Consider the following 72089-nt stretch of genomic DNA (forward strand, 5'->3'; position numbering starts at 1 on the left):
GGAGTATAAAGAGGACCTGTCAATGCATTATACGTGTATATAGAAGTATAATGAGGCCCTGTCATGGCTCTATACATGTATGTAGGAGTATAAAGAGGACCTGTCATGGCTCTATCCTCCTCCAGTCAGTCCCACCCCCCCAGTTAGAAACACCTCCCAGGGAACACATGTAACCCCTTCCCTGACAGTGACATTTACACATTAATCAGTGCATTTTAATAGCACAGATCACTGTATAAATGTGAATGGTCCCAAAAATGTGTCAAAAGTTTCTGACCTGTCCACCGCAATGTCGCAGTCTCACAAAAAACAAAACAAAAAAAACAGATCACTGCCATTACTAGTAAAAAAATAATAATAATAATAAAAATGCTTGAAGTGCATAATTTCTATTATTACATTGTTATATAAAATAGTTCAACTCACCATATTGCAGAATCAGTAGGAGCCCCGAGCGTGTCACTTGCCAACGTCACCTGCCTTCAGATGCGGATTGTCACTTGCCGCGTCACCAGATGCGGGTTGTCACCTGCCCCACATTGCAGATTGTTACTTGCCACGATGTCACACATTGAGGATTGTCACTTGCCACACAATGCAGATTGTCACTTGCCACAACGCCACCTGTCACACATTGTCACTTGCCACGTCACCTGCCACACGTAGCAGATTGTCACTTGCCACAACGCCACCTGTCACACATTGCGGATTGCCACTTGCTGTGTCCCAGAGTAAAGGCAGGCAGCAGAGAGATAATGTAATCTCTCTGCTGCCCGCACAGTGGGGACGGAACTGCAATGATGCAGATGATGTCATCTCTCTGCTCCCCCGCCTGCTGATTGGCAAGCAAGCCCGCTCACCTGCTGACTGTCCCGCCCGCTGACTGTTCCCCTGTTCTGCCCGCAACGCCCAGGTGAATGGAGCGTGCTGGCAGAACAGGTGGAGCGGGCTGGCTGGCGTCAATTTGCCTCACAGTGCAGCGCGGAGCGGGCAGAACGGGTTGGCAACAATTTGTCTCACAGTGCAGCGGGGAGTGGAGCGGGCTGGCGGAAATTTGCCCCTCAGTGCAGGCAGGGCCGGTGCTAGGCAATTTGGTGCCCTAGGCAAGACCAGCTACATGCCCCCCCCAAAGAAAATGTCCCTGCGTCCATCATATGTAATGTGCACCAGTAAATTTAAGGGGGTGGGGTGGTATGAAGATTACAGGGGATGGTAGGAAGCTGACAAAGGTGGGTGGCAGGAAGAAGACAGGGAGGATGGAGATGACAGGGGTGGGTGGTAGGAAGCTGACAGGGAGGATGGAGATGACAGGGGTGGGTGGTAGGAAGAAGACATGGAGGATGGAGATGACAGGGGTGGGTGGTAGGAAGCTGACAGGGAGGATGGAGATGACAGGGGTGGGTGCAGGAAGCTGACAGGGAGGATGGAGATGACAGGGGTGGGTGGTAGGAAGCTGACAGGGAGGATGGAGATGACAGGGGTGGGTGGTAGGAAGAAGACATGGAGGATGGAGATGACAGGGGTGGGTGGTAGGAAGCTGACAGGGAGGATGGAGATGACAGGGGTGGGTGCAGGAAGCTAACAGGGAGGATGGAGATGACAGGGGTGGGTGGTAGGAAACTGACAGGGAGGGTGGAGATGACAGGGGTGGGTGCAGGAAGCTGACAGGGAGGATGGAGATGACAGGGGTGGGTGGCAGGAAGCTGACAGGGAGGATGGAGATGACAGGGGTGGGTGGTAGGAAGCTGACAGGGAGGATGGAAATGACAGGGGTGGGTGGTAGGAAGCTGACAGGGAGGATAAAAATGACAGGGGTGGGTGCAGGAAGCTGACAGGGAGGATGGAGATGACAGGGGTGGGTGCAGGAAGATGACAGGGAGGATGGAGATGACAGGGGTGGGTGCAGGAAGATGACAGGGAGGATGGAGATGACAGGGGTGGGTGCAGGAAGCTGACAGGGAGGATGGAGATGACAGGGGTGGGTGGTAGGATGCTGACAGGGAGGATGGAGATGACAGGGGTGGGTGCAGGAAGATGACAGGGAGGATGGAGATGACAGGGGTGGGTGGTAGGGAGGTGACAGGGAGGATGGAGATGACAGGGGTGGGTGGCAGGAAGCTGACAGGGAGGATGGAGATGACAGGGGTGGGTGCAGGAAGCTGACAGGGAGGATGGAGATGACAGGGGTGGGTGGTAGGGAGGTGACAGGGAGGATGGAGATGACAGGGGTGGGTGGCAGGAAGCTGACAGGGAGGATGGAGATGACAGGGGTGGGTGCAGGAAGCTGACAGGGAGGATGGAGATGACAGGGGTGGGTGGTAGGAAGCTGACAGGGAGGATGGAGATGACAGGGGTGGGTGCAGGAAGCTGACAGGGAGGATGGAGATGACAGGGGTGGGTGGCAGGAAGCTGACAGGGAGGATGGAGATGACAGGGGTGGGTGGTAGGAAGATGACAGGGGTGGGTGCAGGAAGCTGACAGGAAGGCTGGAGATGACAGGGGTGGGTGGTAGGGAGGTGACAGGGAGGATGGAGATGACAGGGGTGGGTGCAGGAAGCTGACAGGGAGGATGGAGATGACAGGGGTGGGTGGTAGGGAGGTGACAGGGAGGATGGAGATGACATGGGTGGGTGCAGGAAGCTGACAGGGAGGATGGAGATGACAGGGGTGGGTGGTAGGGAGGTGACAGGGAGGATGGAGATGACAGGGGTGGGTGCAGGAAGCTGACAGGAAGGATGGAGATGACAGGGGTGGGTGGTAGGGAGGTGACAGGGAGGATGGAGATGACAGGGGTGGGTGCAGGAAGCTGACAGGGAGGATGGAGATGACAGGGGTGGGTAGTAGGGAGGTGACAGGGAGGATGGAGATGACAGGGGTGGGTGCAGGAAGCTGACAGGGAGGATGGAAATGACAGGGGTGGGTGGTAGGGAGGTGACAGGGAGGATGGAGATGACAGGGGTGGGTGCAGGAAGATGACAGGGAGGATGGAGATGACAGGGGTGGGTGGTAGGAAGATGACGGGGAGGATGGAGATGACAGGGGTGGGTGCAGGAAGCTGACGGGGAGGATGGAGATGACAGGGGTGGGTGCAGGAAGCTGACGGGGAGGATGGAGATGACAGGGGTGGGTGCAGGAAGCTGACGGGGAGGATGGAGATGACAGGGGTGGTAGGGAGGTGATGGGGAGGATGGAGATGACAGGGGTGGGTGGTAGGGAGGTGACGGGGAGGATGGAGATGACAGGGGTGGGTGGTAGGGAGGTGACGGGGAGGATGGAGATGACAGGGGGTGATAAAATGTATGACAGGCCTCAGAAGTAGGGTGGTGGGATAATCGTGCTCCTCGTCATCCCCCTGTTCCTGGCATCCCACTGAGATGCCAGGAACAGGAGGATGACGAGAAGCATGATGATGACAGGAGACAGTAGGTGGCATCACAGCATTAGGGCTGTGTGTGAGGTCATCACAGGCAGCTGGTAGCAGGGATGTTCGGGCGCCCTTGTTCAGGGAGTGACGTCACGGGAATCAGATGCTGTCAGTGTCGGGCAGCGGACCGATGATGCACACTGGTACTTGGTAGGAGATTCGCAGAGCGTGGGGGAAGGGGAGGAGCCAGGGGAGGGGGAGCTCACCAACTACTGACCAAACAATTGGATGATCGAGGTTGTGACAACCTCCCAGTGCCGCCTCCTCTTCCTCCACAGGACTGCGCGGCGGCAAGGCTTACGATTATTCATGTCACTCACACATTAAATGCAGGGGGAGTGGAGCGGGCAGAACGGCATGGCGGGGCTCTTCATCCTCACCGGGCCCCACTCGGCTGCGGGCCCCATAGCGCCCGCGTGGGTCGCTATGGCGGTAGTTCCGCCACTGCCTACCTGCATATTTGTCCCTTACCCAATATTAACCTGTCCAGCATGCTATCCTAGGGACAGACCCACCTTGCCAATTTCTAAAACAGGACTCTTTGGTTTTTCTGTTCCAACCCCCCCCCCCCTTAAAACTTTTTTAGTCCCCATCAGAGGGCTGTGGAGTCTCTTAATTAAGTGTCCCTATATATTTCATTTCCCATATTCTCCCTGCACATTTTTGAAATGCAATTTTAAGACTGTGAAGTAGCACAAGGATGCTTGTAGGATTATGTTTTCAATGTTTATTTGCCAAAGTACTAAATCTCTTTATTTGTTTGTCCCCACAGCTACCCTCCACACCACAGGAATGGCAGTCTGTGGCTTCCCAATTTGCCCAGAGGTGGGATTTCCCGAACTGCGGTGGAGCAATAGATGGGAAACACGTCCGCATTGTGCCCCCACCCCGCTCGGGGTCCTACTATTATAATTACAAGGGTTATCATAGTATTGTGTTGATGGCGGTGGTGTCGGCACAGTATGAGTTTCTATATGTGGACGTGGGGAAGAACGGCCGGCTGTCTGATGGGGGAGTGTTCGCACGGACTGATTTCTATGATCTTCTCCAAGCTGGTGGTCTGGCACTGCCACCAGATGAAGATAATGTGGAAGGACTTCCGTTTGTGTTCCTAGCGGACGAGGCTTTCGGGCTTGGTCCTCACCTCATGCGGCCTTTTCCCCAGAGGACCCTCACCTCAGAGAGGAGGGTGTTTAATTATCGGTTGGCCAGGGCTCGGAGGGTAGTCGAGAATGCCTTTGGGATCCTCTCCAACCGGTTCCGCCTGTTCAGGACAGCGATACACTTGGTGGAATATAAATTGAACACCGTTGTATTTGCCTGCTGCATTTTGCACAACTTTTTACGCAGGCACTCCCAGACGTACCTACCCGACATCGGTTCTGAGGCAAGACTACCCTCAGATCCCCTTCCCGGCCTGGACACTGGTCGCGCTGGCTTGGCCACCCAATCAGCTCGTGAGGTACGCGACAAATATGTTGAGTACTTCATGGGTCGGGGGGCCATTGCTATGCCAGATCATATTTCTTTCTAATTCGGCCCCCAAAAGAAAGAAATATTCACAGAACTAATAAATAATTAGACCATTGGACTTTATACAGTTGTTTGTCATTAATGCTTTTTCTCTTTTTATCTGTCTTCTTGGGTCTCAAACTAACTACTGCACTTATAGTGCGAAATTTAGTTCTCCACTTTTAGTAAATAACCACATTTGCACATTATTCACTCATCTACAAACAGGGTATTGAGTCTAGAAATAAGAAGCCACTCATAATTTCAATTTTTAGGTCAAGCTTTTTATTTTCAGCTTGTTCATGACCACACCAAAAAGTAGTCTTTTTTTTCGCCAAACATGTGTTTAAATTTTTCAGTCATATTTTTTTCTTTATTTTATTTTTATTTTTTGTGACCATTTTATTTTTGACCAAAATTTTTGTTACAATATACATTTGGAAAAATGTCATTTTTTTTACGGATTTTTATATATATATATATATATATATATATATATATATATATATATATATATATATATATATATATATATATATATATATATATATATATATATACACACACACACACACACACACAATATAATTGTTTCCCACACAAAAATCAGAAAAAAAAGATCTAGGTCATCAAATATTGATTTGGCTGCTTTTTCGCAAAATATAAAAATATTTTTTTAATTTTTTTGGTTTTCAAAAACATTTTCATATTTTCAATTTTTTTGACGTAAAAAATATAATATTTAAACATTTCTAATATTTGTCATTATTTCCTTCAAAGTGATTTTTTTTTCTTTTCTTTTTTTTGGAAAAATAAAGCTTTCTTTTTCCTTTTTTTTCATCTAAATATAGACTTCATAATTTTTAGTCTTATTTTTTGAAGATATATAATTAGAAATATCTATATATATCCCAAATTTTTCTTTTTTGTTTTGTTTTGTTTTGGGTTGTTGCTTTTCTCACATTTTTCTTAGGTCAAAATGGCAAACCAATAGAACTTAACCACTTAACCACCAGCCGCCGTCATATAACGGCGGCAAGGTGGTTGCTTAACTGGGGGTTGCCGTTAATTAACGGCGCCCCGCAGAAGCAGCAATGTGCGCCGCCTCGGGCGCGCACACAGAAGATTCTGTGCGCGCCGGGTCTATGAGACCCGGCGCTACACAGATCAGGGAAATTGACCAGTAACAGTGGTCTTTTTCCATGTGATCGCGCCATCCAATGACGGCGCGATCACAATGTAAACACAGCAAGGTCAGGGAAAGTTTATCTCCTCTCCTCTCCTCACACAGTATCAGCGAGAGAGAAGAGGAGATAAACTGTGAGTTTTGCCATCCATACCAGTGCCCCATAGTGCCCATCTGTGCCCATATTGCCCCATAGTGCCAAATCTGTGCCCATATTGCCACATCAGTGCCAAATCTGTGCCCATAGTGCCACATCAGTGCCACATCTGTGCCTAAAGTGCCACATCAGTGCCACATCTGTGTCCATAGTGCCACATCTGTGCCCAGTAGTGCCACATCTGTGCCACCTGTGCCACACCAGAGCCGCACCAGTGTCACCGGAGCCGCACCAGTGTCACCAGAGCCGCACCAGTGCCACCAGAGCCACAACAGTCCTATACCAGTGCCAAAACAGTGCCGTACCAGTGCCGCCTGTGCCCACCAGTGCCGTCTGCGCCCACCAGTGCCGCCTGCGGCCACCAGTGCCGCCTGCGGCCCACCAGTGCCGCCTGTGCCCACCAGTGCTGCCTGTGCCCACCAGTGCTGCCTGTGCCCACCAGAGCCACCTGTGCCCACCAGAGCCACACCCGTGCCACTACAGTGCACATAAGTGCCGCCTTCTTCTAATCAGTGCACACCAGAGCCACCAGAGCCACCTGTGCCCACCAGAGCCACCTGTGCCCACCAGAGCCACCTGTGCCCACCAGAGCCACCTGTGCCCACCAGAGCCACCCGTGCCACTAAAGTGCACATAAGTGCCGCCTTCTGCTAATCAGTGCACACCAGAGCCACCTGTGCCCACCAGAGCCACCTGTGCCCACCAGAGCCACCTGTGCCCACCAGAGCCACCTGTGCCCACCAGAGCCATACCCGTGCCACTACAGTGCACATAAGTGCCGCCTTCTGCTAATCAGTGCACACCAGAGCCCCACCAGAGCCACCAGAGCCACCTGTGCCCACCAGAGCCACCAGAGCCACCTGTGCCCACCAGAGCCACCTGTGCCCACCAGAGCCACACCCGTGCCACTACAGTGCACATAAGTGCCCACCTGTGTCCATCAGTGCCACCACAGTGCTGTGCAGTACAGCCTCACCAGCCACCAGTATGGCAAAAAAATTCTTTACCGGTGAGCAGGCCGTACATCTTCTACTTGCCATGAGCGATGAGAGCAGCGAGGAGTCTCTGTCCGATTCGGATTCGGCCTATGAACCAGTTATAGACAGTGGGTCGGATTCAGAATCTGAAGAGGAACGTGGGCCCAGGAAAAGAAGGGGTGCTGGCGTGGAGAAGCGGCCTACTCCCAGACGCGCAGGGCCGTCCACCTCAAGCGATGTGCCGTCCGCCTCAAGCGATGTGCCGTCCGCCTCAAGCGCTGTGCCGTCCGCCTCAAGCGCTGTGCCGTCCGCCTCAAGCGCTGTGCCGTCCGCCTCAAGCGCTGTGCCGTCCGCCTCAAGCGCTGTGCCACTGCAACAAAGGGGCCATGCCAGCCTTCCCTATGGCCTTCAAAACCCCCTGTGGCTTCCCCCTAATTCCGGAGCAGCAAATATCCCCCCTTTCACTGCCCAGCCAGGTGTCCAGGTGAACACCGAAAACTTTTCAATGCTTAATTTTTTTAATTTACTTTTCACCGAAGATTTGCTATCCTTCATTGTGGCCCAGTGCAATCTCTACGCACAACAGTACATAAGAAGTAACCCTGGTTCCAGATATGCCCGCCCCTTTGAGTGGAGAGAACTAACCGTGGACGAATTTAAAATGTTCTTAGGCCTAACCTTTACTATGGCACTTTCAAAAAAAAAACAATTGTACTCCTACTGGTCCACCAAACCCATTCACCACATGCCACTCTTCTCCTCCCTTATGCCAAGATCCCGATATTTAATAATTATGCGGTTCCTCCACTTTAACGATAACGCCCAGTGCCCTCCCCGAAATGACCCTGCTTTTGACAAGCTATATAAAATTAGGCCACTTCTAAATTTTTTCGCTCAACGATTTCCCCAATTATATACCCCTGAACAGAACATATCTGTGGACGAGTCCCTTGTCAAATTCTCAGGCAGGCTGGGCATCAAGCAGTTCATCCCCAGCAAAAGGGCCCGATATGGGGTCAAAATGTACAAGCTTTGCGACAGAGCCACAGGGTACCTCTACTCATTCATGGTGTATGAAGGGAAGGACTCCCAACTGCATCCCCCTGAATGTCCAGAGTATATGGGAGTCAGCGGAAAAGTGGTCTGGAATCTGATGTATCCACTCTTTGGAAAGGGATACCACCTTTATGTGGATAATTTCTACACCAGCTTGCCCCTGTTTCGCTGTCTTTACCTCCGGAATACCCCAGCATGTGGCACAATAAGACCCAACAGGAAAGGCTTCCCGCAAAAACTGGTGGATCAAAAGCTCAGACGAGGGGAGTCTGCAGCATTGAGGAACCAGGAGATATTGGCTGTCAGGTGGAGGGACAAACAGAACGTCCACATGCTTACATCAATCCACGACGACACCTGCGTGGAAGTCCCCCAAAGAACCGGCCCAATCCAAAAACCAAAGTGCATCTATGACTATAATTTGTTCATGGGGGGAGTGGACTTCAATGACCAGATGATAGAACCCTACCTGCCCACAAGAAAATCCCGCCACTGGTACAAGAAAGTGTCCATTTATTTTTTTAGTTTGGCCTTTTATAACTCCTATGTAATCTACAAAAAGTCATCAGAGAACCCCGTATCATATCTGGACTATCAAGAAGAAGTCATCACCGCCCTTTTGTACCCCGAAAACCCACCGGAAAATATTCGCTCTGATTCTGTGAGCAGACTCCACGAGCGTCACTTTCCTGAGAAAACCCCCTCCCCTGAAACAGGCCACAGAAATCAGAAGAGGTGCTCCAGAAGAGGAATTCGAAAAAACACTGTGTATTACTGTCCCGATTGTCCTTCCCAACCAGGCCTCTGTATTGGAACATGTTTCCGCCGTTACCATACGTTTCTTCATTATTAGGGACGTATGGTAAACGCAATTCTAATTTCCTGTAATTTCCCCCCACACCCCTTATGCCACTGCACTCATACCTCTGCCTTCTCCGGAATCGACCATGGCCTGTTATACGACCACTCTTTTGCCTAACCCTAAACATACCTCTGCCTTCTCTGGAACTGACCCTGGCTTGTTATACGACCACTCTTTTGCCTAACCCTAAACTGTACCTACATCTGCCTGCTCTGGAACTGACCCTGGACTGTTTGACCACGTTTTTTGCCTGCCCCTTGGATTGATCTTTTACCCTGCTATACTAGTGGGAACACAGGGGTCTCACATATGTGAGGGGCTCCAGAATTGTTTTTCTGGATGAAAAAACTAATTTTTTAGTTTTCTCATTCCCGGATTAGGGTCTGGTTGCCCGGAGGCTTCAAAGAGATTTGGGTGGGAGAAGCCTCTACCCCTGTCCCCATTCCCCTACCCATGGCCCGCTACTTGGACCATGTTCCTACCAGGACGAATATTTTGCCTGACTATGGACAATATTCCTGCCTGCTGCCTGCTGCCTGGACAATTCCATTCACTGTCGCTGACCAGTGACCACGTCCCTGCCTGCTGCCTGGATCGGGGCTCTCCTTCTGTGGACAATTGCACTACTAAAACCACAGGTAATCTTCTTTTTTTTTTACCCATTACTCAGCAGAATGTATTTTAGGGTGTAATTCTTGGTATGTACATGCTGTGTTAGAAATATGAAGGCCCTTCAAAAATGTGATAGATTGTAAGGAAATTGGATGTGTAATTTATGTCCCTAGAACACCTGATGGTGCTTCTTGGATGTTGGGCCTCTGTATGTGGCCACACTGTGTAAAAGTCTCACACATGTGGTATCGCCATACTCAGGAGGAGCAGCAGAATATATTTTGGGGTGTAATTTTTTCTATGTACATGCTATGTGTTGGAAATATCCTATAAATGGACAACTTTCTGTAAAAAAAATGCGTTTTTATTTTTTTCCACATTTTCCAAGAACATCTGGAAAAAAATGAACTGTTCAAAAGACTCATTATGCCTCATAGATTATACGTTGGGGTGTTAGCTTTCCAAAATGGGGTCACTTTGTGGGCGTTTCTATTGTCCTGGTGCTCCAGGGCCTTCAAAAGTGTAATAGGTGGTTGAGAGATTAGATGTGTAATTTATGCTCCTAGAATGCTTGAAGTTGCTACTTCGGTGTTGGGCCTCTGTATGTGGCCACGCTGTGTAAAAGTCTCACACATGTGGTATCGCCATACTCAGGAGGAGCAGCAGAATATATTTTGGGGTGTAATTTTTTCTATGTACATGCTATGTGTTGGAAATATCCTATAAATGGACAACTTTCTGTAAAAAAAAATGCGTTTTTATTTTTTTCCACATTTTCCAAGAACATCTGGAAAAAAATGAACTGTTCAAAAGACTCATTATGCCTCATAGATTATACGTTGGGGTGTTAGCTTTCCAAAATGGGGTCACTTTGTGGGCGTTTCTATTGTCCTGGTGCTCCAGGGCCTTCAAAAGTGTAATAGGTGGTTGAGAGATTAGATGTGTAATTTATGCTCCTAGAATGCTTGAAGTTGCTACTTCGGTGTTGGGCCTCTGTATGTGGCCACGCTGTGTAAAAGTCTCACACATGTGGTATCGCCATACTCAGGAGGAGCAGCAGAATATATTTTGGGGTGTAATTTTTTCTATGTACATGCTATGTGTTGGAAATATCCTATAAATGGACAACTTTCTGTAAAAAAAAATGCGTTTTTATTTTTTTCCACATTTTCCAAGAACATCTGGAAAAAAATGAACTGTTCAAAAGACTCATTATGCCTCATAGATTATACGTTGGGGTGTTAGCTTTCCAAAATGGGGTCACTTTGTGGGCGTTTCTATTGTCCTGGTGCTCCAGGGCCTTCAAAAGTGTAATAGGTGGTTGAGAGATTAGATGTGTAATTTATGCTCCTAGAATGCTTGAAGTTGCTACTTCGGTGTTGGGCCTCTGTATGTGGCCACGCTGTGTAAAAGTCTCACACATGTGGTATCGCCATACTCAGGAGGAGCAGCAGAATATATTTTGGGGTGTCATTTGTGGAATATACATGCCATGTGAGAGAAATAACCTGTTATAATGACAATATTGGTATGAAAAAAAAAAAAAAAAATCTTAATTTTGCAAAGAATTGTGGGAACAAATGACAACTTCAAAAAACTAACTATGACTCTTACTAACTACCTTGGAATGTCTACTTTCCAAAAAGGGGTCATTTGGGGGGTATTTGTACTTTATTGGCTTGTTAGGGTCTCAAGAAATGAGAGAAGCTGTCAGTACTTCAGGTGTGATCAAATTGTTCAATTTTCAGAAATTGGTACCATAGCTTGTAGACCCTATAACTTTCACCCAGACTAAATAATATCCAATTTTTTTTTTTTTTTACCAAAAATATGTAGCAGTATGCATTTTAGGCCAAATGTATGAGGAAAAATTACTTTTTTACAAAATGATATGATAGAAATGAAGAAAAATTCATTTTTTTACAAAATTTTCGTTCTTTTTTCATTAATAGCGAAAAAAAAAAAAACGCAGAGGTGATCAAATACCACCAAAAGAAAGCTCTATTTGTGGGAAAAAAAGGACAAAAATTTCATTTGGTTACAATGTTGTATGACTGAGTTATTGTCATTCAAAACGTGAGAGCACCAAAAGCTGAAAATTGGTCTGGTTATTAAGGGTGTTTAAGTGCCCAGTTGTCAAGTGGTTAAACATTCAAAAATGTAAACAATTCACAACAGCAGTCAGTCATGGTGTGCTTTCACACTGGAACACGCCAAAATTTAAAGATGCACACATTCAGTGTGAATTCGCCAAATGTCATTGGTTAAACAGACAAATGGCCACATGTGCTATCTGACATCATGGGTGATCAATGTCTGTGTTTTGGGGGAGCAAACCCTTCCTCTCAATTACTTGAGGAGCGAGGAGGGGGTTGTACCCACAAAGCACAGACAATCGATATCCTGTGATGGCAGATAGCACATGTTGGCACACTGTGTGTGCATCTTCAAATTTTGGCGTATTCATTATTCAAAACTTAAAAATGGTTGTGGGGGCGGGGGATGGGCGGGGGGTGTTTCAGTCTTTGACACGGCCCATCATGTCAATAATATTTTTAAAATTTGCTTCGATGACCATCATTCTTTGCCGCATATTGTCCATTTCCGTGCTGCACTCCAAAAGGACATTTGTTACATTCTGTTCCATGACAACCATCCTTTCACGCATAGTGTGCATTTCAGTGCTGCACTCCATTACCTGCTGAATAATTATAGCAGCACTTGCACGCGAAAAATTTGCAACACCATCTTCATCCCCTAAAAAATAATTAAAATGGGCAATCAAAACAAAAATATTTGATGAGGCCTATCTACATATGTTTTGCCAAATCAAGCTGGGGTGACACTGACCTGATGGTCTGCTCCTTTCCACCTCCACAACTTCGCCATCTTCGATCACTCCTCCTTCTTCCACCACTTCCCCATCATCTTCCACGACTCCTTCATCCATCAATCCACCTTCTTTCAATTCGCCTAATTCTTCTTCCGCAACTTGCCCTTCATCTGCTATAAATTCTAAATCCAAAATTACTTCTTCCTCCTCTCTTCCTTCCTCCTTTCTTCCTTCCTCCTCTCCTTCCACATCCTCTTCTCCTTCCACATCCTCTTCTCCTTCCACATCCTCTTCTCCTTCCACATCCTCTTCTCCTTCCACATGGCGAGATGGAAGATTTTGGCCTTGTCTGGCCCTCTCTGCCTCCTCCAAATGCTGGCGTCTTCTTTCCCCTAAATAACACAAAACAAAAAGGTGTACTCATCAGCACACAGATATTGGAGAGCAGAAATCGCATACATTGCTTAGAAGAGGCTTTCATTTATTTAGTTTTTTCTTTCACCAAACCTACATTTTTGACAGACTTCTATGCCAAGCTCTGATCCTGCCCCTTTTTAGCAAAGTGACACACATGGATGTCCCCCGTAAACTTTATTTCTGGGAGACCCTACCAAAAACTTGACATTTTTTTGGGAGACACAGGTGCTCTGCATTGCAGATGGGAAAACATCTGCTTTATTATAATTGTTTTTAGAATGAATCCTGTTTGCCTTTCACATTCTCTTTGATTTTTCTAAACTAGCTTTTACACAATGTTTGCAAACCCAGTTTTTGGCCAGTGAGCCATGTCCAGGTGTGTTGTTCCTGGAATAACCTTGCATTTCTGCTAAACGATGTGATGTTACGCGGTTTACTAAGAACACTATTTTTAAATAGGTAGGTATTTACGTAAAAAACAAAAACTTTCAACATGTCTTCAAAAGTACAAGCAGGCCAAGGAGGCAGATGTCGAAATATACATGTCAACACATTCTTGCAGACAATCCCACCCCCCCCAACCCCAAAAAAATTGACTTACTTTTACGCAGAATTTTAAGGATCTTCTTCATCTGATGTGGCTCACTCAATTTTAAGTCGGACCAGCGTTTCCTCAGCTGTTCTTTGGACCTGGTGATCCCAAACATCCTCTGCATTCTCCTCGCCACCTTGTCCATAATGTGTGCCTTTCGGCGGTTAGGGGTCTTGTATGGCCCTAATTCACCATCATAGTCCTTCCTCCGCATGATGGAAACTAACTCCACCATTTCCTCGAACCGCATATTAGTGGCTTTGTATCTTCTTTGCCTGGATCGGGACGTCCCTGCCTCTGTCCCTTCACTTGCGGCCTAAGAGCATCGTGCCCGCTCGTGTGACATCGCCATCTTTCCTTTCCCACAGAGATTATGGGCGGGGAAAAGAGGAAATGTTCCGCCATGGGCAGAGACGAGGGTGGTGTTTCATACATACGCGGAGTGTAGAGAATGCAAACAACGTGTTTACGTAGGTTACGCGGAGACTATTCAAGCGAATCCAGAACATACACAGTTAACACCATATTTCCGAAACATATTGATTAGGGGCATGGCAAAGCTGACGAGGAGTGTATAAAAGGCGCACGCCGTGATTACGCAGGTTACGTGGTAATTAGGCGAGCGTGAGAAACGAGGAGCGAGAGACAGGAAGGTAAGGAAATTCAAGATGGGATCAGCAGAGGCCTAGAAAATGGAGAGCCATGGGATGGGGGTTTGGTCTGTTGGTTGCACCCTTTTTAAGCTATTCTGTCTCTTGAGTACCACAATGTTATTTTGGTATCCAAATGCTTTTGGACACCGCACAAAATAGAGATGTGAACAATGCTGTACCTCATTTAAATCTTTTTGAATAGTGTATTCAGATCAGGCAAAGTATTGTTCAGTGTTGGTTGTACAGAGGTCATTAGGAAGTGTATTTTATGTCATCCATGCTCAAGGGCAGGAGATCTACACATGAACGAGTGCCTAGATGAATGCTCTCATTTGTAAGCATTGTTTATGTTTCTATATTAAAATTAGTTACTGCAATGTTACCAAAGGGTCTGCATGTAACAAATCAATGTTTGGTACAACCAATGCGGCCGAGCTGGCCATCATTTTTACAACAAGAGAGACTGTGTTTCTAATTATATATAGGTCATAAATTTTGAGACAATTATATTAAGGTCAACGCTGATCCTTTTTAATATCTAGTTTTATTTGGTTTATGTTTTGCTAATCTAGACTCCAAAATCACATAAGAAAATAAGGCCGGGAAATGGACCTCCTCCAAACTAAGGAAGCAATAGAGGCCTTACTGGAAAAATTTGAGGACACGCCCATCCTGTGGGATTCAAAAAACACATACTATTGCAATAAAGATTTACGAGCGGCAGCACTAGAGGAGCTAGCAAACTATATGCAAACATGGGTGCCAGGATGCACTGCCAACATGGTGAAGGATAAACTTGCCAACCTGAGAAGCACATATAGAAGAGCATACAAAGCTAATAAATCTGGAGCAGCAGCAACACAAGCAAAGGAACCCAAACTGTGGTATTACAAACAGATGTCTTTTTTTGCGTAAGGAAATGGAGGGCAGGAAATCGATGTCTAGTCTTGCTTCCAACCTTCCCTCCACGCTACATTCCAGCGGACCTTCCCCAGATTACCACAGCCCTGCAGAGTCGGAAGAAGAGGGCCTGGCTGACAGAGATGCAGATCTGCCACCCTTCGATGAGGAGGTATAGTAGTTTCCTCTATATTTCTGGCGTAAATAATTATTGGTGGATTAATGAGTTGATATTGTAAAAGAAAAGCCAAGCTGGGAAAACCAAAAAAAAAGGTCGCCAGACAAATAGGTGTCAGGGATGACAACTGCAGAGGTCAGAAGGAGAGTCTATTCAAGTTATAATGAACCAAAAATAATAAAAGAAAAACATGAAAATGTGTGTGTTTTGATTTGGCAAAATAGTAAAACATGTCCCTTTTTTTGACACAGGAAGAAGAGATCAGCCAGGAGGTGGCAGATCCTCACGTCTCTGTCAGCCAGGAGGAGGCCGGGGTGAGTGGCAGCCAGGAGGAGGCCGGGCCCAGTGGCCTGCAGCAGGTCCCCCCGCCCAGGACAACCACCACCAGCCAGTCTTCTCCCCCCCAGGTGAGGCCATCAGGCCGAAGGAGGCAGTTGAGGCCTGTGGAGGAGGCAAGCCTCTGCATGATCCAGGAGGCAAGCGCCATCATGAGGGCCCCCCTCAACCCCACATAGGCCTTCAGTGCCTCCTTGGCACACGATTTAAATGAAGGGGAGGAGGAGCAGAGAAGACTGGCAAAGGCCCTGATGAACCAGGTCCTTTGGTGGATGCAGAAGGGCCTGCTGACCCCAGACACTGGGCTATGTGACCCGGCCCGGCTTGCTGAACACCATCCTCCTGCTGCCACATCGACCCCACCTGCAAGAGCCCGTGTAAGATCCGCTGGAAGGCAGCCTGGAGGGAAGGCTGGAAAGAGGAGGAAACGGTGATTCCCTGCCTTCCATTTCCTTCCACACAAAGAACTTATTGTTTGGACTACCACAGTTTGGGTTCCTTTAGTTCTGTGCTGCTGCTTCAGATTTTTTTGTTTGCCTCCTGAGGTTTGGTAGTTTATCCTTCACCATGTTGGAAATGCGAGTTTGCATATAGTTTGCTATCTGCTCTAGTGCTGCCGTTCTGTTTATTTTTTGTGATGACATTTGCCAAAATAAATGGCTTTTTTCTTTCATTTGAAAACCCGTCTATTGTTTGTTATACTGTGGGGATTATTAGGCAGCAAACATTCCAAAAAAATACAATGGGTCATTTACAAAGGACACAAACTCCTTGGGGGGGACGGGGACATTTGGTGTGCCAACATGGTTAAATATTCAAAAATAAAAAAAAATAAAAATAAAAAAAAATGCCCTAAAAAATAAAGATAACATGTAATAACAAAATGAACAAAATGGTGACATAACTAGAAACACATCCAAAAAAATAAGAAGATGAACATTCCTTTACAAAATTAAAATTTAAAAATATGGAGGACCACCAACAAAAACACACGTCTGGCCTAGAAAACATTTTTAAATGATTACATCACAAGCAAGAAATGTCACATTTCAGTATGGGACAACTCAGTTGAAATTGCATCAGCAAGAGAACGGGGTTATTCTAGCAAGAGAACAATGAATAAAACGAGGCAATAAACTGTTGTTTAGTGCGTCGTTTTAAGACATTGTTCTCTTGCTAGAATAAAAGCTTTCAAATGACGAATGTGCCATATCCCAAACAAACACAAGTTTTACATGAATGAGCGCTCCCGTCTCCTCATTTTGACTGAGCATGCGCGGGATTTTTGTACGCTGCTTTTGTGTACAGACGACCGAACATGTCCGAGCGGACACGATTCCAGCGGACTGTTTTAAAGCAAGACCAGGAAACAGTTGTTCGTTTGGAAACGGTCTGTCAGACAAATGTTTGCTGGAATCCTGTCCGTTACTGCCTACACACGATCGAACATGTCCGCTGAAACTGGTCCGTGGACCAGTTTCAGCAGACATGTTTGGTCGTGAGTACGGGGCCTAAGTGTAGCAATATGGTTACATTTAATGAAGGTACAACATTTAGCAACTTATTGCTACACTTAGAGGTGCCTCTTCTCTTTTATACCCTTTAAAAAAAATGCTTTGGATTGCAAGCATGTTTCTGGAACGACTTATGCTCGCAATCCAAGGTTTTGCTGTAGTCACAATCACTGATTCAGCATAAAATACATTGTCTGCTGATCCTCCTGTTAGAAAGCAGTTTCAGTTTGTTGCCTGTCCATGTGGACTGAGTGGGTGATCTGTTGTGACTTTGTTGACTGTCCCCTGCATGCTCCTGCTCAAGCAACTGCTGGGCTGCAGGTGGTGAAAAAGGATGTGGTCAGGAATGGCATCTTCATGAGTTCAGGTTACAGCATTATCTTAACCTGAAAATCCACCTTGAATATGCTTGGGATTGGAATTCCCTTATATGGATGAGGAGCTGTTTGATTACTTCAGATATGAGAGACAGGCTCTATATGAGAGAACTATATAGAAATAGCTTTTGTTTCCCTTGTTGTTTCATTTTAGGTTGAGGTTCTTTTTCCTGGTTTGGGGAAGAGGAGGCTGAGTGGGTGGCATATCGATATTTAAAGAATATGCATAGAACAGGGGAAAATAAAGGTGGGACTTTGTATGAGGCAATGAGGGGTAGATTCATGTGCCTCCATCCATCCCTAGTATATTTGGACAAGGGGGAGATTGGTGGGACTTTAAATGAAGCACACTGCTAAAATTAAAAATGCACATATGTTTATTGATTCCTGATACATAGTTGTATAATAGTAATAACTATAATAATAATAATAGCGTTGGGTAACAATTTAATAGTTCATATGTTTTTAATCTTTAAGGTTCTATAGTACTCATTTGTTGCTTGTTTCTCTTTGCTGGGCTTTCTTTGGCACTGTTTACATCACTATTCCTGGTGAGATTTAGGTTCCTTCCTACACAGTGGTGTCACTCTGTTACAGGCTCTCACACTCTTCTATGCTCTTATGCGATCATTTTTCGGCATGAAAAAAAAACCAACGTCATTTAAAATGATCGTGTGTAGGCTTCACATCGTTTTTCGGCTTCTGAAAATGTCGTTTTCCGTGTTGTTAAAAATGATCGTGTGTGGGCAAAAATGAAGTTTTAAACCCGCGCATGCCCAGAAGCAAGTTATGAGATGGGAGCGCTCGTTCAGGTAAAACTACTATTCATAATGGAGTAAGCACATACATCACGCTGTAACAGACATAAAAGTGCGAATCGCCTCTTACTAACAAGGAATCAGCTAAAAGCAGCCCAAAGGCGAATAGAACTTCTCTGTAACAGTCACCAGCGTTTACGATTTCCATGCCATCAACCACGACAGCTTATCTGACACTCCACAATCCAGCAGACAGGACCCATTACTGGTTTCAAAATCAATGAATACTTTTAATGGTAAACTCAGCTTGTTATATACAGTTTTAGAAACCAAGTGAACAATGAATCAACTCCACCCACAAGGCACTTCAATACACTTAGACAATGACATTCAGTTGAGTTAATTATTAATCATTCCCAGACGTCCTGACTCCGCAATAATCTATTCACTGCTACATAATGCACATTCCTTTGTAGACGTAATTGACATGCTAATCCCTTACACCTGAAAAGAGACATCTGACCTTTACAGACTTAATCAGTACAATAGACACAAAACAGTATTAGCATCACACAATGGACAACGGAATATCTTAGGAGTCTATTGACCTGTTCCTAAGGAACAACTTGTAATATTCTAAGATATCCTGCAAAACATGAATTATCATTTCTCAGCCATCCTATGCCCAAAAGGGGCATAGGATGACCCTAGACCCAAGAGTCATTAGTGACGCTGGCACAGGAGTACCCCACATCCTTCAAAGGTCTCTGGGTGTCACGGGCCATTCCGTTACATTCCCCTTTAGAGTGCCGTCGTACGTGGTGAACGTCACAGCGCCTTTTCAAAAACGATGGTGTGTGGGCAACATCGTTTTTAATGATGAAGTTGGGGATAAGGAGGGCATAAACCCAGCCTGCCATTACTGGAGGATATAGGCAGGGCTGGACTATGTAAATATGAGATGTGATGAGGAATGATTTGTATATATGTGTATAAGTAATGGAAAATGTTGCAATGAATTACCTGTACACCCCCTTTGTTTTTTCTCTGAAAATATAAATAAAGAATATATTTAATAAAAATATATATCTTGAGGCTTACTAAATTACACCCGTTCCTATTTGCTTAGGGGGGTGTATGATCAATTTTTTTACTGGGCCCCATCAGGTCAACAGGAGGTGAGAGTATTCCAGAGACTTTTTTTTTTCATTTTCGGGTTATGTACCTGCAGTGCGCCACATGCTTAACAGTTCCGGCCGGTTGCTATCTTCCTTCCCTGGCGCCGTGATCTGTAATGTACTGCACCTGCTCCACTCTCTACATTATACTTTTATGGGGAAGGTCGTACCACTTGTTAGAATAGTGAAGATATTACAGTGCAAGTTCTAGTTTAACAACACCTGTCAAGCAACAGATTACCTTCTACATTTTAGTTTGTATAATGCTATTATATGTACTGTATGTAACTTGTTTGAAGCGTACCACTTGTATGCCTTTTTTCTATATCTGTTTGGCTCACAACTGAACTGACAAGAAGGCCCAATTATGTAGCACTTTAGGCCAAATCATTTGAAGAGCTAAGATTAGCTATTACTGCACTGTGTAAACCAGGGCAATTATAGGCAATTTCTGCACAAGTAACAAAAGAAAAGGCTGAGAATACAGACAGCAATAGCAAGAGAAACATGATAATACATAGCAAACAAAATTGATTTTTTTCCCCTTCTCCAAGTAAACAACTATTTCAATGTAATGTGTTGGATGTTATAACTCAATGTCAGTGCAGTTCAACACATACTCAATTTTGTTGTTCCTAGGTCTACAATATTTGTCAAATGTCTAATGTTCTTTTAACACTTTAAATTGATTTTCGAAATCATTTTTATTTTCAAGATTGAAAAAAAAATCTATATTCTAATAGGATTTAATTGCAGGAATCAAAAATGGAAGGTGGTATTAAATGTAAAGCAAAACAGAAGATAATTGTTCTATTATATTCACTTTTTGCATCCAGGTGTTGCCACTGTTCCAGATATTTGTTTTTTTTTTCCATCTCAAAATGTATAAACTAGGGCTTCAAATGCTAGAAGTGTGATAATGCAAACAGTACTCAGAAAGGGTTAGGTTCATTCAGAGCCCCATAGAATGTGCCATAGTCTCCAGTGCCGAGACAAGGTCATTCAGTGTCCAGGACAAAGATGCCAAACTGCTGCCCCATGTGCAAGCCTACGCCCAGCAGTCACTCCCTTGTCAAAATCATTGACACTGTCACTACTTCTGTCAGCCTTATATCAAAAGGAATGCGCCTCCATCCACACAGTAAACCATTGTGCCCAGGGTAGCTTCCCCTCCCACCCACCCCACGTCTCGGCCTTGCCCCTCTCACCCACCCTGCATCTCGGCCCTGCCCCTCCGACCCACCCTGCATCTTGTCCCTGCCCCTCTCACCCACCCCGCGTCTCAGCCCTGCCCCTCTCACCCACCCTGCATCTCGGCCCTGCCCCTCCCACCCGCCCTGCGTTTCGACCCTGTTCCTACCCTTAGGAAAAACAAGTATTCATCTGAAGATCCAATCACCAATATTCAGGAATACAATTCCTCTTTTATTTTAGCTCTCTAAAACAAGACATCCCTCATATCATAAAATTACACATATAGAGTATCTCACAAAAGTGAAAACACCCCTTACATTTTTGTAAATATTTTATTATATCTTTTCATGTGGCATCACTGAAGAAAGGACACTTTGCTACAATGTAAGGTAGTGAGTGTACAGCTTGTATAACAGTGTAAATTTGCTGTCCCCTCAAAATAACTCAACACACAGCCATTAATGTCTAAACTGCTGGCAACAAAAGTCAGTACACCCCTAAGTGAAAATGTCCAGATTGGGCCCAATTAGTAATCCCTCCATGTCATGTGACTCGTTAGTGTTACAGCTTAGATGTGAATGGGGAGCAGGTGTGTTAAATGTGGTGTTATCGCTCTCACTCTCTCATACTCTTTACTGGAAGCCCAACATGGCACCTCATGGCAAAGAACTCTCTGAGGATCTGAAAAAAAGAATTGTTGCTCTAAATAAAGATGGCCTAGGCTATAAGAAGATTGCCAAGACCCTGAAACTGAGCTGCAGCACGGTGGCCAAGACCATATAAAGAACCACTCAGACCAGGCCTCGCCATGGTCGACCGAAGAAATTGAGTGCATGTGCTTAGCGTCATATTCAGAGGTTGTCTTGGATAAATATACGTATGAGTGCTGCCAGCATTGTTGCAGAGGTTGAAGGGGTGGTGGGTCAGCCTGTCAGTGCTCAAACCATACTCTGCACTCTGCACTCTGCACACTGCACCAAATTGGCCTGCATGGCTGTCATCCCAGAAGGAAGCCTCTTCTAGAGATGATGCACAAGAAAGCTTGCAAAGTTTGCTGAAGACAAGCAGACTAAGGACATGGATTACTGGAATCTGTGGTCTGATGAGACAAATATAAACTTATTTGGTGTCAAGTGTGTGTGGTGGCAACCAGGTGAGGAGTACAAAGACAAGTGTGTCTTGCCTACAGTCAAGTAGGTTAATGGGAGTGTCATGGTCTGGGGCTGCATGAGTGCTGCCAGCACTGGGGAGCTACAGTTCATTGAGGGAACCGTGAATGTGTAAGGGCTTACCTTGAGTGGAGTCCATTTTGCAGGTTTGTATGCTCACCCTTACAAATACACACAGCCCACAGTAATAAGGTAAGACACTACCTGGGCTGTGAGTCTGTGCACGGGGGCTTGATAGGGATTTGCCAAGGTTAGCCGAAGTATAGCCGTGGTCCAGGATTCCAGAGAGAGTCAGGTAACTACTGACGGAAAGTTCAGGGTTGCAGACAGGAACCAAAGACAAGTCTGGGGCACAAGCCGTGGGTCAAGGGCTGGAGAAGGCAGGGAAAATCCAAAAGTACAGGCCGGGGTCAAAGAGCAGGAGACAGCAGCATTCCAGGGTACATAAGCCAAAAGGGTCAGAAGCCGGGGTCAGTCTTGTAGGCTGAAGACAACTACAGGATCACAGGAACCGTTGGCACAGACAGGACTATCAGAGAACAATGAACTGACACCTGCCTCATAGTGAGGCAGGGCTTTATACCCTGGTTGATAAGTAAACCTGCCTCAGCTGGACCAGGATAAACAGGTGCAGATTGCAGGGAGATTCAAAGACAGGCAATCAGCACATAGTTCAAAACCAGGCTTTGATGGACAGCAAGCAGAATATGAACTTGAGAAGTGGCTCAGAGGCAAAGACCTGGAGCAGCAATGGAGAAGTCATGGGTTCAATCCCACCCAGAGCCACTTGGGCCGTGACCACGCCTCGCTGTCTGTTTGGCACGGTAGCGATCGTGACAGAATGCCAACATGTACTGTGACATACTGAAGCAGAGCATGATCCCCTCCCCTTGGAGACTGGGCCACAGGGCAGTATTCCAACATCATAACGACCCCAAACACACTTCCAAGATGACCACTGCCTTGCTAAGGAAGCGGAGTGTAAAGGTAATGGACTGGCCAAGCATGTCTCCAGACTTAAACCCTACTGAGCATCTGTGGGGCATCCTCAAAAGGAAGGTGGAGGAGCACAAGCAGCCAGATTCAGAAAGACTTACGCTGGCGTATCTACAAAAGGCAGATCGTCGCCATTACCAGTAAAACAATAAAAAAAATAACTGGTTGCATGACTGAGTAATTCTCATTCAAAATGTGAGAGCACTGAAAGCTGAAAATTGGTCTGGTTGGGAAGGGGGTTTAAGTGCCCAGTGAGCAAGTGGGTATGTTTTTTTTTAATGATAGCAGCAATATGTCTCAAAAAAGTTCGGACATGTTTTACCACGGTGTAGCATCCCCTCGTCTTTTAACAACACTCTGTAAACATTCATTTTTTTTTTTAGATTTTACACAGCGTCCCAGCTTTTTTTGAATTGGGCTTGTACTACCATGGCTTGCAGCAATCTTTTTTTTTATTATTAAAATCTCTGTTATAGTTATGTCTAAAAATACATACAATTTACATTAAAAAAAAAACATTATTTTATCGTAACATTTTTTTAAATACAGCAAGTAAAATTCTGTTTACTGTCAAGTTTGTTCCTACATTTAGCATACCATATGCATGCATGTGAATATTGCATTTTCTGTGCACGTCAGCAAATTTGCTGGCAATGTGTCTGACATGGTGATCTGATGTGTTTAACATGACAATGTATCAAACACAGTCTTAGAATGTTATTCCAAATTCATAATTCTGCACTTATAGGTGTTATATTATATTCATGGCAAGCTTGCAAAACATATTTGGTTTTATGATTAGTCCTAATAAATATAGTATGTAGGGTTGTCCCGATACCACTTTTTTGAGACTGAGTACAAGTACCGATACTTTTTTTTAGCATAAGCTCTAGCTCTCAGCATAAACAAAATCAAAACATAAAATAAACTCTGGCCACCGTGGGCGTCTACCTTCCACACAGGAACCTATCTAAGGAGTCTGGCTCAGCCTAGTGCCAGCCAGACAGTGCTGGACATATAGCAGAAAACAGTAGTCTTTTGATTTTGTTCACACAGAAAAATCCTCCTTCTCCTCACCTCCTCCTAAGACTTTTAATGCTGCTCTACTTACTCACAAAGCCTCAGGAATGATCCAGCAACAAAGTGGTAATCCTCTGGGCTACTTATAGAGGCCTTAATTGCCTCATTCTGAACAGCTGAAGTTTTTCAACGGCCTTTAGCCTTTCTCTGGCTACGTTTGTAGCCGACGCCCGATAACCATCTGTGTATCGTCTAAACAAGGCAGAAATGTATGTCCCATCAGTGACAACACCCACAGATTTACCTGACTTCCTGTCACGATATATATATATATATATATATATATATATATATATATATATATATATATATATATATATATATATATTATCTCACTGGGGGATAATAGCTGTATATTGTCTGTGTTAAACAGTATTATGCAATATATAACGTGTGTAGTCGCACTGTGCTATATGCGCTTTGTAATCCTGCATCTCTTGAAATGCTTTGTATTAGGAACTTTGTTTAAAAGACAGGTTCCTATAGCCAACAATAATTTATTATGTAATTTTACTTCCTGTAATAATGCCATGTTTATTGCTAGAACATGGTGTGCAACAAACTAGCCACATGCATTGCTAATTATTACAATGTTATTCAAATCAGTGTTTATTTAGAAAAAGGCTATGTATAAGTACAAATACAAGTTATGTCACAGTAGGAAAAGAGTAGGACAAATGAACAGTGAAAATTGACACAACCATACAATTGCTATAAGGAAATTGTATTTTGTCAACATAATGGAAACAGAACATTTATCATTGACCACTTCAATACCAGGCACGTACACCCCCTTCCTGCCCAAGCCAATTTTCAGCTTTCAGCACTGTAACTTTTTAAATGACAATTGCGTGGTCATACTACACTGTACCCAAACTACATTTTTTTAATTTTGTTCCCACAAATAGAGGATTCTTTTGCTAAAAAAAGACTGAAAATTTAGAAAAAAATAAAGTTTTTTTCTGTAAAATGTTGTAAATCAAGACGGCACTGCTGGGCACTGATAGCTTGCACTGACAGACTGCACTGATAGACATCATTTGGCAGCTGCCTGGGCACTGATTGGCAGCTATACAATAGGAGAGGTAACTGTCAGCGCAGATACAAAGTACATATATGGGTAGGAGTATGGTGATTAGTCCATTGGAAATAGTAGTAACAGGCAGTTCAATGGTTAAAAATGCAGGTGATGTGGCTGTTCAATGGCGGCTGCTGTCCTCAGAGAGCTGACTCTGTGGTAAACAAAAAAGGGGTAGAGAAAGGAAGCGCCACCTAAGTGCAGTATTAAAGAGGTTCTTTTAATGACACATTGTAAAAAACACACTTACAAGAAGGTAAGGAAAGAAGGCTCATCTGTAACATCCTGTAGTCCTCGTCCCGGATCCATGGGCTGCTTTAGAAGTGAAGAAAGCAGATTGTGTGGAGTCTTCAGGCCTGTCCTGTGGCCTTCAGGATGTAGTCTGTTTCAGCCTCACAGGTCACGTGACAGGTCACGTGATTACTTCCCAGGAACACTTCCGGGAGGAGGGTCAAACAGGGAGAACAAAGGCTGATTGGGCTACGCGCTCGGAGCCACTGCTCCTTCAATCAGGCCAATAGAAGGAGCAGTGGCTCCGAGCGCGTAGCCCAATCAGCCTTTGTTCTCCCTGTTTGACCCTCCTCCCGGAAGTGTTCCTGGGAAGTAATCACGTGACCTGTCACGTGACCTGTGAGGCTGAAACAGACTACATCCTGAAGGCCACAGGACAGGCCTGAAGACTCCACACAATCTGCTTTCTTCACTTCTAAAGCAGCCCATGGATCCGGGACGAGGACTACAGGATGTTACAGATGAGCCTTCTTTCCTTACCTTCTTGTAAGTGTGTTTTTTACAATGTGTCATTAAAAGAACCTCTTTAGATTTTCCGCTTCCGGTTACAGAGTGTCCTTGTCCTTTAGCAGCGGCTAGTGAGAAGAGAGGATGGGTAGCATGTTCCGCAATGTCCTGGCCCTCCGTCACATCTCCCAGAGATCCCTAACTACTTCTACTCGGAAGTCAGTGCAAAACCGGGTTGCAGAAAAGCAGAAGCTCTTTCAGGAAGATAATGGTGTTCCGGTCCATCTAAAAGCAGGCCTTAGTGATGCGTTATTGTACAGATTGACCATGCTGCTCACGATTGTTGGAGCTGGTTATAGTATATATGAAATCGGCAAAGCTTCACTCCCCCGGAAGAAATGATTCCATGTTAAATTTGAATTCCGTTGGCTTCAATGTGATGCATCAGGGATTGTTCTTTCCTTGTCCTAAAAGATTTGTCAAAACTGTGGGAACAATATTTATTAAAATGTACTGTATAAACTGCTAGACATAAAGCAGTTTTGCATTAAAAAAAAAAAAAAAGAACCTCTTTAATACTGCACTTAGGTGGCGCTTCCTTTCTCTACCCCTTTACTGATTGGCAGCTGCCCGGGCACAGATTGGCATTTTTATGGTGGTCTAGGGTGGCATATATGGTGGTCCAGTGTGGCATCCTGGTGGTCCTGGGTGGGCATCGCTGATAAACAATCAGCGCAGACCCCCCCTGTCAGGAGAGCAGCCGATCGGCGCTCCTCTAATCGCGTCTGTCATACGCGAGTGAGGAAAAAGCTGATCAACAGCTCTTCCTGTTTACATTGTGATCAGCCATGATTAGACATGGCTGATCACGTGGTAAAGGGCCTCTATAAGAGGCTCTTTACCGAGATCGGTTTAGCGGTGTGTCAGACTAACACCGCATCAAGGGCGCGCATCGGCTGTTATCCTGCTAAACATCATATGACGCCCAGTCAGGATAAATGAACCACCGCCGTCTGTCGTTCTGCTAAAGCCCGGCGGGAAGTGGTTAAAAGCAGATATAAGAAAAAATAAAAGGGAAGAAGGGGAAATAAGAAGAAGAATGGAAGGTCCCAGAGGTCCCATTGTTTCAATTTTGGTGTGTCTATCCACCTTGCCAGCCACATATTTTGAAATTGCTCAGATTTATTATGATCTTTTGAAAGTGTGTGTTCTATTCATATACTGTAAGTCCTCTCTACCAAGGTAGGAGTAACTTGAGACTCCCAATGCTGAGGGATGATTTGTCTGGCAGCTATCAGAAAAAAGTTCAAAACAGATATGTAGCGCCCCCTTGAATCTTCTAGGGACAGGGTGCAACCTCCAGAGGCAGGGAGTGAGCTAGCATTTACCCCAGGGCTAAGTCCATGGCAATAATGGGGAGTTTTGAACAAAAATTGGGCGCCAGTCACTTTTGATCTTTTCAAAGCTTTAATGTGGAACTTGAGAGAAGGTAGTGGAAGAGAGGGTTAGGGGTCTCAGATACCAGCAGCAGATCACTTACAGACTCCTTGGATCCAAAAAAAGTACAGCTTCACAGTAAAAGGGACTTTGAAGCCAATCTGGCAATACTGCAAACACATTTTCAGATGTAGAACAAGATCCAGCTTCACAGGATATATGCCTTCATGGCTATGATAATACCAGCAAAATGGAGCTTTTACTATGTCAAGAGGGAGCACAACGAGTCAGCTGAAATAAATGTTACATTGTTAATGTAGCAAACCCCCGAGGGTTCAGTCCGTTACTCTGCCTTTCAACCCCAATGAACTGTCTTAGCCCCTCTGGCACACCTAGCAATGTGATGTAATGGAATAACTCAGCAGGAATACACAACACAGTTCTTCTTGTAGTTTTCTTGGAGAAAAGTAAAATTCAGGTTAACATTAGTCAGCCAGGACCTGTGTAAGTACCCAGGACTTGGTTGAAACAGGTTAACCACTCAACTACCGACCGCCGTCAATATATATATTATTATTATTAAAGGGCCCAGAGGTCCCCAAGGCCCCGAATGGCAACCCCCCTTTTTTTTATAATTTTTTTTTTTATATAATTTTTATATATATATATATATATATATATATATATATATATATATATATATATATATATATATTTATTAAAGGGCCCAGAGGTTCCTTTTTTTTTTTTATTAAAGGGCCCAGAGGTCCCAGATGGCAAACCCCCTTTTTTGTAATTTATTTTTATAAAAAAAAATAATACATTTATTAAAGGGCCCAGAGGTCCCCAAGGCCCCGGATGGCTACCCCCGTTTTTTTATATATATTTTTCTTTATTTCTTCTTTTTTTTAAAGGGCCCCCCGCTTTTCTCAATTCGTGGCAGCCCCCTCCGCTTCTCAATTTCAGGTGGCAGCAACCCCCCCCCCCCCCGGTTCTCTGCTCCAGGGCGCCCATGCCTGAAGCTGTGTAAGGGGCCCCATAATTCCTGATGGCGGCCCTGCCTGCGATTGCCCAGTAACAGAGTAGGACCGTGGATCTCACAGAGATCCACGTCCTGTCAGGGGGAGGAGACTGATTCTGTGTCCCTTGTACATAGGGACACAGATCGGTCACCTCCCCAGTCAGTCCCCTCCCCCTACAGTTAGAATCACTCACTAGGCAACACATTTAACCCCTTCCTCGCCCCCTAGTGTTAACCCCTTCCCTGCCAGTCACATTTATACAGTAATCAGTGCATTTTTATAGCACTGTTCACTGTATAAATGTGAATGGTCCCAAAAATGTGTCAAAAGTGTCCGATGTGTCCGCTATAATGTCGCAGTCCCAATAAAAATCACATATCGCCGCCATTCCTAGTAAAAAAATAAAATGTAAATCATAATTATGTCCCCTATTTTGTAGACGCTATAACTTTTGCGCAAATCAGTCACTATACGCTTATTGCGATTTTTTTTTATATTTTTTTTACCAAAAATATGTTGAAAAATACGTATCGGCTTAAACTGAGATTTTTTTTTTTTTTAAATGGGATATTTATTATAGCAAAAAGTAAAAAATATTGTGTTTTTTTCAAAATTGATGCTCTTTTTTTGTTTATATCACAAAAAATAAAAACTGCACAGGCGATCAAATACCACCAAAAGAAAGCTCTATTTGTGGGAAAAAAAGGACGTAAATTTTGTTTAGGAGCAACGTCACGCAATTGTCAGTTAAATCGACGCAGTGCCGGAAGCTGAAATTTCGCCTGGGCAGGAAGGGGGTATATGTACACAGTAAGCAAGTGGTTAAAGAAGACAGTGAGGAACACTATGCAAACAACAAAATCAATAGGTAACACTATGTACAGATTAAATAGACTCCCCAATAACTTTTGATGTGTGTGGGATGCTGTGGCTAAAGGGGAACCCCAGGCTAGCCTACGATACCTCTAGTACACACCCAGTGAAATTATAACAAAACCTGTGGAATGCCATTTTTAAGAGAAACGCGGTAATGTCCTGGAGGCAAAGCTTTGTGTTTTATTATCTTCACAGGCAATGTAGGAGCTTTGTGGACAATATTTTGATGTGGTATTCTATGAAAAGCATTAAAGGTTCTTGGGCAAAGCCCCCTCACCAAATCCCGTACACTGTCAGCGGTCCTCCCCTGAGCGATTGGTTGATCTTAGATGCAGGTGTGTTGCAGTAGCATTCAGTCCTTGAGCTTTTTCAGGGTGTCCTTCTTTAGCATGGACAGTCTGTTCCTCTGGGCTGGAGCTGCATGAACAATCTGTTTCTCTGGGCTGGAGTTGCAGGCTGTGTGCCCCTTGGTAGGCCGCGATTCTACACACACATAGGGCTAGATTCATAAAGTCTTACGACGGGCGTATCAGTAGATACGCCGTCATAAGTCCAAATCTGCACTGTCGCAACTCTAAGCGTATGCTCAAACTGAGATACGCTTAAAAGTTGCTAAGATACGACCGGCGTAAGTCTCCTACGCCGTCGTATCTTAACTGCATATTTACGCTGGCCGCTAGGGGCGTGTACGCTGATTTACACCTAGAATATGTAAATCAGCTAGATACGCCTATTCACTAACGTACGCCCGGCCGTCACAGTAAAGATACGCCGTTTACGTAAGGGATTTTCAGGCGTAAAGATAAACCACCAAAAAGATGGCGCAGCCAATGTTAAGTATGGATGTCGGAACCGCGTTGAATTTTTAAAATTTTACATCATTTGAGTAACTCGTTTGTGAATGGGGCTGGCCGTAATTTACGCTCACGTGGAAAGCATTGACGATTTGCCGACGTCGTTAGAAACGTCAAATACGTGGGGTCACTAGTATTTTGCATAGAACACGCCCCCAACCAGCCGATTTTGAATTAGGCGGGCTTACGCCGGCCCAGTTACACTGCGCCGCCGTAAGTTACAGCGCAACTACTTTGTGAATACAGGACCTGCTGCTCTAACTTACGGCGGCGTAGTGTATCTGAGATACGCTACGCCCGATGAAATCTACCTGAATCTAGCCCATAAAGTGCAGGAGATGCTCTCCTGATGCAGGCAAAAAAGAGGCTCTGGCCTAGTTCCTCTGGCTTTTTTATCTCCTCCCCCACAGTCCTTTGCTTCTGCCTGGTGATTGGCTCAGCCTATTTCAATAGGGAGTTTACAGACAACTTCCAATAGGGAGTTTACAAACAAGCAGTTCTGGGTGTCTGTGTGAAGTGAGAAGGGGAGGGGGGTGAAAAAGCCCACACTGCTGCAACAGACAGCTCTGCCATCATAGATTAGATCAGTCTGGAGAAGTACCTGCTACATTAACATTAAAATTCAGCCCTGCCACATCAATATAGATACACAAATGTTGATTTACTAAAGGCAAATAGACTTTACACTTTTCAAGGGAAGTTGCACTGTGCAAGGGAATTTACCTGAGAGCTTAATGTATGTGGTGAAGTTTCAGTTTGCAAAGAATACCCAATCAAAATCATCAAGGAGAATTAAAAAAAAAAAACATTTTTTGCTTGCACCTGATCATGGAAGTCAGTAGAGCTTTGTCTCATTTACTAAGCTCTGTGGAAGTTCTCTTGCAAAGTGCAATTTTCCTTTATTTGCCTTTAGTAAATACTCTCCATACATTTTGCTGCAATGCACTTTGCGCACTGCCAAACTTTTACTCTAGCACTTGTTTTTATTTATTTTTTATTAGATTGATTTTAATACAAATGTACAGCACGTTAATGACTTTAATAAAATTGTTAACTGATTAACTAAGGAACTACAGGCTCCAGGGCACTTGTCAGTGGGCATAAAGCTGCTACAAGTGTAAAAACAAGAACAGTATTACCGTTTATTTATATCCATGCACTGTACATCAGTTGACTAAATACCCTTCTATTCCCATGACATGCATTTCAGGTAATACAGTTGGCATTTATTAATGTTTGCAGGCCAAACGCTCATGAAAAGGCAATCTTTTTTCTGCTTGTGAAGGTTGTCTAATATCACACACTTCATTCATGTATTTCATTTTGTTTAAAATAGCTTTCATCATGTAGCATATTTAATAAAAAAGGAATTATCAGGCTGCTTGCCCTAAATGCTTAGCAAGAGGTCAGTTTTTTCAGTAAAATATAAAGTAGCAGTAAAGGTCATGTAATACAAACAGAACACTTTATAGATAAAATGGGTGTTTTTACCTAAGCCTCACTCACTGTCAAAATATATGAATAAAGAAATTGATTTTATATATATATATACATATATATATATATATATATATATATATATATATATATATATATATATATATATATATATATATATATATATATACAGTAGTCAAAGGGAGTAGCTCTGTGACATGAAGGCACTGTACAATAAAATTGCTTATGGTCCCACATTTATTTTCACGTTCTGAGTCAACAGAAAACAGCTTCACTTCAGCAAATAAACAAAATCCTGCCTGCTCGCACACATATAGCAGAGTCCACATAGTAAGCTTTTACCCAGCCTATATAACTCAGTCTGACAGGTGAGTTTTCCCAATGCTCTTACACAGTAAACAATATGGCCCAGATTCACAAAGCACTTACGCCGACGTATAACAAGTTACGCCGACGTAAGTGCAAATGTGCGCCGTTGTATCTGTGCACAAGACCCATGAACAGATATGCGCCTAAAAGCAGGCTACACCCCACCGACGTAACTTGCTTACGCCGGTGTAGGGTGGGCGCACATTTAGGCTGGGTGCATAGTGCCGCTCCTATTGATTAGCCATTCAAACATGCAAATGAGGGAAATACGGCGATTCGCGAACCTGTGTGCGCCCGACGCAGGCTACGAGAGGTGCGCGTAAGTTGTACGTCCAGCGTAAAGTTATGCCCCATAAAGGAGGTGCAACCCAGCAGCAGACATGCAAAGGTCTGCACCAGGGAACACAAGCCGGCGTATTTTACGTTGGACGTGTGTCTGGCTGGGCGTAGGTTACGTTCACGCCGTACACAGTGATCCGGCGTAGTTTAGGCAGTTGTTCCGACGTGGTTGTGCGCAGGCGCAGGGGGATGCGTCCACGTCGCGGCGCATGCGCAGTTCGTGATACGTATTTGTCTGGCGATCGGCCCATCATTTACATGAGATCACGCCTCATTTGCATGGGTCACGCCCACTTCCACCTACGCCAGCATACGCCTTCGAATCCCACGCCACTCTGGCGCAGGGTTGGGAGCACTGGCTTGCTGAATTCAATGCTTGTCTCTCTGCGCTACGCCGGTGTGGCGTACGACGTTTGCGCTACGGCGGCGTAATGTGCGCCCACACTCTGTGAATCTGGGCCTATGTCTGTTCACTCTCAACAGCACAGCCTAAGCACGGCCCCTATATCAACCCTGGTATATATATATACACACACACATACATATATATATATCACGCAAAGGTTTTTTAGAAGATACCTCTATCTATTACCAGGAAGGACCCCAGCAGTTGTGAACTTTGTTAGCTTGTACAAGTCTACACTTTCCTTTTTACATTTAAAAAGGTACCAAGAATAGAAAGAATTCTTTGAAAAATAATGCATAATATCCAGTAGAAGTTAAAGGGGTACGACACACAGGCTGTGAGTTCCAGATGCAAAGCCTTTCAGAGCTCCCAGCAGGCTTGAGCCAGAAACTCGCTGCGATGAGCTGAGCTGATACAGATGACAGCTGGATATAAACGTGAACCAGATGTGAGAGCAGAGCCGGGAACAGCAGCATGGTCACAGGCATAGTAGAGGTCAGCAGCAGGCGGGCAGCGAGATACCGAGACTCAAGACAGAGACTTGGTCAAGTTCGAAGCCGGGGTCAGGAACTGGTGACAGAGCAGAAGCAGGATTCAAGTTCAGGTCAGAGGCAAGCCAAGTCAGCAACAAGGCAACAAGCAGAGCAATAGCAGGAGAAGAGTAGCAGCTGAAAGACCAGTCAGCACGGGAGCATGGGCAGGAGCCCCTTTAAATAGTCCCTCTGGCACCAACATGCATTGAGTGCGTGCCCCCACAAAAGGGGGGCAGAGGGATAGGTGGGGGGCAGAAGGACAGAAGGGGGCAGCGAGACAGGAGGGGGCAGTGTGAAAAGAGGGTCACAGTGTCACAGGAGGGGGACAGTTAGACAGGAGGGGGCAGTGAGAAAGGAGAGGGGCAGTATCACAGGATGTGGGCAGTGTCACAGGAGGGGGCAGCGGGACAGGTGGGGTGCAGTGGGACAGGTGGAGGCAGTGAAAGAGGGGGGAAGTGGGACAGGAGGGGGCAGCGGGAAAGAGGGACAGTGTCACTCTAATCACACACACCTTGAGAGGTAACAATCCTCCCAGCTCTCACCTGTCCTGCAGTGGCTCCTCCAGATGATGTCAGTGGAGAGGATCTGGTAACAGGAGTGGTAGCTGAGCCTGCGTCCTGTCTCCATCAGTTTCTCCAGGTCCACCCTGACCTTCTCCTTATTTTCTTTCTCCTCCCCGGGGGCCCTTTGTCAGGGCACCCCCTTCCCTGGCCTGACCCACCCCAAACAGCCAGGCATACACCGCTGTTCCTGACCAGAGCCTGCCCGACAGGCCCCAACACACCTGGAATCTGCCCACCACTCAGATCCCTGCTTTACCTCCTGGCAGGTCCACTCTGACAGCAGCTTCCCCTGTGTTAATGATGGCCCTGGTTGGGGTTGGGCCCCTCGGGATGCCTGGGTCCCATTACACATGTATGGGCTGTCCCCCCTGATGGCAGCCCTGGATATTAGTGCTGGAAGAAAGCATGAGGAATTGTGAATTTTATTGCTTTTATGTTTGTTTTGAATTAATGAACGGTGTTACACTATAAAAGTTCTATTGGATTTTATCCATATGCTGGCATCCATGTGAGAATAAAAGTGTAGCACCTGGTTACTTCTAAGAACCGGTGCTAATTCAAATTTAGAGGGGGTCAGAGAGTTAGTTAGCTCTGACTAGGCTGATTTGTTTGAATTTGGGTCTCTGTCTCAGCTTGGCTGTGCTGTGGGCTCATTCTGTCGCTTCTGGGGTGCTGACGCCACCCCAGGATGACAGGTGGCAGCAGTGGAGTCGAGGTTTGGGTGCTTTTCCCCAGTAGCCTATCAGAAGGGGTTTTCCTTGCTGTGCATGCTGGGGGAGGGTATTTATGGGACAGACGCCATTGGTCTTCTTCCAGTGTGGCACCCATCTTTATTGTGACCACATCATGGCGCTCCGGCAAAATGGCCTACCAGGCCGGGGTGCCCGTGCCACGCGGTGTTCCTGGTTCTGGGACCATGTTGGTCCTGAACATTTGAGCTGTGGCTGGGACCCAGTAATCAACTGGGTCCCCAATCCTGAGAAGATCCCAAGCGTTGTTCCCTTGAGAGGAAGCTGTTCGGTGGCGAGTCCACCTGAGGAGAGCCAAGAGAGGCTGGCGATCCAATAGGGTCTCGGAAATCCACCGGGGGTCAAGGTAAGCGGACACTGAGAGACTGGACGTTGGTCACCTATCAGTCGGTAACCTAACTGCAAACTACCTGAAGGAGATCCAGGCACAAAGTCTATCAAAGAAGATTATCTCCGCTATCTCAATTCCAAGGAGGGTCTGTGGCAGAGACTTTTCCCTTAAAGTTCCGAGTGATACTCTGGCTGCCAGGTCAGTGAGAGAGGCCTGTCCAGGTACACTACACCCACTCTGGCTGGAGTGGCGAAGAAAACACAGTGTTGTTGGAAGCAGGACTTTTTCCTATTTGTTACGCCTGAGTCTGCCGTTTCTTCTCCTACTACGTCTTTACACTTCACCACAAGTTTTATTGTTTTTACCCGGCTGGGTAATAAAGAGCACAGAAAAAGACACCTGTTGTGGACATTCCATTACTGCTGCTTTCACCATACATCCTTAGACGGCAGAGGAGCCATGAGGTAACATGCCACCCAAAACAAACCAGCAGCTCCTTCGGGGGTAGTGCTACAAAAGAAGGGAAGTTATGGTGATTGGCGGACTTTAGGAGAGATAAGCGGTGCATACCCTGGAGAAAAGGACTGTAAACAGCAGTGGGTCTATATATCGGGTAAGTGCTTTGTGAAGGCTTAGGTTGCAAATGATGAATGAAGGCTTAAAACAGTGGTTGTAAAGCACATGGGACACCAAGGCACCTTTTCTTGCCTAAAGCCTCGTACACACGACCGTTTTCCTCGGCAAAAACCATCAAGAAAACTGCTGGCAGAGCTTTTTTGACGAGAAAAACGGTAGTGTGTATGTTTTTCGGTGAGAAGACTGTCGTGGATCTCGACGAGACAAAAAGAGAACCTGGGGCCAGATTCAGGTACCTGCGCTGCGGCGTAACGTATCTCGTTTACGTTACACCGCCGCAAGTTTTCAGCGCAAGTGCTTGATTCACAAAGCACTTGCCTGTAAACTTGCGGCGGTGTAACGTAAATGCGTTTGGCGCAAGCCCGCCTAATTCAAATGGGGCGTGTACCATTTAAATTAGGCGCGTTCCAGTGCCGAACGTTCTGCGCATGCTCCGTTAGGAAATTTCCCGCCGTGCTGTGCGTGAAATTACGGCGCCCCGACGTGTTTTTTGAATGGCGACGTGCATTATGTCCTTTCGTATTCCCGGACGTCTTACGCAAAAAAAAAAATTGAAATTCGACGCGGGAACGACGGCCATACTTTAACATGGCTAGTTTAAATCTAAGCCATGAAATAGCAGGCGTAAGTTTGCGACGGGAAAAGCCGACTAGCGACGACGTTAGAGAATGCGAAGAACGCGCGTACCTTTGTGGATCGCCGTAAACAGCCACCCAGCGGGCGCCGGAGTATTACACCTACGATCCGAAGGCGTACGAAGCCGTACACCTGTCGGATCGAAGCCTAAAGCCGTCGTAACTTGTTTTGAGGATTCAAAACAACGCTACGACGCGGCAAATTTGAAAATACGCCAGAGTATCAGTAGATACGCCGGCGTATTACAACTGTAAATCTGGCCCTTGCTCTCTTTTTTCTCGTCGGGAATCTCAATTTTCTCGCCATGGTTCTCGTTGGGCTGGTTTATGACGAGAAACACGTTTGTGTGTATGCTTAGAAACCCGTGCATGCTCAGAATAAAGTATGAGACGGGAGCGCACCTTCAGTAAAAGTAGTGTTCGTAATGGAGATAGCACATTCGTCACGCTGTAAAAATTATTGCATCGTTTAAATGCTGCGCATTTAAATCATCTTTAGAATTGTACAATAATGAACAATAATGAACTTCTTTTGCTGCTGATATTCACGCAGAGTTCTGACTAACTTTTTGTAACATTTTTCATGCTGATCTCATGAATATTTTTGATTAATTTATATAGCAAGATATATATATATATATATTTGTTTTTTAAATACAGATATGCATTTTTAATTATTATTTAATTTCTAGTCATCTCCATGATTCATTTTTTCATTTTGTTGTGTTAAGTTACCACAATATTAACATTATTGTTTGGTGTTATCTGATCTGTCCCTTTATAATTAGACCTTCTGTAGTTAACCTGCCTACTTACAAGCTAAATTTAAGTATGAACTGTAAAAAAAAATAACCATTTATTCTGGTAAAGACTATAAATAAAATAAATAGAAGGCAGCACTGGAGAACCTGCTGCCATTTGTGAAACTCTGTGTGGACACTAAAATTGGGACATTGAGAAGCACATACAGGAGGGAGCCCAATCTGGTCCTGGACTCCCAGAGGTCAGGAACATCAGCAGGTCAGATATATGTCCCAAGTTTGTTGTACTACAACAGCCTGCCTTCTGTCAGATCACCTTGAAGCAAGGCCATCACTTCCTGGTCTTCTTGGTCGCCTTCCCTCCAGCCTTCTTTGCTGCCTTCCTTGCTACTTTCTCTGCAGCCTGCCCTGCAGCCTTCTCTGCAGCCTTCCTTCTCCGCTTGCCTGGAGCCTGTGCCTCTGGAGGTGTACTCATGCCAGGATGAGGAGAAGAAGGTGGAGGAGATGAAGGTGGAGGAGAAGAAGGTGGAGGAGAAGAAGGTTGAGGAGAAGAAGGTGGAGGAGGTTGAGAAGAAGGAGCTGGAGGAGGAGGAGGTTGAGAAGAAGCAGGTGGAGGAGGATGAGGTTGAGAAGAAGGAGCTGGAGGAGGATGGCCATGGCTACAAATTACTTTGTCTTCGGTAAGTGTCCCCCTCACCCCCTTATTGAGCAGACTAATTAGAAGGGGCTCAAATAGGAGGCGTTGGTCCATGGACATCTGGCTCATTTTGCCCATTACTATGGTGCCATAGCCCTCTTCAGGGGTGGTAGGTTGTTGGAGTGTGGCCTGTGCCTCTTTAGTCAGGGCCAGTGCTGCCTCGCTCACATTCATATCCCTCCTGGCCCTTCTTGTTGGAAGGCGGATGGGAGGCACCTGGCACCTTGTTCTGCCACTTGGCCCTGCCACCTCCTCTGTGCCACTCACTCCTGTCACCTCCTCTCTGCCGCTCACTCCTGCCACCTCCTCTCTGCCACTCACCATGCCCTCCTCCTGCCTGACATTTTCCAGACCCTCGTCCTGGCTGATGTCCTCCTGTGTATACAAAAGGGACATAGTTTGAGTTTTGAGTTCATCAATCACACAATTTTCAGCTCATGACTGTTGCAAATGAATTGAAAATAAATAGAAAAGACAATCATTCTGACCCCAGCAGTTTTCATTATTTTCTCCCCAACTTTTTGGGCCACTACTGTCTATTGATATGGAAAACACTTTTAAATCAAACATTATATATTTTTTACATATTAACATCTATTTTACAGCATTTTATTTTTCACAATAAATACATTTAAAATACTATACCTGGCTCCAGACAGCCACATCCGGGTCTTCCTCCAGGATGGAAGGCTCATCTTGCTCCAGCTTGGCTCAGCTTGGCTGGATGGTTTTCTGGAGGGAAGGCTGGAAAGTGACTGCCTTTCTTCAAGGTGGTCGTTAGGAAAGGACAGTCTGCTGTAGTACCACAACGTTGTTACATATACATCCCCTGCTGCTGCTCCAGACCTCTGAGAAGCCAGGACCTTGTTGCGCTCACCCCTGTATGTGCCTCTCAAGGTCCCAATTTTAGTGTCCAGCTGTTCGGCGGTTACATGGGGCATCCTTGTGTGCACAAATGGGAGCAGGCTCTTCAGTGCTGCTGTCCTTAGCCCTTTTTGCCTGTGATGGGGTCTTTTGTTGCCCAAAGAGCAGGCAGCTCCCTTAAGCGATCTATGAATTGGCTTAAGAACTCCTTTTCATTGAATAGATTCATTTTTTCTGCAAGACAAAACAAAAGACAAATATACTAATGTCAATCACAGTCTATAAACTCTAGTAATATTTATCCCCACATAGGCCTTCAATCTTTATGCAGTATAGGCCACTGATGTCCCAAGTTAAAACCATACCTTTGTTCACACGTTCGTCGCTTTTACTACTTCCTCCGCACACCGAACGTAGGTATGACATGTGTGTTATATACACTATGCATTCGTGACTCTCTGCACACGTCGCCCGCCCATGACGTTCTTATTCGATGTTTCCCCGCCCTTCTCTTTCGGCGCTAACGACATGGTGGAATCAGATGAGCAGGTGTCTCCAACCAGGCCAATTTCAGCCAAAAATTATGACATGGCGGAGTCTAATGAGCAGGTGTCTCTAATTATTAATTCGTCTAACAACGGCACAAGCCCGGAGCCTGATGAGGAAACGTCAGAAACGAGGAGCAAATACAAGGCATCTTACATGTCCTACACGGAAATGGCGGAAATGGTGCACATATTGCTAAAGTCTGATTATGGTGGCAGGCATGGGTCCTATAACCACCCTAATTTAAGGAAGGCCAAAATTATGAAAAAAGTGGTAAAAAGTCTGAAGAGACATTTTGGGGTGAAAAGATCGAAGGAGCAGCTCAGAAAGAGGTGGTCAGACCTCAAACTGAGGTCTGAAAAATGCTTAAGAAAATGCTTAAGAAAATGCTTGAAAAAAGTAAGTACTTCTCCTGTGTATTATTATTGTTTTAGATAACTTGCATGTTGCTCCATGTTGTTGCTTTTTAATATTGGACCTTAGAAAATTTTGGTCGTTTCAGACACATCGTTCGGCCACTACATATGATGTTTTATGAAGATACAGGGTTAAAAATATTTTTGTATTCAAGAAATATTTTTACATTGGTGTCGAGCTGATGTGTTTGTAACTAGAATGAAAAATTACATCAGTCTAATGTAGAGGACACTCAGCAGCTGTATACACATCTGCACTCAAGAGCACTAGTGTGAGCCACCAGAACAACCTTTTTAGGGTGACCCACACAGGTGCTCCTGTGGATTTTTGGGGTATCTACTGTACATGTGTGAAATTTGTCCCAAAAAGGTGAGTAGTCAAGATTTGTGTTTGCAAAAAGTAGGTCTTCTGCTTGTAACTGCCCAAACAGACACTTGTACCCCACTTCCAAGCAATGTTTAATATTCCTATTTTTGCCCTCAAATATGTGTATGCTAAGTGTACCTTTTGTTTCATTCTCATAGGGGAGAGAAGAAAAAACCCCAAACCTCGCAAGGAACCACATGAGGTCACCACAACAGGTCAGTATCTGTCACCACAGCTTCAGGTAATAAAACATGTAGGCCTGCAGGTTTAATAATAGCTTTTTTTGTTTGTTTTTGGTTTAGGGGATGAACATGTGGCTGAAGAAAGGCCTCGATTCTCCAGTTCGAGTGCCTAAAACATCCTCCTCCAAATCAAGGAGTGTAGTAGGGCAATGTACGTCATAAAAAAAAAATGGCCTTTATCAGAATCAAGTCGACGCATGCTCGGAATCATTTAACTTAATTTTTCTCGGCTCATCGTAGTCTTTTACGTCGCCGCGTTTTGGACGATCGGAATTTGGTGTGATAGTGTGTATGCAAGACAGCTTGAATGTAATTCTGTTGGAAAAATTCTTTGGAGTTTATCCCAACGGATATTCCGATCGTGTGTACAAGGCATACGGTGCGGATGCTGCACCTACTTCCAGTGAACTGGTAGAGTGGATATTTAGACATTTTAATTTTTTAACCATTCACCTATTTTCATTAGTGAAATTAAAGTGGAAAAAAGTTAAAGCGTTTGTTACCCTAACACTTCATATTCCTGCTATGTGGCTGCTGTACCATATACTTGTATGAGAAAGTATCCTGTTCTCTTGGTATTGCTTTCTTTGTGTGAAATCCCTGGAGTTCCTGCTAGTCACCTCTTTTCTATTAAAATATGACCACACTAAGCAGGAAAACACGCCATGGTCAGTTCTCTAGCTATGCTGGGAACTCAGCCTGCTCTCCCCCAATGATTAAACTTGTCCTGACACACCCCCACTGCACAGTGTAACATTGGGGGAATGTTAGCTCTAGTGCAGTGGTTCTCAACCTACTAGTGCCATGACCCCTTGATAACATTTCTAAAGTTGTGGGGACCCGCAACAGTAAAATTATTTTTGTAGCGTTGATTGACAGCACCCAAGGCAAGACAAGTAATTTGCACCCCTAACCCACTGACATTTAGCGCTCCCTGAGTCCCTTCCACTCGTACAATATTAAAACCCTGTATGGTACTCTCTTTCTTTTCCTTTCTTTCCCTTTTATCTCTCTCTATCTCAATTCCCCCCCCCCATCCTTCTCTCTAGTGGTCTTTCTTGTCCTTTCTCTTATTCTTCCTCTCCCTTTTTCTTTGTTCCTCCCCCTTTTCTTCTCTCTTCCACGTATTCTATATTTTTATTCCTTCTATTACTCCTTGGTGGGGTTGGGGGGAATGGGATGAGTGGCAGTGGTGGGGGGAGTTCTGATCAGCCAACTTAGTTGCTCTTGATCATCTGCTGATCTGAGAACTGTAGTGGGGGCTTTTAATGGCAACTATAATCACAAGAATTGTTCCTCAATGTGTCTCCAGCTTCTCTGTGTATTCAACTTTGTGTTTGTCTCACAGCAGTGACACCTATGCCAAAATCAGGAGATAGGTTCTCCTTCAGGCCCTCCCACTTCACATTCTTCACCAGTCAGCTGACCTCTAGTCTCTGCCCCCAACAATGCCATGAACTGAATGGGAGGCTGAGTGGCCGAAAAAGCTGTGAGAGCAGTGCGGGTTTTAGTAACAGCCCAGGATTCGGTGACCCCTGGCAAATTGTAATTTGACCCTTGAGGGGGTCCCGACCCCCAGGTTGAGAACCACTGCTCTAGTGGTAGATGTGTTTTCCAGTAATTCAAGTCAGCCAGGAACTATATTTCAAGGGCCTGATAGCCCATTTTAATTAAAAAGGCAAATGAAAGGTTCAAAACTTATTGGGTTTCCCACACAGGGGTTCTTTACCCACTCTACAAAAGTTTGGTCTGGCCTAACCTGGAGTATGCTGTCTGCTGGATTACATCAGGCACATACAGAGTCCTCAAGTCTTTTTAAGTCCTTAACCTTGCTGCAGGTTGAGCTTCAACCTGTGTCTCCCCACTACTCAGGGTAGCACACTGCAGCAAGTACATTTTTACACCTTCTGCAGATCTCCCAGCCGCACACACTCCCACTTCACTGGGATCCATCCCACAAACTGCAATAGTCTTAACAGTTCCTGTAGCTGGTGTCATAGCCTTCCCCATGTGGTCATGGAGCAACACTGAAGCCTTTCCCGACACACTGACGCCCCCTGCAGGTAACACAAGATCTCTGTTGCTAGGGGCAACAGCAGACATGCATTCCAAAGACGGTTGGCTATGTCTCACCTGGGATGGATGAAGACTGTTGCTCCTTCCTTTCTGGGCTGACCACTTTCCCTAAGTGGCCATGACACAAAACGTTGCGTTTCTCTGACTTTCCAAAACCTTGGCCTTCCGGTGACACCCCTATCACCCTGGAGCATTGCTGGTGGACCATGATATGCTGAATCGCTCCTCTATGAAGGATATGTAGAACAAGGAAATTTGGGAGGTTCGAGACAGGGTGGGAGTATGTAAAAGAAAAACATGTTTATTAACATGAACAATGGTTTGTGATACACTCACTGAGTCACAGGGGCTGGACAAGGAAACATGACTGAAATGAACACTGGAGATGCATGATAATATCAACAAGGAAACTCATGACACATGGCTTAACATATGAAACATAGACACAGTAGTGTAGTAATTGCAAAACAGTATGAAAAACAATGGCCAGCTTCCCATAATTAGGAGATAAAACACATATTAATCCTTAAAGTGGCACAGTGCGATAAAGGACATGAGGTAAACATGAGGTGGTCAGACGCGTTTCGTGCTAATACACTCATCAGGGGCTGATGCTTCCAAATCTGGAGGATAAGATATTAAAATCTGCGATGCCTTAAAACATAACTGGACATGGATAACAGTCCTATGCCTACATACCTAAGAGCTGGTGGGAATGTGCAAGTGCTGGGCTGTAGCCAAAAAGAGGATGTCAGTCCCAGAAACAGGGGTGACTGCGCCAAGTGCAGCTGAAACGCAGGGCTGGATTACCTTATATGGGCAGGTAGCCAAAGAGGGGGGTATCGGTGTAAAACCAGGGTGGTGGTCACAGGTGGGAAAATGCCAGGGAGTCTGTGTGTGACAAAAAACACAGGGAGGTAAAATACCTAAACTGGGTTGAGGTCTGGTGGCAGGAAGCCAAAAAATAGCAACCAGTTACCTGGGTGTGGAGTAAACAGGTGCACAGAGTCCCTTGGTCGAATGGCATGTTCCAATGGACATGGAAAAAACTGTGTCCAGGCAGCCAATAAATACCCCCTAATCCCTGCGTGCGGCCGCACACTGGCGCGCACCGACGTCAAGCTGGCCAGACGAATGCTAGGAGGGCCTCCTACCGGGATGAGGACTCTCCGCCCCCGAAAGAGGTTGTCCCCCATGGGTTGTGAATGGAAAAAACGCAGCAGGCGTCATGACGCCAATCCTGGCGTCAGACGCGGACCACGTGGGCGTGACGCCAATGCGCTGTGGACGCCGCCCCATACCCCAAGGACCACCCCGCCTGCAGGGCGGGAGGAGGGGCGGAGGGAGGGCGTGCATCCTATGAAGGATTTCCTCTTTAAACTCAAGGTAGTCATCCTGGTCCCAATCCACCAAATGATAAATTGACCGGACTCCGTTAGTAACAAGGGTTGCCGCAATTTTGGCTACCGGTTCCTTTGGGCATCTTCTCTGTGTATCAACTTTTTCAAATTTGAATCATGCTTGAACCATTCATTCCTTGTCTCATACACCACTGGCCCCTTTGGACTGGCCTTCCCAGGTGGAGACATCTTCTCAGGCCACACTGAAGTTTCTGGCCTGGCTGGGACAGCCCTGGCTGGGACATGTGGTGAAATACCCTCCAGTCATAGTAACCCTTCCCTTGCCTTCGCAAAGAATTGCTTCCTTTTTCTGCTTTGACCGCCCCATACTTGCAGTCTTGCATACAGCAACTTGTAACACAGTTCACAGCAGAAGAAAAATGTTTGACTCTCCATTCCCAGGCACACCACCTGCAACATGCAATGCCTTTTGACTGGCTGCACTTCCACACACAGCCACCAATTCCTGACATGAACTCACTGTGGAGCAAGGACCCGGTCTGTGCTCGCATCCAACAACCATTTGTAACATGGGGGAATGTTATCTCTAGTGGTTGATGTGTTTTCCAGTGATTCAAGTCAGTCAGGAACTATATTTTAAGGCCCTGGTAGCCCAACACATATATGGTTTCCCATGCAGGGGTTCTTTTCCAGAAAATACCCAGAAACAGAAAATGCTAGCCCACCTGGCTCTCTCTTTAGCAGTGCTCTTTATGCTGGTCACACAGGCCACAGGATTCTTCAGTGTGGACGGCCTTACTTTAGCGTCCACAGCTTCGCTCTGGCCTCAGACCATTTACTGCCTCTTGCAGACACACATGTGGTCTGTCTGCCACCTGCAGTCTCTGACTCCTAGACACCTCCTGTCTCTCTTGGGGTGGTGGAGCAGTCTCCAATTGGGAGCCATGAGGTATTCCCATACCTTCATTATAAGGACTGTGCTCACCTAAACACAAACCCTGCTGGTCCTCCACAAAACCTGGACACAGGTTTGGAGATTCCATCCCACCCAAGACACTATGGAATCTCCAAACTACAGAGTCCCATGCAGTAATACCAAAACCCGGGGGAAAGCTGTGAAAGCAGTTTTCTCCAGTCCATATGTATGCTCTTTAGTCCTGCATCGAGCCAATGTGCACACCCTGTGTCATTTAAACCAGTGGTTCTCAACCCTGTCCTCAAGTACCCCCAACAGGCCATGTTTGCAGGTTTTCCTTTATCTTGAATCAATGGCTTGGTATTTTGGACAGCTAATTTATCTAAGAGAAATTCCCAAAACATGGCCTGTTGCAGTGGCGGCCCGTCCATAGGGGGCGCCCGGGCCCCCCCCCCCCCCCCCCTCCTGTAGTCACAAAAAAAAAATGTCGTTTTACTTATACTGCAGTGATGGCGGTCCGTCTATAGAGGGCGCTGCAGCTCTCGCAAATAACATACATTCATGCATTGCATGTGTAGTGGGTCATACTATCAGGGACTATTTGATAGTTATGCATACCTAAATCCCCCGGGAGTCACGTTGTATATATGTGTTTATTTTTCCTAAAGCAATGCATTGTGGGATTTAAAGTATTAGGAGAAAAGGACTCCATTGACATTAGTAGAAATAGACTATGGTACCCATAATGCATTGGCTTCTCAGAGAACATTGCACCCCCGCACAGCTTTATGGGGGAGGTTACTTAAAGGCGGGGAGGAGCTGATTTCACTCTCTTGGGATCGGCATTCTCCCTCTGCGGATCGAGCGAGAGCACTCCAGCCAAGCAGCTAGGCCTGAAGCCTGAGTCGGGATCCACCGGAAGACCAGCCATCCGGAGAGGGACAAGATCAAGTGCGTCCAGCTCATGCTTCCAAGAGACCGGAGTGACTCACCAGCTGACGATTGTAACAGTGGAGAGCAAGATACCGGAGACTGTGCGTTGCAGTGTGGCCACTGATCAGCGTATCTTTTTAATGAGGAACTCAGGCGGACTAGGCAGAGCAGCGTACTATCTACTGATCTAACCCAGAGACCTAACATCTGAAAGTCACGATAGCCCAGTTGACTGATGCTGACTTGAGGATCGGTCCACAAGCACCTATATTGATCATACCCCTTTGACTGAGCCTGAATACCTTTGGATTACAAAAAAGTTAAAGTGCACCAATGTATTTACAATAGCCTTCACCACTGAGGAACACTCTGGAGTTATCTGGGCCAGGCCCAATCAAGATTTCCAGCAACAACACTTAAAAGAATTGCTCACTAGGGGGAGCTTGTGAGCATAGACTATCCAAAGCTACTTGCAGACTTGATAACATTAACATTTTAGTTTTGTTCTTATTGACTCTTGCAAGGGCCCTTGCAGAGTCAGCTATATATATATAGTTCAGGGGTGTCCAAACTCTTAGTCCGCTCAGGACTAAAGATGAGATTGGGTGTGTTATTTGGATATCCCGTATTTATCAGCGTATAACACGCACCTTCACTTTAAGAGGGAAGTTTCAGGAAAAAATGTAAATTTGAAATAAAGAACTGTGAAGTAAAATAAGGGTCAGTGCCCATCTGCAGCCTCTCCATTGCCATGAATGCAGCCTCACCATTGCCATGAATGCAGCCTCACCATTGCCATGAATGCAGCCTGATCGATGCCCATCTTCAGCCTCGGAGGGGACGGGGGGCGGGCGGGACGAGTGCCAACAGATTACATACAGCAGAATCTCCTGTTTACACAGCAGCCTCTTTAATACAATGTCCCGCCTCCTATGATAGACAGAAGAGTCGTCCAATTGCAGTCCAGGAGACGGGACTTCCTATTACAGATGCCACCGAGTAAACAGGAGATTCTCCTGTAGGTAATCTGGCGGCACTCATCCCCCTCCCTGTCCCCTCTGAGGCAGCGCCGATAAATACAGTATATATCTTTTGTGGGCCTTGGGGGCCACAAAATATATATATATCTAAATTACCAGGGGGGCCACATTAAACCGGAACGGGGGCCAGGCCGGACTTTGGACATGCCTGATATAGTTAATCTATTGTTTGATCTTTTATCTTTCTTATTACATGCCAAGTAAAGTTACCCTTGGTTTACTATATTGATTGTGTGGAGTGTGTTTGCTCCTGAGGACTGCATTCAGAAGAAGGTAATGACATTATTGCATGTTTTTGTATATTTCACATGTGTTATTGTGGTCTCAGCCAAGCAGGGGACTCGCAATACATTTGCATCTGTCTGGTGTACCAAGGGAGGGTTCGAGCCTATTAGAGGGGTGGATAGGTCAGAGCGTAGACCCAAAACTAATCAGCAGCTCCTTCGGGGGTATCGCTACATGTGGGGGCTCGTCTGGGATTCTACTTCTCTGAAATCGAAATTCCCTCTATATTGAACCTCACCCTCACCAGGAACAGTCATGGATGCTGCTGCCGCAGCCAGGTGGTGCAGCGAAGAAAATGTCACCTTGAAGAATGGCTTAGTGATTGAGATTAAGGGAAAAGCCTGGACAGAGGAATAGTTGCTCCCAGTCCTGAGGACTTTATCCACAGACAGGAAGCCATGGGTGGTGGAGATGCGAATAGATAGTGTCAATACACACACATATGCCTTATGTGAGTGGAAGAAAGGACTCCCAGACTGTTTTAAAGGTGCTGACCAAGTAGAGTTTTTCCTAATACACCCTGCAGAAGAACAGGAGGGACCCACCTCCTCTAGCCCGAAGAGACCAGGAAGGGATAGAGAACCAAGGACAGAGGGTCCTGGCTCCTCATCACTAAATACTCTTGGCCCAGAGTTATGTGCTGTGTTAGGAGAAATTGTGGCTCAGTGCAAGAAGGATTCCCCAGATTACCTGATAACAGGATACAGGAAGCTCAGAACCTTCTCTGGGAGACAATCAGTGCCCTCATCGGAGGATGGGTTTCGAGGAATGACTGGATCACGCCACTCAGGCTCTAGAAGAGTGGGAAATACCTGAGAAGCACAAGAAGCAAAGGATTATAGAGAGCCTAAGGGGACCAGCATTAGAGGCCATACATAATCTTAAACTTAGCAGAAAGGACTGTGCCGCACAGGATTATTTAGATGTTCTGCAGAGTGTGTTTGGGAGGACTGAAAACACCAGTGAACTCCGCTACCAATTAGACCACTGTTATCAAAAGCCAGGAGAGAAGTTGTCTGAATTTAGTTGGGAGATTAGATAAGATCTTGCATCAGATCCTGTTGAAGAAGGGACTGGACCCAAGAAAGGTGGATGAAACCAGAGTCCAACAAGTTTTAAGGGGAGCTCAACCTATGGATCCCATTGCCCTTCTGCTACGAACCCGACAAGGAGGTGGCGTGTTGGAATACCCTGACCTGATTCGGATGATTAGAGAGGAGGAGGTCTTACTGGATCAAAAGAATAGACACCAACCACCAGAGCCCCCAGCACAAGTCCGAGTAGTAAGCACAGAGGACGGCGACCCTCAGGTCGAGCTTCTGAGGATGCAAGTGTCCTAGCTGATGGAAATGGTGTTCGCTTTGACCAGTCAGGCGGAGGTGCTGCCTTACCAAACCAAACGGGAGGAGCCAGAGAAGTCCACCTGTGGACAGAGTGATCAAGCAAGGAAGCCAAGGAGGCTCATATTTTGCTTCAACTGTGGAGGAGTAGGACATATAAGGGAAGTTTGCCCCAGCCCAGCTAAAGCTAGTCAACAAATGCACAAGCCGGCGGAAAACTTCAGAGGGCCCCCGGTGAAGGAGTCAACCGGGTTGCCCGCCTACTGTAGACAACTCCAAAAGGGCGAAGGAAACAAAGAGACCAAGGAGGGAAAAAGGACCTTTTCCAAAGCCACCTTTCACCCCTTCCCCACATGGACGGATGGAAGCCAGAAAGAACCCTAATAAGAGAGGAATAAGGGTGCAAGTTACAGAGCAAAAAGGAAAAACGAAAATTTAGTGGGGCCTTCCCCATTAGTTTCAAGTGGAAGGGATCTATACTAAGGCCCTCCTGGATACCGGAGCTCAAGTGACTCTCTTGTATAGGGACTTCTACAACCGACACCTTTCTCACTTGCCCCTACAGAAATTAAAAGAATTGGAAATATGGGGTATTGGGACTCAGGCCTCGTACACACGACAGAGTTTCTCGGCAGAATTCACAGAGAAACTCAGTCAAAACCCGGATTCTACCGAGAAACTCTGTCGTCTGTACACTTTTGGCTCGATGGAGCCGCCGAGGAACTCGTCGAGAAAATAGAGAACATGTTCTCTATTTTCTCGTTGTTCTATGGGAGAAGGCGGCCCGCCGAGCTCCTCGGCGGCTTCATCCCAGAACTCGACGAGGAACTCGACGTGTTTGGCACGTTGACTTTTGATCCCTCTGACAGAGGCCGCAGAGACCCCATCACCCAAGGTTCATCCCATGTTACGGAAGGTCTATCAACAGTTGGTGATGGAAAAGAAGTTCCCTGAAGAAAGAGTGGGAAAGATTTGGCGGCTGGACAAGACAGCGAAGATCTTGCAACCAGGTGAAGTGACCTGTTTGAAGGCCCGTTTCTTGTTCTCGAGCCTGACCCTGCTGGACACTCAGAAGGAGTGGAAGTGATACCAGAGGTAATCCCATTGAAGGTGTTGGAGAGAAATCGTGGAAGGGTGTCCGTCAGCATTAGGAATGCTACCACCAGCCCTGTGGAAGTGCCAGCCTGGATGCTACTGGTCCATGTACACCAAGCCACCACAGTTGCTCCCTCTGACCTAGAAGAGAGAAAGAAGGTAGAAGACCTCAAAGGGCACTACCACCCTGACGGCACAAATATTCCACCAGAATGGCAAGAGAGAGCAAAAGCTCAACTTGACAGGTGGCAAAAGATATTCTCCAAAACTGAGTTTGATGTTGGGTGTGCGAAGAGTGCCACTCACAGGATTCGTTTAAATGAAGATAAACCCTTCAGGGAGCGAGTCCGGAGAGTTCCTCTGACTGACCTAGAAGACCTCAGAGAGCAACTAGCAGAACTGAAGAGGACAGGAACCATCAGAGAGTCTAGGAGCCCTTATGCCTCTCCAAATGGGTGTAAGGAAGAAAAACGGCTCATTGAGGCTGTGCATCGACTACAGAACCCTCAACAAGTGAACCATACCTGACCAGTACACCACTCCTCGGATAGAGGATGCTTTACAGAGTCTGTCGGGAGCCAAATGGTTCAGTGTAATGGACCTAAAGAGTGGTTATGGTCCTCTCAACAACCAGTGCCCAGTACTTCGTTCCTGCCCGCATCTGAAGTGACAAATAATGGGACACTTCGACCGGAGGCTCAGAAGACCGTGAGATTGAACTTGTCCTTCCTGAGCTTATAGGGCCAGATCCACAAAAGGGATACGACGGCGTATCTACTGATACGCCGTCGTATCTACTGATACGCCGTCGTATCTACTGATACGCCGTCGTATCCCTGTTTCTATCTTTGGAACTGATCCACAGAATCAGTTTCCAATAAATAGGGAGAAGATCCGACATGTGTAAGGGACTTACACTGTCGGATCTTAGGATGCAGTACCTCGGCCGCCGCTGGGGGCATTTCTCGTCGAAATGCCGCTTCGGGTATGCAAATTAGCACTTACGAAGATCCACGAAGCTTTTACGCTTCGTTTTTTCTCCGTAAGTATTAGTTTGCAAACGCAATATTAGGGCTGCTTTTGCAAGGCCTAAACTGTTTAGGCCTTGTAAACGTAGACCCTTCTATCCCGCGTCGCCATCCTTTTTCTTTCAAATTTTTTTTTTTCCGCCGCAACTCGTATTTTTTTTTTACGCCCGTCGCGATTCTCAAAACCCGGCTCAACGTAAAACCGTGCAAAGCACGTCGTGAAAATGATGTCGTGAGCATGCGCAGTACGTCCGGCGCGGGAGCGCGCCTAATTTAAATGGGACTCACCCCATTTGAATAGGAACGCCTTGCGCCGGCCGGATTTAAGTTACACAGCCGAAAATTTCTAGGTAAGTGCTTTGTGGATCGGGCACTTAGGTAGAAATTTTGCGGCAGTGTAACTTAAATGGGAATATTTAAGTTACGGCGGCTGGCTGTGGATCTGGCCCATAATTTCTAAGGAACAGAAGGAAAGACGAGACATTCACCTACCCAAGAGACTGACTTATGATCATTTGGGGGAATGCTCTGAAGAGGCCATAATCACCTCTAAAAGATCCAGTACCATACCTAGTTCTCCCACTGTAAATTTGGTGGGGGACAGCCCTAGCTCACCCCCTGGCACATCTGGGCACGATACCTCCATATTAGTAAGTAGTGGACAGAGTAGCCTGCCCTCAGCTGACACTTGGCGGGAGGATCCACTTTATGTCATGAGTTGAGTTGTTTGACTTTAAATACTGTTAGGTATAATGCACATTATTTGTTGCCTTGCATGACCTAACTAACTTTTTCTCTGCGTGTATTTACAAAGCATGTATCAGGATACATACTGTTGTCCTCTTTGGGGACCAAAGACTTTATGTGGGGGGAGTGTGTAGCGGGGTCATACTATCAGGGACTATTTGATAGTTATGCATACCTAAATCCCCCGGGAGTTCCGGTCACGTTGTATATATGTGTTTATTTTTCCTAAAGCAATGCATTGTTACATTAGTAGAAATAGACTATGGTACCCATAATGCATTGGCTTCTCAGAGAACATTGCACCCCCGCACAGCTTTATGGGGGAGGTTACTTAAAGGCGGGGAGGAGCTGATTTCGCTCTCTTGGGATTGGCATTCTCCCTCTGCGGAACGAGGGAGAGCACTCCAGCCAAGCAGCTAGGCCTGAAGCCTGAGCCGGGATCCACTGGAAGACCAGCCATCCGGAGAGGGACAAGATCAAGTGCGTCCAGCTCGTGCTTCCAAGAGACCAGAGTGACTCACCAGCTGACGATTGTAACAGTGGAGAGCAAGATACCGGAGACTGTGCGTTGCAGTGTGGCCACTGATCAGCGTATCTTTCGTAAGGAACTCAGGCGGACTAGGCCTGCTCGGGTGAGAGGGCACTTGCCCAAGCTTTCAATACTACCTCAGCTTTGTGACTCGTAGTGCTCTGCATATCAGAGCAGCGTACTATCTACTGATCTAACCCAGAGACCTAACATCTGAAAGTGACGCTAGCCCAGTTGACTGATGCTGACTTGAGGATCGGTCCACAAGCACCTGTATTGATCATACCCCTTTGACTGAGCCTGAATACCTTTGGATTAGAAATAAGTTAAAGTGCACCAACATATTTACAATAGACTTTACCACTGAGGAACACTCTGGAGTTATCTGGGCCAGGCCTAATCAAGATTTCCAGCAACAACACTTAAAATAATTGCCCACTAGGGGGAGCTCGCTAGCATAGACTATCCATAGCTACTTGCAGACTTGATAACATTAACATTTTAGTTTTGTTCTTATTGACTCTTGCAAGGGCCCTTGCAGAGTCAGCTATATATATAGTTAATCTATTGTTTGATCTTTTATCTTTCTTATTACATGCCAAGTAAAGTTACCCTTGGTTTACTATATTGATTGTGTGGAGTGTGTTTGCTCTTGAGGACTGCATTAAGAAGAAGGTAATGACATTATTGCATGTTATTGTATATTTCACATGTGTTATTGTGGTCTCAGCCGAGCAGGGGACTCGCAATACATTTGCATCTGTCTGGTGTGCCAAGGGAGGGTTCGGGCCTATTAGAGGGGTGGATAGGTCAGAGAGTAGACAGCCAAAACTAATCAGCAGCTCCTTCGGGGGTATTGCTACACATGAATGTATGTTATTGTTGCCAGCTGCCGCTGGTCTATTCAGATGGCCGAAACTTGGGCGCCGGTTACCTGAATAATGGCAGCTGGTTGGCTGTGCGGAACTGGCTCTGATAGGCTTTCCGAGTACAGCCCTTGTCTCCCGGATGTCTATCCTCAGAACGCACGGGGGGGGGGGGGGGTGCGTTCCTTGGATAAGACTGACGGGCATCTCAGCCAATCAGGTTTGCCTATTCTGGTTATCGGTAACCTGATTGGCTGAAGCGTCATCGAGGGCGAGAGAAGACATCGAGGGACGTGGAAGCAGAAAGGTAAGTGCATTTTACAGGGCACAGAGGCGACAATGGGCACAGAGGCGACAAAGGGCACAGTGGCATCAATGGGTACAGTGGTGACAAAGGGCACAGTGGTGACAATGGGCACAGTGGCAACAATTAAAGGGCACAGTGACATGCACAGTGGCAACAATGGGCACAGTGGTGACAATGGGCACAGTGGCAACAATTAAAGGGCACAGTGACATGCACAGTGGCATCAATGGGCACAGTGGCAACAATTAAAGGGCACAGTGACGTGCCCATTGTTGCAATGGGCACAGTGGCTACAATTAAAGGGCACAGTGGGGACAATTTGCACAGTGGTGACAATTGGCACAGTGGTGACAATTGGTACAGTGGCGACAGTTGAGGGGCACAGTGGCTGTGTTTGATGGCATGGCACAGTGGTGACAATTGATGGCACAGTAGCTGCGTTTGATGGCATGGCACAGTGGTGCGAATTGATGGCATAGTGACTGAGTTTGATGGCATGGCACAGTGGTGATAATTGATGGCACAGTGTTGCTGCGTTTGATGGCATGGCATAGTGGTGACAATTGATGGCACAGTGGCTGCATTTGATGGCATGGCACAGTGGTGAAAATTGATGGCACAGTGGCTGCGTTTGATGGCATGGCACGGTGGTGACAATTGATGGCACAGTGGCTGCGTTTGATGGCATGGCACAGTGGTGACAATTGATGGCACAGTGGCTGTGTTTGATGGCATGGCACAGTGGTGACAATTGATGGCACAGTGGCTGTGTTTGATGGCATGGCACAGTGGTGACAATTGATGGCACAGTGGCTGCGTTTGATGGCATGGCACAGTGGCTGCGTTTGTTGGCATGGCACAGTGGTGCGAATTGATGGCATAGTGACTGAGTTTGATGGCATGGCACAGTGGTGATAATTGATGGCACAGTGGCTGCTTTTGATGGCATGGCACAGTGGTGACAATTGATGGCACAGTGGCTGCGTTTGATGGCATGGCACAGTGGTGACAATTGATGGCACAGTGGCTGAGTTTGATGGCATGGCACAATGGTGACAATTGATGGCACAGTAGCTGCGTTTGATGGCATGGCACAGTGGTGACAATTGATGGCACAGTGGCTGTGTTTGATGGCATGGCACAGTGATGACAATTGATGGCACAGTGGCTGTGTTTGATGGCATGGCACAGTGGTGACAATTGATGGCACAGTGGCTGTGTTTGATGGCATGGCACATTGGAGACAATTGATGGCACAGTGGCTGCGTTTGATGGCATGGCACAGTGACTGCATTTGATGGCATGGCACAGTGGTGACAATTGATGGCACAATGGCTGCGTTTGATGGCATGGCACAGTGGTGACAATTGTTGGCACAGTGGCTGCATTTCATAGGCACAGTGAGGCTGCAATTTTATTTATTTTTTTTGTTTGCGCCCCCCAAAAATTTTGAGCACCAGCCGCCACTGGCCTGTTGGGGGTACTTGAGGACAGGGTTGAGAACCACCGCTTTAAACGACCAATTTTCTAGTGACAGCATCTCATGTGATCACTTCTAAAAAAGGAAAAGGGGTATTTATAATGTTTTTTTACATCTATACAAAAATATTTAGCATTTTCTTTCTATTTTAAACTGAATGGGTTGTTTTACAAGGTGATCGTTTACAATCACTTTAAAATAGATATATCATACTTAACCTCATACACATCTTCATTTTTATCCCATTCACCAGGTCTTATTTTCCTTGAAAAACCATCCCCAGCTCCTGAATTGGTCAAAAGAGATGTATTTCTATAACTGGAAAGCAGGGTTCTGGATTCTAATAATGTCTTAAAGCGGAGGTTCACCCAAAAGTAAACCTCTGCTTTTCGGAACCCTCCTGCCCTCCGGTGACACATTTGACACCTTTTGGGGGAGGGGGTGCAGATACCTGTATAAAACGGGTATTTGCACCACTTCCTGGTATAGATTCCCACGGGAGTCTGGCCCCACCGCGTCACACGCCCCCGCCCGTTGTGTTCTGGGAAACACTCGACTCCCAGAACACAACGGGGACCAGTGGGAACGGCACAGCGTGACTCACACATGCGCAGTAGGGAACCGGCAGTGAAGCCGCAGCGCTTCACTTCCCGATTCCCTCACCGAGGATGGCGGCGGGGGAAGCCAAAAGCCGAGCTACCGCTCGGCTTCGGCTGCTGACGTTGCGGGCGACCTGGACAGGTAAGTGTCTGCTGTATTTGTAGCTGCTGGCTTTTATTTTTTTTTCAGGTGAACCACCGCTTTAATTACTTAATTCTTTCATTAGAGCAGATTGTTGGTACATTGTTTTTACTTGAATATTAAAATAATTAAACCAGAAATTGTAAGAACTGTAGGGTTAGATATTCCACAACCCTACAATTTATTAACTGCTTAGAATCTCTGTCTGAGGCTTTAACTAGTAGTAGTTAAATATGCTCCTAGGTAGGCTTTTTCCCGAAAGAACCGAAGGCAGAGAAAAGGAAAGAAGAAGCAATACCTTATTTTTTTTAATTATTTTTTTTCAAATAAAGCCATTACCCAAGTTTTACCTTTATTTTATTTATTTTTTCCTTTACACTTGCAACAGGTTGGAACTTACCTGTCTCACAAGGGGAATTTTCAATTTTACACAGAAATATTTACTCAAATGAATGTGAACCTGACCAGTTTGTATTACAAAATCGTATTACACCAGGGTGACCTTCAGACTTATGAGTCCAGCTATGTACTTAGCTTCTCTTGGGATCTTATCTGCTATTTACATTTTAAGGCAATGTATTGCTTCCTGGTCCAGAAACATGGGAAAGCACATTTGTAAGCTATGTGCTCTTTAACACTTTACTTGTCTGATTCACAGGATGATAATAAAGTGAAACGGAATGAATGGGTTAATATTAAATGTCTAGCCTCCCGTGGAGCAATAAGAGTGGCATTTTTCGCAATATGGATTTTCTGCAAAAGTAAACAGTCTTTATATTGACTGAGAATTTGAACATGAAGCAACAAATGTAAAGACGGCATGTTGGAACTAAGGTTACTGAAATCTCCCAATTGCTATTATTCCAATCAATAATTTATTGAAGGATCTGGTTAGTTCAAATTATCAACATAAAGTAAAAATTGCCTCGATGTGAGGAACGCAGGATTCAAGAATTTCCAGGGATTAGTCCTCTCTAGGCACTGTCCATGGTGAGCAGGGTCAGCTGGATACTGCAAGAAAAACTCATATATAACAATGCCTAAAATGCTTTTCTTTTCTTTTTTTTGTGTTTAATAAAGTTCTGTTTATTAGATGCCGGGGAGGGGGTGGATTTTATTTGCCCTTCTTGGCTTTGATCTTCCTTGGGTAGAACTCCAACTCCTTGCCTTCAAGAACGTATCCGTCCTCTCGGTCACACTGTCCTGGCCTAGAGGTGATGCACGCAAGCAGTTTTCCGTGTTGAAACTGATCGTCATATTTTTTTCGGGGTTTTCTTGGATCTTTTCTTGTTGAGGATTTCTTCCTCGGGAGTCAGCTTAGCTGCCTTCATGTGCCTGAGCGGTGTGGCATAGTGAGCCTCGTACCACTGTCTGTAGGGGGTGCTGTTGATCAGGAGGATGAAGTTCTTCACCAGAGTCTTGGTTCTGACCAGCTCGTTGTTCGATGCGTTGTAGACAACATCGATGATTCTGTTCTTCCAGGTGCAGCACTCAGATCCCCAGGAGAAGTTCAACCTCAGAGCTCTGTACTTCTAATTCCCTCCCCGGACTCTGGCGTGGGCCGATCTTGGTGTTGGCGGCGGGGCGGCCCAGCTTATACTTCTTCTTGTGGTACGGCTTCCTTTTGCCTCCAGTCTTGCGGTGCTTGTGCCAGTTATCCCTTGAGATACCCATGTCTCAGGTGCTGGTTGGAAAGAGCAAAATGCTTTTCTTAGTGTAGAGCTGTATGTGTTGTGGCTTCTTACCTTTGCTTACTCTTAAGCCCTGTACACACGATCGGTCCATCCAATGAAAACGGTCTGATGGACCAGTTTCATCGGTTACCCAATGAAGCTGACTGATGGTCAGTCGTGCCTACACACCATCAGTTGAAAAAACGATTGTGTCAGAACGCGGTGACGTAAAACACAATGACATGCTGAAAAAAACGAAGTTTAATGCTTCCAAACATGCGTCGACTTGATTCTTAGCATGCGTGGATTTTTCTTTTTTTTAACCTATGGATAAATAACCGATGGGGCCCACACACGATCGGTTTGGACCGATGAAAACGGTCCATCAGACCGTTCAGACCGTTCTCATCAGTTTAACCGATCGTGTGTACGCGGCCTTACCAGTTTATCACTTTTGCTTTAAACATGTTACATATCATTAGTACATCTTAAATCAGATCATATGATTTGCTCAGTTTACCCTAAAATGTGATTAAAGGTGTGAATATTTACCATAATTATCAAATTACCTTTATGGCCTTCTACAAGGTTTATTTTAATCAAAAAGATGAACATATTCCATGAAGCTACACTGAGAAAAATATGCAAGCTGCTGACCCTTTCTTCTGAAAAAGATTTGCATTGCTGTCATGCCGATCCTTTAGCTCCAAGACTTTCAGAGCCACTGACCTGTCTATGTAAGTATATTTACATTCTAATAATAAGTTCAGGGCAGCAATGATTGTGATACCAACCTATCCATGTATAAATAATAAATACTCTAATGTGGTGTAAAATAATTCATGTATAGAGATGTGAAAATCTATTTTCTGTGTTACTTAGTCCATAAATAAAAATTAATAAAGCAATATACTAAAATAAAAATAAAAAGTTAAAAATTCTATACAGTCCAGCACCCTACTGTAATCAATGACCACCTATCTTCACTTCTCCCAGTGACTTGTTCACCTCCACCAAACAGATAAAAACCTGCTCACCTTAAATACATCAAAAATAGGCTCATCAGTATCATCCAGACGACTTTAATCAGGAACACAAACTTTCCATGCCTCTCTTTTCAGATACGGGATACAAGATGGATTCCAAGTATACTCATGTATCATCAAACATAATTCACATGGAATAAAAAGGCAGTAAACATACATAGTACTCTCTATTTCCAAAGATGTAGTAAAATCCCAGCCAATACTGAACATTTCACTTATAAAAACACAATGCTCTTTATGATACCACATCCTCGAACCTGCTCACCACTACACACTGAGATTGCAGTGGCCTGACATCACGAGCTTGGCTCCCCCCTCCTAGACGCATTGGTTCTTCAGTAGGCAGGGATCCGACTAACCCAGGCCCTTAAATAGCATCATGCGTCTCCATAGTGACGATATATAACCTGCGGGAGCCAGAAGTGTCTCAACACTCACATCTACTTACTCCCGGGAAAAAAACGTTCCCAACCACTGGGGACACCGCTGTATACTACCAGATAAATGAACAAAGTACCGAATGTACTGTATAAAACCAATATTCTATCAACGCAAACCGAAAAATAAAGGGCAATTGACTACAGTTTTCTTCATTTCATTTTTTTTCTAAATGTTGTTTCTTAAAGCGAGAAGTTTGGAATGTTAAATGAAAATAGTTTTGAGGCATGTCTGTGATTAGTTTTTTTCTACGCAATTAAACAATTGAATGAACATTTTCCAAGAGTGGTGATTCCATATGTAGCGCTACTCCTGCAGGAGCCTCTTAGGTATGTTCAGTCCCGTACTCTGCGTCTCAACCCCAAGAATAGCATCAGCCCCTTTGGCACACCTGGCAATAGTGCAAGTGCAGGGATCAATGAAACCACAAGTTATGATAAAACACAGAAATTAGCTCTACTGCAGTATTTCTGTGGAAAAGAGTAACAGACAATAAGAGTATATATTCAAGTAATGCAACTGGAGAGCAATAACTGAGATCAAGAGCAATATAGCTCAATACTGTATTCAGGCTGCTTTCAGGGGCAGAGGCACACTTAAATGGCAAATAAATCACAATATGACACTTTATATCGGATTGATTACCTCTACTCAAATTTGACTCTATGGCCCACATTCTCGTAGAGGCGCCTATCTATAGGCGGGCGTAGCGTATCTCAGATACACTACGCCGCCGTAACTTAGTAAGGCAGGTCCCGTATTCACAAAGAACTTGCGCCCAAAGTTACTTGATTTGAATGTATTCAAGTGTGTTCGCACATTTAACGTGGGTTTACTTCAGACAACTTTTATTAATTTATAGTCGGTATATATTTTTTTGTTTCAGCATAAATGTTTAAAGGAGCAACATACCACTATTATACACATTTTATGTCAATTTCTTAGTGTTTTGAGTACACTACATTGGATGGTTACAGCGTTTCCACAATACAATATTTTTTTCCTAATATTTTTATAGCAGTGCATACTTTTTTTGGAATAATTTAATATGGAGGAGACATTGAATTTTATTTGTCTCTCCCTCAACTGAGATACTGATGTTGTGCTGCACCATTCTCTTCTGGTCAGCAGAGTGGAAGGTAAAACCAAGCAAGCCAATAGAATTCTATGCAGAGTGCTGGGAATCCTGGGAGTTATTTAAGATGACAGCCATATACGGTAATGGGATGAATAGACTCCTTACACTACAGATCCCAATAGGCACTGTGCAGTAGGAGGAGTGGAGAGATGATCTTTAATAAACTGCCCAGGAAAACACTTTCTCTTGGCACCGAGGAGTAGAGAGATAGCACCTCTGTCTGGATATTCACCTGCCAAAGGGAGACCATACCAGTAGAGATCCAAGCCTGAGACTGGAAGTAAGGACACTAAGGGGCAACGCAGCACTGCTCACATAACAGCACCAGCACCATTGCTACTTGAAAACTAGAGTGTCCACTCAATATCTGATTCTCACCACTAATCACTGAAGACTTTCGGGGACAGACCGAGGGAGCCCCACCTTCTACTGTGAGAGTTCACCCTTTGCATCCTGGGAAATGGTGAGAGGGCTATTTCCTCCTTTCTGATACTGCTAGCCACTAACAGCAGGACACCACATGTACCCAATCCATACTGCACCCATACTGCACTCTATACCACACTTATTCCAAACCTAGGCTGCACCTATACCAACCCTATACCACATTGTATTAAACCTTTACCGCATCTAAACCATATCCACCTTACACCTGTGCTGAGACTATACCCTACATATACTGCATGCAGGTTAGGTGGGACTTCTTAATAAGTGCACCGACACTCTAAAAGGGCCCCAATGATAGCTGGCAGAGAAACATCTCAAAAGACTGCCCCTCACATAGTAATTGTTTCCCATTTGTTTTCCTGCCCCCTCCACTACCATCCTCCTTTTCTTTTGGACAGTGCATGCCCAATTGGTCTAGGACTAGCATTGCCGTCATAGATGCGCTCTGGTAGGATTGTGCCAGCGATTGGTAAATTAAACTTTACTACTGCTCACTGCTGCACTTGAGGTGGCATTGCTGCTGTTTATGCTGATACGGATGCCAAGAGGTTGATTTACTAAAACTGGAGAGTGCAAAATCTAGTGCAGCTGTGCATGGTAGCCAATCAGCTTCTAGATTTTTCAAATTAGCTTTTTTTTCCTGCATTGGAACATCCCAATTAGATTCCCAAAAAGATTTAGCCCTCTTAAATGTGGTTTATATTTCTTAGTCATTTTACACAGGGCTATTTTCTATTTAAAATTTGGAGCCTCAGGCATATTTAGGCCTATGTGGAAGGAATAGTCCCAGCAATGGATCACGTAATAGAATGGGTCGGTGTTTAAAAAAAGATTTTCTCCATAGACTTATGACCACTACTAAACTGGATGATAAACTGAATGCTACTTTCAGTTTGAAAACCATTCTCTTTATTTTCAACAGGGGTGTCAAGATAAACATGATATGTTTTCTCCACAATATTTTTAGAGTACTCTCTACCCTCTACATTCAGGAACCTCACATTTAAGAGGTTCTATTCCATTTAGAAGTCAAATGAGGCCAATACTGCTGCCATTTTGGACTATACACATTTAAATATAGAGTTGGTTAAAAATGATATTAATATAGCCAAAGTACTTGCTAATCTACTAATTTAGAACAGTGATCTAGATCCTGAATTTTAAACCGATCACACGTTACCTTTACAACATACTACTTTCAGACCTAGATCCACATTTTATCCAACTCAGCTTAAGTCCCCTTTTACACTTATACGACTTGTACCACGATTTTGGACAGCAAAATCGTATGACAAGTCATTCTCCATGATTTTCAATGACTACCATTCATATTGGCACGACTTTAAGTCGTGCCGACTTCAAAGTAGTTCCTGCACTACTTTTTTCTAAAGTCGGATCAAAGTCAGATTCTGTATTAACAGATCTGATTTGGCATGTGACTTGTACACGACTTGTGCATGAAGGGGAACTCCACGCATACCCATGCCCATAGGTCTGGTATGGATTTTAAGGGGAACCCCCCACACTGCGTGGGACCCCCCCAAAATCCATACCAGACCCTTATCCGAGCACCAGCCCGGCCAGTCAGGAAAGGGGGTGGGGACGAGCGAGCGCCCCCCCCTCCTGAGCTGTACCAGGCCGCATGCCCTCAACATGGGGGGGTGGGTGCTTTGGGGCAGGGGGCCCTGTGCCCCCCCCACCCCAAAGCACCTTGCCCCATGTTGATGAGGACAAGGGCCCCTTCCCGATAATCCTGGTTGTCGGGGTCTGCGGGCGGGGGGCTTATCGGAATCTGGGAACCCCCAGATCCCGACCCCCACCCTATGTGAATGAGTATGGGGTACATTGTACCCCTACCCATTCACCGGGGGTGAAAAGTGTCATGAAAAAAACACACTACACAGGTTTTTAAAGTAATTTATTAGGCAGCTCTGGGGGTCTTCGTCCAACTTTGGGGGTCTTCTTCCGACTTCAAGGGGTCTCCTCCGACTCTCCGCTCTTTTCTCCCGCTCTCCGGTGCCTTCTACGCGCTCTCCGGTGCTTTCTGCCTTCTGCCGGGCTCCGCTATCTTCTTGCAGCTCTTTTACTGTACTAGTGGAGGCCCGGTCTTCCCCATCATCTTCTTCCCTCTTCTCTCGATGTTGACACGACGATCTCTCCCACTGTAATGCCGTGTGTGCGGTGCGCAACCATTTATATAGGCATGGGGCGTGGTCACCGGGAGATGTCACCTGGTGACCCCACCCCATGACTATATAAATGGTCTTCACGCACAAGAAGACAACATTATCCATCGACTAAATATTTCTTAATTCAATATGTTTTTATTGAGAATTTTAGAAAACATAGCACTAACAATTAATGTTGTAATAATACAGATATACAGATATTAATAATTATTGCTTATTAATCATGAAAAGAAAAATGAGAGACAAAAACAAAAAAACAAACATATTTTTAAACATTAAGTGAGTACGAATGAGGATATATGTATTATAAAGTATTTTGGCCATATAGACCAATGTAAGAAATAGAACATTCCTAATAAACTTTAAGAAAGAAACAACATATATTATTAGCATAGAACAGAGAAAAAGAAGGAGAAGGAAAGGAAAAAGGGAAGCAAGAAAGGGAAGGGAGGGTGGGTCAGGAAAAAGGTAAGAGTGCTCTCCAGTTTAGTATATATCATAAACTCCAAAAGATCACAGATGAATTTAAGTATTTATATATTTATATATTTATATATTTATATTATAATTAATCCAGGGTTCCCATACAGTTTCAAACCAATCAATTTTATCCTCCTTTAGAGCAGATATCCTTTCATTAATCATAATCCACGATAGTTTACTTTTTAATAAACTAAACGGTATCGTAGATGTCTTCCAGGATTTAGCTATAGAAATTCTAGCAGCAATAAATATGAATGTTATAAATTTTACCATTTGCTTTGATGCACCTCGTACTTGTAATCCCAATAATGCGTTCCATGGTGATTTCCTGAGATTCACATTAGTTAAGGAAAAAATAAAGTTATATGTACGAATCCAAAATCTCCTTACTTTTTGACAGGTCCACCATATGTGGTACATAGTCCCTTCTGCGTCACAACCTCTATAACATTTAGGTGAAGCATCTTGGACAAATGCAGCTAAACGAGCTGGAACCATGTACCATCTTAATAACACTTTATAATTTGCTTCAATCATTGAAGTATTAATAAGAGATTTAGAAGCATTCAAGGCTAATTTGTTCCATTCAATAAATTCCATAGAAGAACCAATATCTTGTTCCCATTGTTTCATATAAAATAACTTGTTAGAATTCAAGGACAATACGTTATATATTGAGGATATATGGCCAGATTGTTTATCAAAAGATTTACAAAGATACTCTATGGGAGTGAGTATAGATAAATTAGAGACGTGCTGTAATTTCAACAAGAATTGTTTAATAAGGGTATAACGGTGAATTTCTGAGTCAGGTAGATTATATTTATCTCTCAGAACCGTTTCCGTTAATACGCCATTGCGATCACACAGATCTGCAATCCTTATTAATCCTTTATTGGTCCACCATGAAAAGTCTTGCGGACGCAATCCAGGGAGAAAGGAGGAATTATGAAGTATTGGAGCCAAGGGAGTATGAGGGGACTTAAGTTTGTGAATATTGGAGAGTCTGTCCCATAAATGAAGGGAAAAAGATAAAGACGGGCATAAAATTACTGGTCTATCTTTACATTTCATCCACATTAAATGACTAATATCAGGATATAGGAAGGATTCAAGATTCATCCACACAGGCCTAGCCTGTCTAGTATGAAAGCGTATCAATTGAGATAGTAGTGTTGCTTGAAAATATTTTAGTAGATTGGGCATACCCAAACCACCTCCATTTTTAGGAGTATATAGCGTTTGTTTATTCACTCTAGATTTTTTACCATTCCATATATAATTTAGTAATTTTGCTTGGAATTTCTTCAAATCACTATTAATTATTGAAATCGGAAGGCATCTAAATAAGTACAATATTTTTGGTAAAATTATCATTTTAATTGAGTACAGTCTTCCGAACCATGAAGGGGGATTAGTATACCAATTTTGAAGATTCTTCAGTATTCTATCGTAAAGGGGAGGATAATTATATTTGTATAAAGTGGTAATAGTAGACGTTAGATTAATTCCTAGGTAGGGTAATGATTCCATATTGAATTTAAAGGAGAAGGAAGCACTTAAAGATTGTAATATAGAGGGATGTAGAGATATGTTAAGAACTTGTGACTTAGAATGGTTAACATGTAACCCTGAAAAGGATGCAAAATGGTTTAATATCACATAAAGATTTGGAATTGACGTGATTGGGGATGATAGAAGTAAAAGAATGTCGTCTGCGAATAAAGCGCATTTGTGTTCCCGATCACCACAGACAACTCCTAAAATATCAGGGTGTTCCCTTATTTTTATGGCTAACGGTTCAATTGCCAAAACAAATAGTAAAGGAGAAAGGGGGCATCCCTGGCGCGTACCTCTTTCAATACTTATGTCTTGAGATTTGTAACCTTTCACTATTAGTTTTGCAGTAGGATTGTTATATATCATTTTAAGTGTCGTAATAAAGTTTACACCAAAACCATAACGATTCAACATAAAAAATAAAAAATCCCAAGTCAGGGAGTCAAATGCCTTATGAAGGTCTAGAGACATCAATAAGGCTCCCCTTTGTCCCCTTCCATCCCAGCCCGAGTTCAACACTGAGATAATATCAATGATACGCCTAGTTTGGTCTGGGGCTTGTCGATTGGGTATAAATCCTGCCTGATCAGGGTGAATATAATGCGATATGAATAAATTCATGCGAGTGGCCAGTATTTTCGTTAGCAGTTTAAGGTCAACATTGATTAATGATATTGGGCGGTAATTTGCGCAATCACTGTGGTCTTTGTTCGGTTTAGGAATTACATGGATGTAAGCCAAATTTTCCTGTTTCGGGATATGTGCACCTTTCCTCAAGTCATTATAAAATTTACAAAGATGCGGGGCTAAAATGTCTGCATATTTACGGTAATAATGTCCTGAGAATCCATCAGGTCCCGGGGATTTGGACGGATTTATAGATTTAATAGCTGTCAATACCTCAAATATCGTGAACTCTTCTTCCATTAAATCTGAGTGTTCACTAGATATGGTAGGGAGATGTAAGTTGTTTAGAAAACTTTCAGCTTTAGTAGTATCAAATGATTTGGGGGCCTTATATAATTTAGAGTAAAAATCAAAGAATTCTTGTACAATAAGTTGTGGATTTTGGGTGTTTTGGCCATTTTGCATGCATAGTTTAGGAGGTGCTGGATTAAACGATGTAGGAGTGAGTTTTCTTGCCAATAATTTGTTTGGTTTATCAGCCATAGTGTAATATTTATGTTTAGTGTGTGTAATATATTTTTCCGCTATAGTGGTTAAACTCATATTCAATGCTAGTCTGGCTGCGTCAATTTTGGATCTAAGGTCAAGGCGTGTGTTATTCTTTTGTTCCTGAATGAGATGGAGTAGCTCATTCTGTTGTCCGCGTATCTTATGATCACGTTCCCTTTTAATTTTGGAAGCACATTGAATTAATTTACCACGGACAGTCGCCTTATGAGCTGCCCATATTATCGTAGGGGAAGAGGATGACGAGGAATTAAACTGGAAATATTCTAGAATGGTCGATTCAATTTCCTTATTTATGGTTACATCATTTAACAAGTAATCATTTAATCTCCAAGACTTAGGGCACGTCTTGGACCAAAGACCCATCAAAGTAACTTGTACAGAAGAGTGATCCGACCATGACATAGGGAGAATCTTAGATGACGATATGTATGGAAGTAAAGGGGACAAAGTAAGCATATGATCTATCCTAGAATAAGTCTTATGGGCATGGGAATAGAATGTGTAATCTTTAATATTAGGGTGAGTATCTCTCCAGATATCTATTAGGTCATACATATGCAGTAAATTCGCTAATACATTACTCTGCCTAGAGATGTGTTTAAGAACAGCCTTGTCGGGATTAGATTTATCCAAAATCCTATCTAAAGAGGTATTACTATCCCCGCCAAAGATCACATGTCCCAATATATGAGGCATTATTGTCTCTAGCATTTTACGAAAGAAGGCAATCTGACCAACATTGGGGGCATAATAGGACAGGAAGGAAACTATGTTGTCATTAATTTTTCCCACCACCATAATATAGCGGCCCTCATCATCTTTTATGACGTTAGTGGCATTGAAGGGGATCCATTTGGCTAAACAGACAGCAACTCCTCTTTTTTTATCTTCACCATTGGATAAATATACTGAAGGATATTTGGAATGTAAGAATTTCGGAGACGATGATCGGGAAAAATGCGTTTCTTGTAGAAGCAAAATGTCTATTCCCAATCTGTTGTAATTTTGAAAAGCCTTGGTTCTTTTACAAGGGGAATTTAGACCTTGCACATTATGTGTTAATATCGTGTATTTAGAGTGTGAGTTAACGGACATATTGGTTCGGTATAATGTACTCACTTTTTAGATGTTGCATAAAATTCTTCAGTAATGTTTCTGGATATCTTGGACAAATTATCAATGTATAGTAGAGAGCACTCAAAGAGGAGATGAGCCGGGGAAAGGAAGAAGGAAACAAGGTAAACAAATTAAAGAACAAATAAGAACAATTAACAACCAAAATATCAATGGTATAAACCACCATCAATATTATGTGATAATAACTAAAAATGTCATTACACTTTTTTTCAGTGTAATTTACAGGGAACCACTTCCCTGTTACCCAATATGAAGTTGTCTCAATACCCATGTTAGAGACAAGTTCACCCTAAGTGGCATATATCACCATCTCGGTCCTTTTCTGAAACAATATGAGTAGGACCGTCAACACTATATAATAAACTATATAGACGAGTTAAAAAAAAAAAGGGAATAAAAAGAAAAGGCATGGTATAGTAAAATATTTCAGAATATCACCAACACACTCTGAAGTACCCGAGTAATGTTCAACATTTAAAACAAAGCATTAAAACACATAAAGTGAGATAAAGAAAAAACAAACAATCTATGTTCAGGTATTCGAGTGATTTTTCTTGACTGCAGACTTTCCCTGTTGCAGCCACAAAGGAGATATAGGACGTTCTTCCATTCTAGCCATATCCGATTTTTGTTTTTCTCTTGAATCGGTGGAGAGTAGGCCCAAATCAAGAAGCAGTCTTTCGCCGGACTGATAGGTGTGAAATGAATGAGATTTTCCTCTATACGTGAATGACAATCTAAATGGAAACGACCAGCGATATTTTATATTTCGATCAATTAGACAATTTAAGAGAGGCTTAATTTCTCTTCTTTTTTGAATTGTGGATTGAGAAATATCTGCAAAGATCTGCACCTTATGGTCTTTAATGAAAATGGTTTCACGAAGTCTAGCCTCCATTATCACCTTCTCTTTTATTTTGTAGAAATGTGGTTTAACTATTATATCTCGCGGAAGTCCGTCAGATCTAGGAGCTGTTAGAGCACGATGAACTCTATCTAATTCCAAATGAATGGGGGAAATATCCGGAATCAAATATGACATTAAGGAATGAATGGATTCTTCCAGATTCAGGACAGTCTCGGGTAGACCTCTTACACGAAAGTTATATCTCCTAGATCTATTCTCTAAGTCCTCTATTTTGGCGTTCGCTTGGTCTAGTTGATCCTGTAAGGATGAGATCATTCCGGAATTATGATTGACCTTTTTCACTGTCCCATCCATCTTGGATTCTATATTGTCCAATCTATCACCAATATCCATAAAATCTTTCTTTATGTTTGTTGTAATCATCGTGCAAGTTTTTGATAATTCCTGTTGCAAAAGTGCGGAAAATTTACTCAGGAGCAATGAGTCTCCCGGATAAAAGGTGGAGTCAGTGGATAATGGTGTAGTCATAAGGTAGGGGTTGATCATTTTGAGTCCTGTTCCGTCAGACATACGGCCGCCATTTAAGTGGGTAGGAGACATCGCCATTAACAATTCCCTATCAGGAGTGATTGACAAGGGAGACTGTGAATTATTACCCTGTGATGAATTTAAGTCATCCTGAGATTGTGAAGAAAAGGGATCACGGTGTATCAAAGCATGCACTAGGACATTGTCATTCACAGCTTGTCGATTGGTTTGCATAGTATTTGCTCCGTTATTTCTATTACAAACAAGCTGAATTCTTTCTCAAATCCACTGAATTTTGTTTAACCAATATCTACTTCCAGTTTGATGACACATATTATCTACAGATCATGGACAGACCATGGGTGGCAAATGGGGGATGGGACTGTGAGAATATCACTATGTACATACATACAACAACCCCTTTGCCAACAAATTACTCTGAGGCCTCGTACACACCATCGAACATGTCCGATGAAAACGGTCTGCGGACCGTTTTCATCGGACATGTCCGCTGCCGGATTTTGGTCTGATGGCTGTACACACCATCAGACCAAAATCCCCGCGAAAAACAAATGTGGTGACGTGGTCGCGACGTGGCCGCGACGATGACGCGGCGACGTGCGCGACCCTGGAAGGTCAATGCTTCCACGCATGCATTGAATCACTTCGACGCATGCGAGGGATTGTGGCCCAGCGGACATGTCCGATGAGTCGTACAGACCATCGGACATGTCCGACGAACATGGTGCCAGCGGACATGTTTCTTAGCATGCTAAGAAACATTAGTCCGCTGGAAACCTGTCCGCTCGGACGGGAATCCGGTCCGCTCGCCCATACAGACGACCGAACATGTCCACGGGAACTGGTCCGCGGACCAGTTTCAGCAGACATGTTCGGTCGTGTGTACGAGGCCTGACACATGGTGTAGGATTGGGAAAGGGACTTCCCTGCCCAGAAACACATTCCCATGTCATATTTCAGAATGTGACGTCATCACGGTGCTTTGGATGCTTCCTTCTGGTTCATAGCAGTTTTCTATTCCTTTGGAAAAGAGAGGATGCTTTATCCATTGTGGAGAGGTGACCCTGTGTCACTGTTTATATTAGCAATTTCAGCCTGGTTTTTACAAAGACAGGCATGCTGATTGCACACCTGTGGGCTGGGTTTATATTCTTATATTCTATCCAGGAGGCTAAAGTTTGTGTTTATACAGTGATATTGTAACCCCTGTGAGGAAAAATTACTGTGTGTTTGAACTTTGTCGTTACCTTTAAATAAACGTGGGCTGCCATGCCCTAAAAACGCAGTCTGGAGTGGCACATTTCTGGAAAACTTTATGCACCACTTGAACTTAATCACCCCGATATCTTACACCATCTATACAGCTTTACAGAGGGAAGGCTGCCATCTGCTAGAATTTATGTACATATTGATTCTGAACCACACAAATTTGTTTTAACCACTTGGCATCCTGCCTATTGTTAAAAGACGGCCACAAGGTGGCTCTCAATTGCCGGCCACTGGGGGGCGGGTACACCCGCCGCATCACTGAGATGCTGATGCGCGTGCCTGGCGGCCGCGATGTCCGCCAGGCATCCGCGATCGGCGGTTACACAGACAAGGACGTGGATCTGTGTGTGTAAACACGTCCTGTCAGGGAGAGGAGACCGATGCTGTGTCCCTTGTACATAGAGACACAGATCGGTAACCTCCCCCAGTCAGTATCCTCCCACCACAGTTAGAAACACTATGCAAGGTACACATTTAACCCCTTCCTCGCCCCCTAGTGTTAACCCCTTCCCTGCCAGTCACATTTATACAGTAATTAGTGCATATTTATAGCACTGATCGCGGTATAAATGTGAATGGTCCCAAAAATGTGTCAAAAGTGTCCGGTGTGTCCGCCATAATGTCGCAGTCCCAATAAAAATCGCAGATCGCCGCAATTACTAGTAAAAAAAAAATGTTTTTTTTTTAAATTGCGATATTTATAATAGCAAAAAGTAAAAAATATTGGCCTAGATTCAGGTACATTTGCGCCCTCTTACGGAGGCGCAGCGTACCGTTTTTACGCTACGCCTCCGTAAATTACATGCGCTACGCTTCATTCACGAAGCAGTAGGTCCGTAATTTTCAGGGGCGCTCCGTAAAACTGGCCAGCGTAAGCGTGTGTAATTTAAATGATCCCGTAGGGGGCGTGGATCATTTAAATTAGGCGCGTTCAAGCGCCGAACGTAGTGCGCATGCTCCGTCGGCATAACAGTCGCAAGGACGTCATTTGCTTTAACGTGAACGTAAATGGCGTCCAGCGCCATTCACGATTCATTTACGCAAACTACGTAATTTTCAAACAACGCGACGTGGGAACGACGGGTATACTTAGCATTGGCCGCTGGGGGCGTGTATGGTTGTGAATCGGCGTAAGTATGCAATTTGCATACTCTACGCTGACCACTACGGGAACGCCACCTAGCGGCCATCGTAAGAATGCAGCCTACGATACGACGGCATAACAGCCTTATGCCAGTCATATCTTAGGCTGCGTATCAACTTTTCTGTATTCAGAAAGCTCGATACGCCGGCGCATCTAAGCAATTACGCTGCGTATCTATGGATACACAGACGCAATTGCTTACTGAATCCACCCCATTGTGTTTTTTTTCAAAATTGTCGCTCTTTTTTTGTTTATAGCGCAAAAAATAAAAACCGCAGAGGTGATCAAATACCACCACAAGAAAGCTCTATTTGTGAGGAAAAAAGAACGTCAATTTTGTTTGGGAGCCACGTCGCACGACCGCGCAATTGTCAGTTAAAGCGACGCAGTGCCGGAAGCTGAAATTTCGCCTGGGCAGGAGGGGGGTATATGTGCCCAGTAAGCAAGTGGTTAAATCATGAGAGTTTTTAATAAATATTACACTGAATCAGTGAAGCTTATTTTCTCTTTTGTTTTTCTCTTTCTTTTTTGTTTTTACATGGCTTGTCAGCGGGAGTCACGACAGATCCAGCTTTTGAAGAGAATTTGCAGAAGCTGTTAGCAATTAACTCTTTCCATCCTGAATGAGTTATAGACTTTTAACAGACTGTTTTACTATTCTATCTGCAGGAAAAGATTATGTCTCATAGTTTGTGCTCATAAGTGATGTACATGTGCATATATATATACAGTACAGACCAAAAGTTTGGACACACCTTCTCATTCAAAGAGTTTTCTTTATTTTCATGACTATGAAAATTGTAGATTCACACTGAAGGCATCAAAACTATGAATAAACACATGTGGAATTATACATAACAAATAAGTGTGAAACAACTGAAAATAAATTTCATATTCTAGGTTCTTCAAAGTAGCCACCTTTTGCAGCAGACACATCTCTAGAACTGTTAAGAGGAGACTGTGTGAATCAGGCCTTCATGGTAGAATATCTGCTAGGAAACCACTGCTAAAGAAAGGCAACAAGCAGAAGAGACTTGTTTGGGCTAAAGAACACAAGGAATGGACATTAGACCAGTGGAAATCTGTGCTTTGGTCTGATGAGTCCAAACTTGAGATCTTTGGTTCCAACCCCCGTGTCTTTGTGCGACGCAGAAAAGGTGAACGGATGGACTCTACATGCCTGGTTCCCACCGTGAAGCATGGAGGAGGAGGTGTGATGGTGTGGGGGTGCTTTGCTGGTGACACTGTTGGGGATTTAATCAAAATTGAAGGCATACTGAACCAGCATGGCTACCACAGCATCTTGCAGCGGCATGCTATTCCATCCGGTTTGCGTTTAGTTGGACCACCATTTATTTTTCAACAGGACAATGACCCCAAACACACCTCCAGGCTGTGTAAGGGCTATTTGACCAAGAAGGAGGGTGATGGGGTGCTGCGCCAGATGACTACCTCTTTAAGCTCATCAAGAGAATGCCAAGAGTGTGCCAAGCAGTAACCAAAGCAAAAGGTGGCTACTTTGAAGAACCTAGAATATGAAATATATTTTCAGTTGTTTCACACATTCATAGTTTTACTTCCAATAATTTTTATTGTTATTAATAACTGCATAATACAGCCGATCATACAGACAGACATTCTTGAGAAAACACTTCTCATCATTGAACCATAAGTTGTAAGTCATACAAGTGCACAACAAGGTATAACATTTTTCAGACATATCAATTTTCTTTTTAAATATAGCCGTCTTGTTAACAATATGAACGGTGTCTAACATTTGGGTCACACATAGTCTGTTGACATGTAGGTGAAACTTACACCATTTGCGTACTTATGAGCCTGGTCTCAACCGAACTGGAGCCCGTCAAAACGAGACGGGTCCAAGCTCACGTTGTACCCCCCTCACCGTCAGCGCCCCCATCGGGAACCAAACTGCGTCGACAGCTGGGGGGCATCGCCTATCCATTCTAGTCTGGTGACCGCCAGTAGTGTGTCCCAATAATCAGTAGATATCTATATCTGCGGAATCAGTTATGTATCTAACTGTTGTGTACGTATGTGGAGTATGCAGAAGATGTTATTTTAAGTAGTATAGGGAAGAGGAAAAGGAGAAAAAGTATAGGATATGAGGAGTGAGGAGGGGGAAGTGAGGAAGGGGAGGAAAAAGAAAGGAAAAGAAAACAAAGGAAAGAAGGAGAGAGGAGCCTATAAAGCTTAGGGAAGTTAGAGAGACTGGATATGTTTCTTGATGTATATTTGAGAGATGGTAAGGTATTAAATATAAAAGGGAGAAAATTCCATTAGATCTAAAATCTATTTTCGTTGGCAT

At 44.6% G+C, this 72089-nt stretch overlaps 1 protein-coding gene and 1 pseudogene across 1 annotated transcript; one reads left to right on the top strand and one right to left on the bottom strand.

The window, feature by feature from the left end:
• Positions 1–25863: 25863 nt before the first annotated feature.
• LOC120940584 (cytochrome c oxidase subunit 7A2, mitochondrial-like) lies at positions 25864–26327 on the top strand. Its single transcript, XM_040353531.1, has one exon. The coding sequence runs from the start codon at positions 25922–25924 to the stop codon at positions 26177–26179; it is 258 nt and encodes an 85-aa protein (XP_040209465.1). The 5' UTR covers positions 25864–25921; the 3' UTR covers positions 26180–26327.
• A 29354-nt stretch (positions 26328–55681) lies between these two features.
• Positions 55682–56316, bottom strand: LOC120940583 (annotated as a pseudogene).
• Positions 56317–72089: the final 15773 nt, after the last annotated feature.

This window comes from Rana temporaria, chromosome 5, assembly GCF_905171775.1.
Source record: "Rana temporaria chromosome 5, aRanTem1.1, whole genome shotgun sequence".
Taxonomy (NCBI): Eukaryota; Metazoa; Chordata; class Amphibia; order Anura; family Ranidae; genus Rana; species Rana temporaria.

Coding starts and splice junctions, on each gene's coding strand:
- LOC120940584 (XM_040353531.1), top strand. CDS start 25,922: ATGGGTAGCATGTTCCGCAATGTCCTGGCCCTCCGTCACATCTCCCAG.